This window comes from Bicyclus anynana, chromosome 18, assembly GCF_947172395.1.
Source record: "Bicyclus anynana chromosome 18, ilBicAnyn1.1, whole genome shotgun sequence".
Classification (NCBI taxonomy): Eukaryota; Metazoa; Arthropoda; class Insecta; order Lepidoptera; family Nymphalidae; genus Bicyclus; species Bicyclus anynana.
In genome coordinates, this window is record NC_069100.1 from 10,819,203 (window position 1) to 10,891,291 (window position 72,089).

The window sequence follows — 72,089 nt, forward strand, 5'->3', positions numbered from 1 at the left end:
TTTCTCAATTGATTTCATGTTTATAATAAGTTTATAATAAAGACCAAAATAATGAATAGGCCAATAGGATCAGACCAAGGCCTACTCACTAACATGACGACTATGCAGAAAAAGAGGCGTCGGCAGAACAACAAAACTGTGGGCTGATGACGTCATTATAAAACCAGGGCGAGAATGGATGAATCTCGCCAAAGATAGTACTGGAAGATGAAAGAGAAGGCCTTCACCCAAACGAGATCCACATCACAAGAAGATAATTAATCATACTAATATAAGAATTTACTAATTAATTAAATTTTAATAATCAAAAAAATAAATAATAAAATATACCAGGGGCGAAGGATTACAATACTACTCCTATCCGGTTACATTTTAAAAATCCATACAAACATATTCATTACTATTTACTGTAATGTATTTCATACGCTCGAAACAAGTATATAATATTACAAGAGCATTTCTACAATCTGTACAATCTGTACGCAACTAAAAAGAATTATATATGTATTAATAATATCTATAAGAACTTAGACGTACGTATATGAAACTCGCTAGATCATTCAGACTAAAAATCACATGAATAGGTTACCTACTAGAAAATGTTAGTCTTCGCTACTTATACACACACATACACATAGAGACACAAACACACAATTTTATTATCATCTTCACTTCATATTTGCATGTTAGAATTGTAAGAAAATTAATATTACTTTATTTAGGTTAAAAATTATTATTATTATTTTTTATGATACTATAGTTATATAAATAAATAAAATAAATGTTATGGCAACTTTGTAAAAATATAATAGTATAGTAATATTATAGTGCGACACATCTTTTGTGTCCATGTAGGAAATAAATGAGGGCGCTGCAGTCACTTAATGTCATTATTATGGTAACTCTGTGTTCTGTCATCCACTTGCGACTGCAACTACCTTGATACTTGATGATTAATTATATACATGATGCTCGGGAGAATTTCCCATGTTCCATACATGGGTAATATTATGTTCTTATTTTAAATAAGATTATCTGTTGAAACAATATTATTAGCTAGTATAAATTAATTAATAAATATATTTGGAAAATACTATCTAGCCCCGAAATAAGCAGCATGTGTTATGGGTACTAAGATAGCTGATTTCATGATTAACATTTATTAAATTTAAATAAATTCAAGTCATTCCATTCCATTCCATTTTAATTAACTTCAAGTATTTGATGTTGCACTATACATTTCATTAAAGATTAAAAAAAATTGAAACTAACACAACTAAGGTCTAGTACTTATAAGGTATCAAGTCAATCAGTTATGTAAACTTAGTAAAATAATTTCATTTCATTTCATTAAATATTAATAAAAAATAATTTAAACTGACACAACTGAGGCCTAGTACTTAATAGAAGCTACCAAGTCAATCACTTATGTCAACTTGGTAAAATAATAAATTTTCACTTAATTTAATTAATAACAAAAAATAATTTAAACTAACACAAAATAATTTAAACAAACACAAAATTTGTGTCGCTGTTTGTATCCTCATTAAAATAATTAAAAAAAAAATACATTTATTTCAATTAGGCTTAGTTTACAAGCACTTTTGAAATGTCAGGATTACGGGCAGAACCGCTGACCTGACATTGGTCATCGGCACTGCCATTTGCACTAGGTTCTCTTCGGATAACCACACTAATCGATTACACAATTTACCACTCAAGTCACTCCCCGCCTATCCCATAACAACTCATAAAGGATTATTAACCAATCGTACGCCACGACGAAAATTTGCTAGACCGTCCGAGCGGCCGCCTATATCGCCAGCACAAAACAGGTTCTTCCAAGACTCGACTCACGTTTGACCACAAAACTACTTAAACTAAACCGTAGCAAACTTAAAACTGTTACCGAACTAATGACAGGACACTGTTCAAAACAAACTGTTCGAAACAAACACCTTTCGGTTCTAGGTATAACCGACAGCCCTCTTTGCAGAGCATGCATGGAGGAAGAGGAAACCCCGATACATGTTATGCTTAGATGCAGAGGTGTATCAGAACAACGCGCAGCACACATTGGATCCCCAGCAACACTCCAGGCGTTCGGCGACCTGGGCGGCCTGCTAAGCTTCTGGAGCGAAATCGGTTGGTTGGAGTGACTCCGGCAGGGACCAGCACCGAAGGGACCTACGTACAACGGCCAAACCTTAGTGGCCAAGTGCGGATAAGGCCCAGGAAGAAAAGAAGAAGAAGAAGAATCGCCAGCACTCTGTCTCCCACTATTCCCTACCTATCTCACGGAACACTTTGCACTATCTCAGCTCATGACGACGCGAACTAACCGATCAAATAACTCACTCGCGCCGATATATATACAGCTATAGCTTGCATTTAAACGTCTTTTCACCAGTGTGAGTTCTTATGTGGATCAACAGATTACCCTGCACACCAGACTTGTAGCCACAGTATGTGCATGCGAAAGGTTTAGCACCAGTGTGCAATATCATTTCTTGAGAGGTTTCAAACCGATGTGACACATTATATGTTTTCTCAGGTTGTGCTTTCTGCTGCATTTATATATGCATAGCTTGCATTTATACGGCTTTTCACCAGTGTGAGTTCTTATGTGGATCAACAGATTACCCTGCACACCAGACTTGTAGCCACAGTATGTGCATGCGAAAGGTTTAGCACCAGTGTGCAATATCATTTCTTGAGAGGTTTCAAACCGATGTGACACATTATATGTTTTCTCAGGTTGTGCTTTCTGCTGCATTTATATATGCATAGCTTGCATTTATACGGCTTTTCACCAGTGTAAGTTCTTATGTGTGTCAACAGATTACCCTGCACACCAGACTTGTAGTCACAGTATGTGCACGCGAAAGGTTTAAACCAGTGTGCAATATCATTTCTTGGGATTTTTTAAACCGACGTGACTCATGTTTTCTCAGGTTGTACTTTCTGCTGCATTTATATGTGCATAGCTTGCATTTATACGGCTTTTTACCAGTGTGAGTTCTTATATGGGTCAACAGATTACCCTGCACACCAGACTAGTAATCACAGTATGTGCATGCGAAAGGTTTAGCACCAGTGTGCAATATCATTTCTTGAGAGGTTTCAAACCGATGTGACACATTATATGTTTCCTCAAGTTATGCTTTCTGCTGCATTTATATGTGCATAGCTGGCACGAATAAGGCTTTTTTTCAACTGTATGATGTTTCATATGATGCATTAACGTACTGCCTTGAGCACATTCGTATGTACATAGCTTGCATTTATACGGCTTTTCACCAGTGTGAGTTCTTATATGTGTCAACAGATTACCCTGCACACCAGACTTGTAGTCACAGTATGTGCACGCGAAAGGTTTAGCACCAGTGTGCATTATCATGTGACGTTCCAAATTGCCCTTTCTAGCACACCTGTATTCACATACAGTACACTGAAAAGGTTTTTCACCAGTGTGTATCATGACATGCTTGTTCAAATTACTCGTGTGTTTTGATTTGAAGTCACAATACTCACAACATTTGAACTCCGGTTTAAAGTGGACGGGCATATGTTTAGCTACTAGACATTTGAGTTTAAATGCTCTGTTACACAAGTCACAAATGAATTTTTTCGATTCGTCTAAATCATTTCCTTTTTGTGACTCCCTAGTATTCAATGATTGCTGTGAAACAATGTCGTCACTTGTTGTTTCAGGGTTGACTGGAACAAAACAAAATGTTATCTCATCAAATCTATATTATACTATACTATACTATGTGCGCTTTAGCATGGTGCGGGTGATAGTTACCTTTCTTCCAAACAAACTTTCAAGAGTAAAACGAACTGTCACCCGCACCATGCTATAGCGCACGAACTGTAATATTATAAAAAGATAAAGTTTGTGGTGTTTTTAGGTGAGTTTTGTGGGGTAATCTATGGATCTACTGTGTGCCTAGTGGGAGTTTTCAATATTTTCATACTGTTACTATCGCGTTAACGTAAACGCGAATTTATATGGAATTGAAACAGTCCCGCAGTAGTGCCACTGAATGGCGAAGTTTCAATTCCTTAGAAATTGGCGATTACGTTAACGCGATCGTCACAGTATCAAACAGCCACTAGGCCATCTGAACCGATTTTGAAAATTTTACCTCTAGAAAACCATGTTATTTGTGAGTGCCACAGGCTATATTTTATCCCCGTATTCTCATGGGAACATGAAGTACGGGGCTGAAACCAGACGGCTAGTGACAAATGTTCTCAGTTTAGGTTGAATATGTTTGTGTTTAGATATTATTGATAAGACTTTATGACTTACCAGATGGTGAAGTGAGGGACACAAAATTTAGGTTTTCTCTTCGCTCTAGTCTAAAACTACGTGGCGATGCCTGTAAAAAATGAAAAGAAAAAAAATAAAGAGGTTAAATATAACGTCAATAAAGACTAATTTAACTTTGAACTTTTATACTTATACTTAAACAATACACATCACTATCTAGCCCCAAAGTAAGCATACAGAGTAGCTTGTGTTATGGGTGCTAAGATAGTTGATATTATAATATTAATATACAATTATATACTACATATAAATACTTATATAATGTATAAATACACACAGACACTGGAAAACACCCATGCTCATCACACAAATATTTTCCAGTTGTGGGAATCGAACCCAAGGCCGTGGATGCATAAAGCAGGGTCACTACCCACTGCGCCACGCGGCCGTCACTTTTAGCACTTTTAGCACTTTCTTATTTGTGTACATCAATCTATACTTATAATAAAACTATAGCAGGTCCAGTACAGTACATTAAATATTTTGAAAAATTTTGGGCATTATATAATTGATACAAGAGCTGTGATAGCCCAGTGGATATGACCTCTGCCTCCGATTCCGGAGGGTGTGGGTTCGAATCCGGTCCGGGGCATGCACCTCCAACTTTTCAGTTGTGTGCATTTTAAGAAATTAAATATCACGTGTCTCAATCGGTGAAGGAAAACATCGTGAGGAAACCTGCATACCAGAGAATTATCTTAACTCTCTGCGTGTGTGAAGTCTGCCAATCCGCATTGGGCCAGCGTGGTGGACTACTGGCCTAACCCCTCTCATTCTGAGAGGAGACTCGAGCTCAGCAGTGAGCCGAATATGGGTTGATGCCGTATAATTGATACTGAAGCCAAAAATATTTTTTTAATTTTTGTCTGTCTAAGTGAAACAGGGGTTGAAAGTTTGTATTGAAAGTCCAAAAAAATTCATTGCATTATCTGTGGCGAAGTGACAGTTTTCATTTTGACACTAACTTCACATATCTAATGAAATTACAATGACATTGATTGATTGAGTTTAACATTGACAGCCCACATCTGCAAAGACAACCGATAACCAGTGAAGTATGCATCAAAAAGGATATATAAATCACTCCTATCGGTGTGAAAATAATGAAATCAGCTTATTTTACCTGTTAACGAATATTATTTCGGATATATTAAAGATTCTTATTTGTTCTTATTGAGTATTCTAGTAAAAGACATTAATTTCTGTATCATTCTAAAAAGTGGGCCCAATTTCGGACATCTTTACCAAAAAATTTAATCATACTGATACTGTACAAATAATATTTTTTGAATATATTATTTTCAAAAAATATTATTTGCCTTACCTTTTGTTGGCTATCGGGCCATATTTCTTTTATTACTGAAGTATTATTTTTTCTTATTTTATCGCGAGTAGTTTTATTTAAATCTCTGTTCCTTGCCTTGATAAAATTATTCTCAGGCGCGTGGTTACTGTCATCACTGATCTGAAAAATGTCTGCATTGCCCTCATTGTCCACAATTGGGCCATCATCCTTAATTATGTTGTCAGAAAATAAAAGCTTTTCCTCCGCAGCCCCTTCATTGTCCGACGCCGTATAACCCACTGCTGTACAAAAATAAAAACAATTTGCATTGTACGGAAAAACAAACAGACAGATTATAATGTAGTTAAGCTGATTATGGTTGGTTATGTAAACAAACATAACCCTTCTTGCAGTTGGGTAAAAAGAAATTGAATAAAAAATATTTTAGAATTTAAATTCGTTTTCAGTAACAATAAAATAAACAAATGATAACACATTTTTTTATGATGAGGTTAAGCAAGCTACACACATTTCATATTACTACAGTTCGATGTAGGATGTAGGATTCACGATAATAGTACGTATTATGAACGTCATACAGGCGACTGTTATCGTACCGCCCGCGACTTCATCCCTCCTTAGACCTGTTTAATCCGGCCTACCGCAAAACATGTTCTTAGCGGACGTCTACCTCCCTGCCGAATTTCATCTTTTTACGTCAAGCGGTTTTTGAGATTTCTTGATCAGTTTTACTGTTATATGCTTAGAAGTTTTGATGATGCTTATACTAGCAGATATAAGATAGTTTTTGAGTTAAATCACAAGGAACAAACAAAATAATCAACCAATCTTTCCTCTTTCTAATAATAATTTTACAGAAACTATAAATAGATAAAACATACACTCAGGGCAGTTGTCTGGGCCGGAAGATGAGTAGGAGATCCGGTTAAATGGGTCTGACCCTGTCCTCTCAATCTTCACCTCAACCTCAGTGAAGAACTGCAGACTCTCCTCTTGGATGTGGAGGTTACAGGGATCTGTGCCCTGCATTGTTCGACCCAGGCTGGACTTTAGTTGAGCTCGTACATCCTCCAACTGGGCTATATGCCATATATTTATCTGAAAAAAGTAAATAAATAGTTTTAAATTATTATAACTGTTATATAAAGTTTGTGTGTGTGAGTGTGTGTGTTTGTTTTTCTCCTTTACACTGCTGTTGAACTGAAGCGATTCAACTGAAATTTGGAGTGGAAATAGATTTTACTCTGGATTAACACACATTTTAATCCCGCAAAAATGAAAATTTAAAAAAAAAACAAAAATTGTAAAAAATTGAATTCCATGCGAACGAAGTCGTTGGCGTATGCTAGTAATGAATGAATTTATTACAAGCACTCATCCACAACAGCATAACACCTTTGCGTTGCTTATTTTTCTCATAGTTTTTTCTTTGTGATGTGGCTGTCATTTAAATTGCAAGCCTAAGAAAAGAGCATTTTCTTTTCCAGTATTGTCAAAATAGGCTAGTTGCATCCTACTTCGTCATAGTCGTATTTTATTCATAAATGTCCATATTAATCATCACAAATCATGGGGGGTGGAAGTTTGTAGAAAGCTAAAAATTGATATGCAGACTATTTGTGACTAAAAAAACCGTGCATCATTTTTTGCCGTCATCATTTTTCTAATCCGCCCCATCCCCTTAAAAGAGGTGGTGAAATTGTACATGGGACTTAGGACGTAGGGTAGGGGTAGCGGTAGGGTAGGGGTAGGGCAGGGGCAGGGTAGGGTAAATTAAATGTCAGAAAATTCCATTTTCTAGGAATACATAATAGCTATAAAGCCTTCTTGACAAACCAAGATTTCAGTTTTTTTAAAACTTAATATTCAATGTTTGTTTTATACTTTGTGAAATCCTTCTTCTGGAGCCATTCTTGTTACTGTCTTTAATGCTTTGAAGACAGTAACAGGGAGTCTTTAGCCTGTGACATTTGCTGTGAAGTCTATTGAGGTACCACAAGCTACAATGGCTCCTCTTGGCAAAGTGGCCTTGATTCTGTGCTACATATATTGCTACATTATAAATTAATAGGCTTACCACATCATATTTTTCATACAACTCCCTGAAAATTTCATAGGCCCTCAAACTCTTCTCTCTAAATTCACTGAAGCTTTTCAATCTGTGTGCACATTCTACACAGAGTATATGTTTTAGGTTGCCCTCGTCACATAACTGAAACATAATAAATTTTATAATTATTACCTGCTCAAAAGACAACCTGTCATCTGTCAAGACCGCTGTCTACAGGCATAAGATGTTTTATATCTATACTATATTATAAAGTTTGATGTAGGGGGTTAAAGAAATTTGGAAAATTCTTTTACCATAGATAGATAGTCACCTTTTTTGTGAGAGTCATAGGCCTTAATTTTATCCCTATATATCCACCCATATATCCCCATGGGAACATACAAAGTATGCAGGTGAAGCTGCGGGCTAGTATTAAAAAAATAAAAATAACAGTCATGCCTTCCAAATTTCCTACCTATGTAATTTCAAATTTGTAACAAGCATCATACAAATAAATTCTAAAATAAATACATACTTATATAATTATATATTTACTAATATATATTAATAATTTTATTATTTGTTGTATTTGTAGTGTTCGTGTATATATACACCGGTAGTGGGGTAGTGTTCGTGTATATATACACCGGTAGTGGGCGAGAGCGGCCAGTCTATGGCTGGCATCGAGAGGAGGCGGACGTGTGCAGCTGGCCATTATAGTGTAGTGGTGAGACGGTGACTTACTGCTATTACGGTAAGGACAAGGGACCTTACAGTATTGATATTTACAACAGTGAAAGTAATTTTAAAATACTAAGATACAAAATATAAAAATGTTAGTGGTGAATTTTATGTTAAATAAATCATTTATTTTTTATTAGAAACTTCATTTTGTCAAAAGTATTCCTACATTTACTCGTAACATATTTAATAGTATTTAACTTACAGTATGTCCAGTTAAATGTTCATATGATTTTTCCAAGTTATATTTATTTAAAGAAAACATTTTGCCGTCAGTTTCAAGACATATCATGCAAACCTGTAAAAAAAAATGTTGTTTATGTCTTTGTGAAGTAATGATTGCCAATGTAATATAAGTGCTGGAGTTTGGCTAGTGAAAATTGAAACTTAAATCGCCTCACTAATTGAAAAAAAATCCAAAATTATATTACAAACATTGGAATAAGTCAGTTTGTTATAGGTTGTTTTTTGTTTCATGTTATACTCGTATTGTACAATCTATACTATGCTAAAAAATGTTGCTTCTTTTTCACAAAAATGCTCTGTATGACATCCGGTTAGAATGAATTGTTTGTCAATTCTCTTTGATGTCATTATAAACGTAATCCACTGTACAATGACAAGACTAGAATAAAATAATGAAAATATTAAAAAAAACCAGACCTGAACTGTTGTAGGGACAGCACCATCGTGGACAAAGTGTCCTTGATTTACATCAAACAGTAAATCCTCACGCAAAAAATGCAGAGAGCACACTACAGCACCAGCTGGCACTCTGCCCTGCAGGCCCAATGAAAGGGACCATGCTGACCGTAACACTCCTTTGCCTGGGAATCTGAAATGAATGCTCATTCTAATCATCATTATTATCAGCCCATATTCGGCACACTGCTGAGCTCGAGTCTCCTCTCACAATGAGAGGGTTTACGCCAATGGCGCACCAACACTGGCTGAATGCGGATTAGCAGACTTCACATACGCAGAGAATTAAGAAATTTCTCTGCTACGCAGGTTTCCTCACGATGTTTTTCCTTCATCGTTTGAGACACGTGATATTAAATTTCTTAAAAAAGCACACAACAGAAAAGTTGGAGGGGCATTCCCCGGATCAGATACGAACCCACAAGATACAAGATAATACTAACTCCAGAAATCGGATTCCATCTGATTTAGAAATATCCTCTTGAGTACTTTCACAGAAAGGCACACAACAACGCATTTCAGTCCTAGGATAATAACAGCAAATTAGTAATAGTACTTTAGTTACGTTTTCAGTAAAGTCCTATTCTTAATCGAAAATCTAAAACTTTATTTTTGCTGAATTTCGACTTTGAGGTTAAGTGTAAGTCGTCAGCACAGACGACAAATGAAGGTCGTCAGTAACACAAACGTCAAATGAAGGTCAGTAGCAGCCAGTATTGCCAACCTCAAAAAGCTAATAAACATTAATACAGTAAAGTATAAAAAGGCAGATTCCATAATTTTGCTCATTTATTTTAAACAATATACCTTTGACACCTATATATATATAATATGTATTTAAGCAATAAACAATTTTCTTAGTTGCTAGAACTCACTTAAATTGATTTATGTGGCAAGAGCTTAGGGCAAGAGTACCCATATAATCTATGGTCGCACCTGCTTGCTGTCAATGTCATCCCTGGAGCCTGGAGTAGGGATGAAACGATACCATTGAGGTATCGATACTTTTACTCGATACTGTATCGGTCGTCAAGTATCGACTCTTACTCGGTATCAGTTGAAAAGTATCGATACTTACTCGTATCGAATCGTTTTTGGAAATTTTTGAGTAAAAACCGTAACATGTACTAGGTATTCTTTATTGTTAAGTACATTTATGAAAAAGCCTGTCTTTGTAGTGCTTCCCAAAAATATTAATTTTTCCAAACGTTTCCTAGTTAAATTTATGCGAAGTGGCGAGTGGTGACATAGACAAACAAGCTTGCCAACAACACAAACAGTGTTACCAACTCTCCAAAATATTTATCCCTAAAGTTGGTGTCAAAAACCCCTAAAATCGCCTTAATTATTGAGTTCTCCCCCTAAAAAATATAAATTCATAATAATTTAGAAATAATATGCTGTCATATGTTTTAAAAGTCTATATTTAATACAGACAAAATACTACGTCTTTATCTGAAGATTCAGATTTTTTGAAATCATACATGTTGACAATGAACAAATTTACCAATTTTTTTTATTCGATGAAAATTGCCGCCAGTTGCCTCAGAGTGGTTGTAGAATAACGTATTATATGTCGTTATAAGTCGCTAGGCCAAGAAAGAAATATTAAAATTATCATCAATTTAAAAATATTAAAGAATCTAAAAATCCCTGAAAATACCCCTAAAAATTTCAGACCCCTAAAAAAATCCCATTTCACTTATTTGCCCCCTAAATCTGGGGGGAAAACCCCTAAGTTGGGAACCCTGAACACAAACAAAACTAAGGCTAGGATGCCTTCAATAATTTCAATTTAAAATATGCAATTTTCAATTATCAATGTTAAAACAAAATAGTGACATTGGTTTACTGATATGAGTACTTTTGACCGATACCCACTCGATTCTTAATTTCAAAGTATCGATACTAAAAGTACTTGGTATCGGCGCAAAAGTATCGAGTACGTACTTGTATTTACTCGTATCGTTTCATCCCTAGCCTGGAGTACCTATTTAAAAATATTATGATAATTATTGACCTCGTAAAACATAGTGATTAAATAGTAATTATACGTTTTTGTTTTTTCTATTTGGTATAGCAAACAAAACATCGAGCTACACATCAAATAAGTGAACAACCTAAAATCTGAAGGTTTTCCCTTGGTCTGGTACCACTTGGCCACACTGTGTATTTGTTCAACATGCTGGAAGACAGCCGGGATGGGAGGTCACTGGTTGAGGGCGGAGACCCATACGACCTACACGTCATGACAGGCAGCGCAGAAGCAGTGGAAGCTGAAGGCTTAGAGTCCAACCTGCCTCTACCCGGGGATATGTCAGATGAGGACATTATCCTGCGGATCGCCATGCTAGATATGGCTCACAGTGCTCGGATACGTCGACAGTATCGCTCGGTGCTGAAGTGTAGAGTCTTGCTAAAGAGAATTTCACTTTGGAATGATATGGTGAGACTAATTGTTTGACTGTTAAAATATATTTTACTTTAAAAAGTAATTTCCATATAACGTGAACATATTTGTGAAAACGCTTTCTCGACATCTTCTAGGTTCATTTGTATTTTCAAACTATCCAAATATTTGGTGCAATTTTATGCTATATCTACCAACTTTATAATAAACAATAACATCATTGAATGTATTAAAACAGAGATAATTGTGATAAATTGGGTTTTGTGACCTTGAACAATTTATCAACAACAATCCAGTAAACATCACGAAATACAACCATGATGGCTGTTGTACCACATCTTGAAGTTATAATCAACTGCCTTAATTTTGTTATTAGTAACTGACTCGTATACATGTTAACTATTCTACAAATCTATAGGAAATTTTTCAGAATGCTCTAGACCAGTGATTCCCAAAGTGGTCTATATCTACCCCTAAGGGTCTATGACAAACCCCTTGGGTCTGTCAGCGAAAAAAAAATTGGGAATGCGGTTTTAATCTACTGTTGTGAGCCATTTAAAAAAAATCTTTATATTCCTATATTGCGCGGAGCATGATACTTGTGCTAGCCTATTGCCCTTAGTTTACTTTATATTTTTTACATGTCACATAACGGATACAATGGGCGACCGTTCGTCCATTTAGGAGTCAAGAGGCTAAGAAATCTGAATAAAAAAAAAACATTATTCTGAACCTAAGGCATGCACAAGATACTAACTAGGTAACAAAAAGCATGACAAATATAGTCATAGCACAAAACATGAGACAAAGTTAAATGTGTATGTGTTCGGAATAATTTCATTACTCGTTAATAGTGATCAAATTAGTGATTATTGTAATTGGTTAAATTTGGTTCTTATTCCTTTAACTCATTCTTTGTTCATCAATGGCCGCCCCTAACATCTGGCCACAGTCTTACAGTCAGTCAGATACTTACAGTCATACATAAATATTTTGGTTCCCGAGGCCAAAGACTACTAGAAATGTGTGTATAAGTTACTGTTTACAAAACCTGCTACTATAAAGCTTCTCCTGGCTATTTGTCAACAGATTCAAACTCCAAGTTGCTCTGTCCTGCTCTCTCCTATGACTGGAAGCTACTCAAATTCTGGTATGTGTAATTATTGCCTCTGAATATCATCAGCAATATATCATCAGAAGTCTTCTTCTTCTTCATACTACCGAAAAGGTCATTTCTGCACTTGGTCATTATGTTGGGTGTTGTAAATAAGTCCAGGTGCTGGTACCTGCTGGTTTTACTCCAGCCAGATGAGCTTGCTCTGGTAGCTAAGCAGGTCAAATATATAAATGTAAACGCCTGTCTGTCTGTCTTGAAATGTGTCTGTGCGCCTTTTTTACATTTAAACTACTGAACCAGTTTTCTTTTTATACAATTGTACCTGTGGTGCTTTTGAAGCATATTTGTTAAAATTATTATTTATATTGCATTTTAATAACATAATATACACATAAACAGACTTAATAACATTCACCTATCTACTGCAATGCTGTTTGGTGATTTTTTTATTATAATAATAATAATATTACTTATTACCTACTGTTAAATATTTATTTATTAAAATTTATTAAAATGAAATAGATACACACAATAATACAAAATAATTACAAATATGCACTCATTCAAATAAACATTTTTTATTACAGAATCTTCACAGGAAAATATTGAATTAAGTAACATACTAGTATCTGCCAATGAAAAGAAGATCATAGGAACAGGATCAAATAATCTGTTTGCAAAGTCAACTGTAAACAACACAGCAACAGATGATAAACAGACTAATTCAAAGACATATGAATATCTCTCTAATATTAAATTAAAGGATTGTTTTGTAAAACTTGAAAAAATGGCATTATTTAAAGGTAACAAAACAAGAAATAAAAAACAAAACATACATAATAACAAATATCTATCCAATATAACTTTTGAGAAATGTTTTGTAAAAATTCAAAGAGTGAATATTGTCAAACAATCTAAAAGAACAGTATTAAAACAAAAACTTTCAATGCAGAAAACTCAAACAACTAATTCCCAGGAGTTACAACACAATAAAGATACACTCACTCAAGAGACAAATGAATTTGAAGCAACAATCTATAATATTAAGGTCCCTGCAAAGGAGTCAGTAAAGAAAACAATAAAAGTTGATTGTACAAAAACAGTCCCTTTAAATGTAGAGTCTGGAAATTGTACAAAGTCTATTTACACATGTGACATTTGCCAAAAGAGTTATAAAAGAAAAAGTGCCCTAGTAAAACACATAGTGGCTCATACAACTAAAAAATTATTAAAATGCAAATTTTGCCAGTACCATGGTAAGAATAAAAAAGATTTAGCGAAGCATCTGAAAGAACATAAAGGTGATCAACTTTCCAGCTATAAGTTACATAATAAAATACGTACTATTACACACAAGACTCATAAGACAGACAAAAAACAATTTGAATGTGACATTTGTGGTTACAGAGGTTCAAATAAGAGTTACTTGAGATGTCATATGAATGGTCACATGGGTATCAAACCATATGCGTGCAACATATGTGAATATAAAAGTACCAATAAAAATCATATAACGGACCACATGCGCATTCATACTGGTGAGAAGCCATTTTCTTGTAAGTTATGCCCATACAAATCAGCCACCAGCAGCTATCTATATAAGCATATGTTTACACACTCGGACAGGAGACCCTTCTCTTGTGATTTGTGTGAAGTAAAATGTAAAACTAAGTCTTGGTTATTAATTCACAAAAAGATTCATATGGGAGCAAGGCCCTATACTTGTACTGTGTGCCAACACAAGTATACCACAATTTCCAATCTACGTACTCACATGAAGATTCATACTGGTGTAAAATCATACTCCTGTGATTTATGTTCCTACAAATGTTATGAAAAGTTCAAATTGGGTATTCATAAGGTGACACACACAGGAGAAAAACGCTATATATGTAATGTATGTAACACCAAATTTGCTCACCAACAGATACTAACTAATCACATGAGACTTCACACTGGCATTAAACCCTTTGCCTGTTCTTTGTGCCGGTATAAATGTATACAAAGCAGTCAACTGAAGGTCCATATGAGAACACACACTGGTGAAAAACCATACGTGTGTAATGTGTGTAATTTTAAATGCACAACAAGTAGCTATCTAATAAAGCACAGGGAAATTCACACTGGGATTCAACGTTATGCTTGTAATTTATGCCCATATAAAAGTTTCCTTAAGAATGGTTTAGTTATACACATAAAAACAAAACATGCTAGCAAGTAATAATAGTCATCAGTAAGTTGCATAGTGACCACACAGCAGAGTCAATGAGCCATTTTTCTCTAATAATGGAGTCAAATCTATACTTATAAATCTGTAGAGAGGTCAATTCTGTACATGAAATATATTTCCAAAATAACTATCAGGGGGTGATTAGTGATCGAGACTGATGCCAAAAATGCAATCAGTAAAATTTTTGTCTGTCTGTCTGTCTGTCTGTATGTTCTTTATAGAAACAAAAACTACTGGACGGATTTTAACAAAACTTGGTACAATTATTCAATATACTCCTGAGCAGGTTATAGTATACTTTTCATTACGCTTCCTGAGCAGGTTATAGTATACTTTTCATTACGCTACGATCAATAGGAGCAGAGCAGTGAAGAGAAATGTTGAGAAACATCTACATAGAAATCATGTATGACGGAAATGTTTTCCTTATAATTATCTATAAAAACACAACAGAATATATAAGTCTATCTTTTATGGTTGACTCACAATAACACGTGTAACTCCCGATAGCTTAGCAGTTCGAAGCTTTCTAATTATATTTGTTTACTCTTATGTTTATAACACTCATCACTCATCCCTAATAAGAAAGTTAACATTATTACCTATTCAATAAAAAAAGAATCATAAAAATCGGTAAAGAAACACCAAAGTTATACATGAAATACGCTAAGCCATCGCGCGTGAATACTAATTCATGCTTTAAGGACTTTAAGGATTATTTTTGTGTAATGGTTGCCGCGCTCGAGGCAACTCGCGGTGGGAGGAATAAATAAAGAAGTGCATCCTTAATTAGTAGGTTAGGGGTAGGGCAGGGGTAGGGTAGGGTAGGGGTAGGGTAGGGGTAGGGTAGGGGTAGGGTAGTGGTAGGGTAGGAGTAGGGTTGGGATAGGGTAGGGTCGGGGAAGGGTAGAGGTAGGATAGGGGTAGTTGAAAGTTTACAACGACTTACACGCGGACGAAGTCGCGGGCGTCCGCTAGTATAATATAAGTTTGTTAAAGTATAGGTACGTAGGAATGTTCTATTTGAATTGTATAGTAATTTATACCTTCCCATTAAATTCATAGTCAACAATTATTCATAAGACGTATTGAAGATTATTGTAGACTGTATTTTGATAAGTTGTAGGTACTGTTGTAAAATTATGTTAAAATGTCAGAATAAATACCTATTTAAAATTAGTTATATTTGTGTTTTATTTGGTAAATGCTACGAGTATTTTGAATTGTCATTGAATTAAGACTTTAAAATAATAATCATCATGTATAACCACAGTCCAGGATCCGAGGAAGAATCAGAAATTGTTACCAGCTTTTTTACTGTTGATTAAATAATATTTAAACAGCCTAACAGCCACACTGCCCACAAATGGCATGATATGTTATCTCGGTCCTGCTCTCAGATGTTTTCATTGCATAGTTACCCTGTTAGCTGTTAGGACTTGTAGTCCAATAAAACAAAGTGGAACTTGATTAATTCTGTATTAGGTATTAGATCACATCACAATCTCTTACGGGCCGACATTACAAAAGTAGACATTACAGAAGAGTGGTACATAGATTAAAGAGAGTGTTGCCAAAGTGAAATATTGTATTGTTTCCTCAACATTAGCTACCATCAAGATCAAGATTTTTCGTAAAAATGAAAATTAAGCTTACTTACAGATAATTAACTTGATTGCTTGATAAATAGTAATCAATTTTAAAAATGCTCCCTGGATCCTGGACTACCAATATTTCAAAAACCAACAGACTTGGGTTTCTTCTCAACATGGGACTGCACTTTCCGAATTGACGGTAGAATAACTAAAATTAAAAACTAAAGGAAATAAAGAAATGATTAATTTCATCAAGATACTATTTTATTTTTAAAATACCTTCATATAAGTAATACTTTTATAACATTTTATAATTTCTTAATAATTACTAGTGTCAATCTTCGATCTCCTATTAAAAAGTGGATGCACAATCAGCGACCAAAAAACGTCCTCACTCAATGAGTGCCAAACACAACTTCTTGGCACTCAATTCAGTCGCATTTGCAAATTCAATCTTAAGCTCATTCCTTAAGGTTGAATTTGCTCTGAATTTGGGATTTTATTGAATATTTGATTATATTTAAAGGTCTTTATGTATAATTTTCTTTACCAATAATTCTAAAACTGTCAAAGGAAAATTTTCAAGTGGCCAGTCTTTAAGTGAAATTTTTTACATGATTGTGCGTCCTTTTATTATAAGAGGTCAACGGTGACAATAGATATTTGTGACCATAATAATTATAATTCCAATTTCATTATTAAAAAAAGAATTAAGAGTCACTGCTGCTCTATGGTCTTCTCTCACAATGTTAGGCCAATGGTCCACCACACTGGCCCAATGAGGTTTGGCAGACTTTACACACGCAGAGAATTAAAAAAATTGTCTGGTATGCAGGTTTCCTCACGATCCTATCCTTCCTATCTCATGAAAATTAGTCATCACTCATAACTCAGCAATACAAAAAAAAACTAATGGAAATTAAAATTAAATGTCGGAGTGAATTTTCCTGTGCTTTTTTAGGTGCCCATTTGTTGTGCATTTGAAATTACACACATTACAAACATATGGTTTTTCACCAGTGTGTCTTCTCATATGGCGCTTTAGATCACTGCTTTGTATACATTTATACTGGAACAATCTACAGGCATAGGGTTTTACACCAGTGTGAAGTCTCATGTGATTCTTTAAGACCAATTGGTAGGCAAATTTGGTGTTACATACATTACAAATATACCGTTTTTCTCCTGTGTGTGTCACCTTATGAGCATCCAAATGATTCTTATAATAACTTTTGTAGGAACATAAATCACAGGAGTATGTTTTTACACCAGTATGAGTTTTCAGGTGAGAATTCAGATTGCCCCTTGTGGTATACTTGTGTAGGCACACAGTACAAGTATAAGACCTCAACCCCAAATGAGTCCTTAAGTGTCTTGCTAAATCTTACTTACTTAGCTTTAAATTTGAATTGACAGTAATCACAAGTGAAGGGTCTCATGTCCGAGTGTGTGAAAATATGCATATTCAAATTGGTGCTAGTGATTGTTTTGTATGTACATAATTTACAAGCGTATGGCTTCTCACCAGTATGAATTTTCATATGTTTTAGTAGGACATGTTTTAAGGTAAACTTTCTATTGCAAACACTACAAACGTAAGGTTTGATCCCTGTGTGTACCATCTCATGTCTGTTCAATAGACTCTTGTGGAAACTTTTGTATGAGCATAAATTACAAGAGTATGGCTTTTCACCTGTACGATTCTTCATGCGAGTATGCTGATTGAACCTTCTGGTATATGAGTGTTGGCACACTGTACACGTATATGGTTTCAACCCCATGTGACTCATTATATGAGTCACTAAACTACCCTTAGTGATACATTTGTATTGATATTATATTTATGTATGTCTATAAATTAATGGGACATACCTATATTTTTAAGAGCTACCATTTTTTATTTTTTTCAGGTTCATATCAACTAGACTAAATTATGAAAATCATATTAAGCTTTTTGTACCTACTCGTAAATCTATGCTATTAAGATGATAAGTTCTTGTGTAAAAAAAAACAAAGCTGAAGGACATAAAAATAGTTTTATTAATACTAATCAGTGGTAGTATCGTATAATTCTGTGATACTAATCAATCCACGGCACGGATGTGGTCGCAGTTTTACATCTTTCAATGTCTTCCACATAATCCTGTTCTGTGAATCGGTACCGGAATCGGTCTTCGCTAGCGTTCATTTCTCCTAAAAAATAAACATAATTAAAATAATAACCTATATTTTTTTATATTAACAAATATTACATAGCATAAATAATAAACTAAATTTACGTTCGGTAATAGATTTATGATGATTTATGGGTGGTAAATTGGAAATTACATCAGAGGCGATATTGCAAGCTCGAGTCTAAGGCGAGAGCTATAGTGAAAGCGATAATATGGAATCTTCCTTATTATAGCATACATAATTATATGATAATTACAGCCTCTTCCATTAAATAATGTAGGTAATTATTAAAGCGCACGTATGTCATACGACGTTTTATAGCACATTTGGAAGGAAACACTATAAATTGAATTTGCATCTTTGTCTGTTTTCCATAAAATGTCATTTTGATACGCTTGTCATCTTTGCACTGATAGCGAAGTGCGCATATCAGCGTTTTTTGTAGGCAAATGCACCAAAAAAAGCCAGTATTACTCATAATTTTAGTAAATTAATATTTTTGTGTTTCTGTTAATTATAAATGGTAAAAACAAATGGTCATTTATTGACAAAATTATTAAAATTATTGAATTAAATGTTTATTTAATAGATTTTATCTCACAAAGTTAATTTTATTCTTAAAATGTTGAGAACTTTTCTGACATAAAAACTCTTTGCTAAGATTTAAAAAAGTATCGTTCATTTTTAGACGGATTATAAAGGTTTTATATTACACGGCACATATGCATTTTACATTACATTACGGCACATGTGTGTAATGAAATACATTACAATATTGAAATTGTTAAAATAAAAGATAATTTACGAGCAAAAGACATATACAATGGACATATGAGACAACTGTGTAGGTAAACTGAAACCTGAAACCTTTGTTACGTTTTAAAGTCCAAATACCTACCATAAAAGTCAAATTCAAAGTCAAAATTAATTTATTTCAATTGGGCTTTGTTTACAAGAATTTTTGAAACGTCAGGTTATGTTAGATGGTTATAATCGAATTCAAAAATTTAAAATTAAAGTAAGGAGTTGCAAACGCGCTATGGGCTGAGAAGAGCCTACAACAAGCTCATTGATTGCGCTATTGCAGTAAATTTCCCTTTCTTGCTTTCAAATGCAAAAAACCGCATCAAAATCAGTCCATCCGTTTGAGAGCTACGATGTCACAGCCTAACAAAGACTTCGACGTCAAACTCATAACCCTCTTATTTCGTTGAGGGTTAAAAATCGGTTCAGTAGATTCAAAACTCACCGCCTACAACCTTACAAAACTGTAACTCACTATAATTTAGTGTTATAATTATAAGATAATGAAAAAAAAATCGGTTGTCTGTAAAGTCGGTTTACTGACGATAGTTGAACGTGACAACGTCAAAAGAAAATACAGATGAAGTGGTTGCATTTTTCAAAAGAATATGTTCGTTTTTCTAAAATACTGTTTATTAATCTACATAGACCAGAATTTACTTTATTTCTTGATAAAAAAGTTGGCAGCCCTAGAGCGAGGGAACGACGCATGACGTCATCTTTTTTCGAGTGTGCAGCCGGCTCCAACGAATTATAAGACGTTGTCACGTCAAAAACCAACGTTTGAGGGTTTTACGTTGTATAAACTAACCTAGTTCTTCTAACTCGCTTACTGATAGCTCTTTAAATTTTTTCCCTTTCAATTCTTTGGGTACAACCCTAATTATGTGGCCATTTTCTGTGTTCTCATTTTTGGATTGTCTGCCATTGATCTCGCTGGCCATAGAGTCTATAGCGCGATGGAGGTCGTTCTCGGGGTTCCCCGGTCGCTTGTTCAGGAATCCTTTGTTCTTGAAAGTGCCAGGTCTGGTTCCTTCTACGGCATCATCGGTGAACGTTTGCAGTTTGCCGCCGCATTTAGTCCACGATCTCTTATTTTGAATCTACGAACATAAATAAAATAGATTACAGGGGCGATGGTGCCTAACAACCCGATTCCTATCGGGTTACCTTTTAAAAATAAACGACTTTTACGGACGCACATAATTTAACGTACTCAGTCAAAAACACATTCAGACTAAAAAACATGAACGGGTTACCTACGAGAAAATTTCAGTCTTCACGACTGATTTATAATTTTTATTTTTAGCTACTTATGTTGCATTGTTGGGTTGGTCACTGAAAACTGTAGAAAAAATAGTTTTCTCTGGCAAGGAAGCCTGAATTTTTGTATTCCAAGTCATTACTATTTAAAGATTAAAAAAAAACATTATTTACCCGTGTGATAATGAACATTACCAAACGACCTGTTGGAACGAATAGCTTTTTCATATTATGCTTTGATTTTATCAGTTTTATATTGAGTAGATTACGAAACGGGAGTAGAAAAAGAAAGATTTATGGACTAATTGCTATATGAAGGTGGAAAACAAAACAAATGGAATTCTCCCAAGTGTGAACCAATGCTGCACCAGTGGGACCAACATGCGACCAATGAGATAATCTCGTGAAGAGAAGTAGTCAAAATTTAACCAATGGCGACGCAACCGGAAATACCGCTGTCTCTTGCGTTTACATAAAAGAGAACGAAATGTCTATAATTCTTTTTACTGGTTACTTGTCAAAGTTAACTTGCCTCTTGCAGCTTGTCGACTACCAGGCTGTGTCCGGTGTTTACGCCGATGCTGCCTACTTGCTCTATACTGCTGGAGCGGTGGTAGGGCCGCAGCGCTGACACCGTCCTGGAGACACCCACCTGGAATTTACATCAATCTCAGACTAGTCATTCATCACGAAATCTCAAGTCCCGCTTGACGTACAAACATAAAATTTGGCAGGAAGGTAGACTATAGTTAGTAGGTATCCGCTAAGACCGGTTTTCCGACAGGGCCGGATCAAAGAGGTCCTTCATTTTGAATGTTACAGGGCCGGATTAAGGAGGTCCAAAGGTTCTCGCAAGTTTTCCATAATGTCCTTAATTTTTCATGCTACAAACTTGAAATTTAGTAGGGGGTGGTTTATAGTTATTAGATGTCCGTTACAAACGAATTTTGCGACAGGGCCGGATTAAAAAGGTCTACAGGCTCTCGCCAGTTTGTATGAAAGTTATTCATCTTTCATTCTATAAACTTGAAATTTGTAGGTAGTTTATAGACGTTAGACTTTCTTTACAAACCAATTTTGCGACAAGTGTTAAAAGTGTACACCTAATTTCACGCGGACGAAGTCGCGGGCGTCCACTAGTCAAACAAAGTGACTGTCTGTGATTTCAATATATGCGGATGGGCAGCAGCAGGTCGATGTCCCAAAGCAGTGCCATGGTCACCAGCGCGCCCCTCGCCGCCTGGCACAGCCCTGTCAGACTGCACGCACTGGGTCACTTCACCTGTCCATGCCTGATACGGTGCTCAGTAAGGTCGGCGCCCAGCAGCTCCTCGTAGGGCTCCATGCTGATGGGTAGCAGCAGGTCGATGCCCATAGCAGCGCCGTGGTCACCAGCGCGCCCCTCACCGCCAGCCTTGTCAGACTGCACGCAATGGGTCACTTCAGCTGTCCATGCCTGATACGGTGCTCAGTGAGGTCGGCGCCCAGCAGCTCCTTGTAGGGCTCCATGCGGATGGGCAGCAGCAGGTCGATGCCCCACAGCAGTGCCATGGTCACCAGCACGCTCCTTGCTGCCAGGCATAGCGCTGTCAAACTGCCCGCAATTGGTCACTTCACCTGTCCGTGCCTGATACGATGCTCAGTGAGGTCAGCACCCAGCAGCTCCTCGTAGGGCTCCATGCGGATGGGCAGCAGCAGGTCGATGCCCCACAGCAGTGCCATGCTCACCAGCGCGCCCCTCGCCGCCAGCCTTGTCAGACTGCACGCAATGGGTCACTTCACCTGTCCATGCCTGATGCGGTGCTCAGTGAGGTCAGCGCCCAGCAGCTCCTCGTAGGGCTCCATGCGGATAGGCAGCAGCAGGTCGATGCCCCATAGCAGTGCCATGGTCACCAGCGCGCCCCATGCCGCCAGGCACAGACCTGTCAGACTCTGCACGCCGAGCAGGTACCAGCCGCCGCCTGAACGATTAAATGTTGAGAATTTTCAATTATGTACAGATTTTGAGCAACAAAGATCTTATTCAACTACGAAGGTAGCAGGTTTTAAGGCTCCAGATCTTCAACTGTCCAAATCCAATTATAAAACGTATTATTTAATTCTCTAAAGAATAACATCAGGAATTTGACGATCAAATAAAGCTTGATTAGCTTCTTCTCTTCCTTCTTCTTTTATTAAATCTTTTGATATCTAAGTTAAAGTTCTGTTTAAAAATTCTTTAACGGTGGTTTTTGAAGGATTTCCGATAGGTAGCTGACGACGGGTGCCTTACCCAGAGGTTCACGTAGCGCCCGGGTGCAATCAACATTCTAGCGCCCTCTAGTAACGTGCTGAACTGCTAAGCACTGTTAAAATGGTTAAGGTACAAACAGCACTTCAAGTTACCACAAATTGCCCATGTAGCAAACAAATACCTTGTAAGTAGCTACCTATTTGCCTATATTTGCTAAAACTAGACACGTTATTCATCACGTATCACGTATTTAAGAAGAGCTCTAGATGCTATGCAAAATGTAGATATGTTAGGCAAAGTGGCGCTTGGGCGCTCCTGAGATTGCGGCGCCCGGGTACAACGCACCCTCTGCACTATATCTAAAGACACCTCTGGACTTACCTTAAGACTTACTTAAAAATACGCTTTTATATAACATACCTTTGAAGAGTCCAGATCTTCCGTTGGTGGTGTCCATCGGTATTGGGTTGTCTGCGAACAATCCCACCGCGATCACGCCTGAAAACAAACATTTATCCAATCAATCCAAGTTCTGTAAACATAAAATGAAGAATATGAATAGAATATAATGCACGAGAGAGAGCATGTAGTGTTAACCTATAAGTGGTCGAACATTTTGCCTTGATACCATATATTATTAAAATATTATATAGCTTGTAAGAAATGTAAGGTTGTTGGTTAACCAAATAAATAAAAAAAAAAAAAAATGACGTACCCCAAAGTCCACAAGCGCCGTGCACAGCGGAAGCGCCCACGGGATCGTCAACCCTCAACCGGTCGAACATGGGCGCGGCCACGGACGCTATGCCGGCGCCTATCATACCGATCACCAGCGACTCCCATGCGCGGAACAGGAAACAGCCCGCTGTGAAAAAGAACAAACACTAAAGTGATGTGAAACTTCAAGAAGCATACCAGTGAAGTGAAGCTTCACCAAGCACTGTAGTGATGATGTAAAGTTTTAATTATGCATTGAAGTTACAAATCTGTTTATTTATTCAATGACAACTTAATAGCCCTAGACTGCGATGTCACCGTTGCTTCAAGAAACACTGAATTGACGAATCTTGTGTTAATTGCTCTTGACTGCGATCTGACCTGTGGCCATGTGGCCATAGTCCATGATGCTCTACTACGTGTTGGCAGCTTTACGATGAAATTAATTGACTATTTTATGATTTATGTAAATGGACCGACGGTTTAAACTGCTCTTCGAGGCACGAGGGTATCACTATTGACTTTGCAAGTCTGTCAGAATTTTTGTTATTTACAGTGAATTTCCATGAAGAAAGAAAAGCTTAGTACGTACGTTTCATACCCCGGAACTGATCCAGGATCTCATACACTAATAATTGTACCAGCGAGACCATAGACGATGATCATTTATATCATAGATCTACTTGATCATTCAGCAAGTATTATAAAAGGATCACCTGTAATTGAGACGAGAGAGCCAAGGACGCTGTTTATTAGTTCCATAACGTCTGCACGACCTTTGTTTTTGATCAAACTGAATCTGTAAAAAAATATAAGGCTATCACAATAAAAAAAAAACATACATACAGCCGAACGTAGAGCCTCCTCCTTTTTGGAAGTCGGTTAAAAAGAAAGAATTTCAACTAAGGCAACGTTGCTTGTCGTCAATCAGTACAGTAGGTACTTTGCCGGATTAGTATGTATTGATACCTAATTAATTCCTATGGACGTTTACTTATACAATGGTGCTCATGATCTTTAGGTTTTAGTCCTTCTTTTTATTACAGAACAGCAAAATGGTGGTCATTGTGTAGATTTTACGAGTAAGTCGACCTTACACATTTTCGATGCGACCAGTTGCTCTGCGTGGGTATGATTAGTGGCGGATAAAATTGCAATTTTTAATATTTTAGTCAGACTGTACAGGGCGTGGAGGACGTACAGGACTAAAATATTAAAATTTTCTTCATTTCTGTAGAAGAAAAAGTTTTTTGAGTCAAATTTGCCGCCCTAGGCTCCAACCTTCTTAGCCTACTGGTAAATCCACCACTGGGTATGATTAGATTACGATTTGCTGTTTATTAAACATGGTTTTTTTCAATCACACTTTGGCCCTAGGGCCTCACGAAGCCACATAAGATAACCCCTCGCAACGAGACAGTTAACAAAAACTACGCGAAAGAGGAAACATACAAGAGTCCGAAGCATCCTCCGCCGAAAGAGCCCATCATAGTCATCACCGCCGCGCGCGCAGCATACTGCCATTTGGCTCCACTCACCTGCAAATAACAACAGTACTTATTAATAACGCATTTACAGCTGTTCATCATCATTGCCAACCAATATCAATCTTGGCTGAATTTGCTGTGGGCTCTTCTCAGTCCAAGGCGCGTTTGGAACCCTCGTAACTTTAATTTTCGACTTTAATCACCATTTAATCATGACATAACTTGACGACAAAAGTGCTTGTAAACTAAGCCTAATCCAAATAAATGAATTTTTAATTTGCATAGACGTCCATTGCCGGTCATAGGCCTCATAGTAGAAGATCATATCAATCTCCTAACCGAAATATTATCTATCATTAATGCTAGTTTGGTCAGGAGGTTTTAGGTAACCGACTCTTATACTAGCAACATACTAGCATTATATTTCTTAACATCCTAATTTTGATATGAAACAATTTTCAAACATCAAACTGATGGATGCAGATTCTAATTTGGATCTCTGGCTATATCATAACCCCCTGGTACTGTAACCAGCTGAATAACGATCCACGTAGTGGTCGATTTGAGGTTTCTGCTGAGGGGTTGCCATTCTAGCCTCCCAATATCGGGCTTGTCGAACCATGTGCCACTTCGGAGTTGACACTCGCCTTTGTTTTATTTTATCTATTTGATGATTTGCTAAAACTAGTCGCGAAGTTGAAGTAGCAATGGGCGGGGCACATAGTTTAAAGAGCCGATGGATGTTGGGGTCCCAAGGTGCTCAAATGGCGACCCCGCACCAGGTGGACTGATGACATCCAGCGAGTCGCAGGGATTCGCTGGATGCAGGCGGCTCAGGATCGTAATGTTTGGAAGTCCCTAAAAAGGCTTACGTCCTGCAGTGGACGTCCATCAGCTAAAACTAATCGAATACGAGAATAATAAAAATAAAAAAATTTGACCTTGAATATTTTTTTAGCAGACAAAGGTTCGATGGAGACTATTAATATTTTAGTTTTAAAGGTCTCTACCAAAGATTATGGGAATTTTTGTAATTTAGGTAATGTCTGTTTTGACTGGGGACAATATTTTGAGTTTGACTTTGAAAAACTTATTGGAAATTACCTACACGGTACGATGAAAGGCTAACTAGGTCAATTAAACAACAATTAGGAGTGCGCTAGCGTGCTAGCAAATTGCAGCCATTTTGTCTACACGTAAATTTTTAAAATGGCGCCGTTTACGAGCAATCACAAGCTATTCAGTTTAACGTAAACAGTTCGATTTAATACTAATTTTGGAATTAAGTACAATGCAAGAGTATTCTTTTTTCTGTATTTTTATCGTGTTTTCCAATATAGGATTTTAGTTCCCCTTTCTTAGCCTGTGTTAGGAGGACAATCAATAGTGCAACTATAGAATTTAGCAGCTTTCTAATTTCCTTTAGTGATTGATGTAATCCTCTATAGCTCCATGGCACGTTTAAAGAGCTGGACGGATTGCACTATCGTCGTAAAAACAGGAGTTTTTATAAATCAACAATCTCTTATTCTTTAAGGAAAATTAATTAAAAACATACATACAGCCGAACGTAAAACCTCCTCCTTTTTGGCAGACGGTTAAAAATGTCTAAGGAACATGTGTTCTAAAATTAATATTTTCGGAGTAAAAATATTTCTTTTGTAAATAGATCTCATATTGTGTCCCATATATCGCACCCTTATATTATAACTTAGCCAAACATATTCATTGATAAATATCATGAAGTAGCTTACTAGTGAACTGCGGAGTGCCACTTGCAATATCTCTTTTATCACTAATTAAGTATTTTAAAATGCAAGGATAGTTAAAGGCGTGTCTTACACGGATAGTCGGAATTATTTGAATTACTTTGTAGGAAAACATAAAAAGTTTTTTTTTTAGTAAAAAAAAAAATTTACTAGAGGAAAATACTCCGCAACACTGTATACTAGGGAACCATGATTCTACGGAGAATGTTTCAATTTCAAAGTTAAACTCACTCCGTAAGTGCTGCCGGAGTTGAAGGCTAGCCATCCCCACCAGAGTACGAAAGTACCCATCACAGCGTTGACCGGATTGCCCAGCGGCAGCGGCGCTGTCCCTCGCGCGTAGCGGCCCAGCCGTGGGCCCAGCATCAGTGCTGATGCGAAGGCTGAAGATCCGCCTACACAAAAGAATGAAAGAGTGACACTTCCTCTTGCTATATTTATAAGAATAAATGGATCATGTAGACGTGATAGCCCAGTGATAGCTCAGTGAGTGAGTGCAGAGGTCAGAGGCCGTAGGTACAGACTACACTTTAGTATTTTAGTCGAGTACGAACAATTTTTGGGCGGTAAATCCAAAAATTGTTCGTACTCGACTAAAACTATTACTAAAGTAGTCCGAACTAGGCTTCATATCGACCTCTGACTTCGATTCGGAGGGCGTCGGTTTGAATCCGGTCCGGCATGCACCTCCAACTTTTCAGTTGTATGCGTTTTAATTAAGAAATTAAATTTCACGTATCTCAAACGGTGAAGGAAAACATTGTGAGGAAACCTGCATACCTGAGAATTTTCTTAATTCTTTAGGTTTGTGAAGTGTGCCAATCCGCATTGATGGTGGACTAAGGCCTAACCCCTCTAATCCTGAGAGGAGACTCGTACTCAACAGTGATAAAAAGTGTGTAAAATAATTTTCAAAATCGGTAGATCCAAAAATTAATTACCCCCTACAAATACCACAAACTTTTCCTCTGTATAATATTAGTAATAGATAACATGATCAAAAGGTACCAGGCTATCATAAACACAGAAGAGAGCTCACCAACTAAGTGCACCGGCCCAGAGCCGGCGATGTCGACTGCACCCAGCTTGTTCAGGAAGCCGTGCTTGCCCCACACCCAGCCCGCTGGCACGCAGTACACTATTGTGTTGAGGAACGAGAACAGGCAGTACGCTTTGAAGTTACACCTACGACGAAGAAGGTTTTATTGAAAACTAGCGGACGCCCGCGACTTCGGCCGCGTGGAATTATGTTTTTCGCAAATCTCGCGGGAACTATGGATTTTTTTTCGGGGACGAAAAGTAGCCTATGTGTTCCAGAGCAAAATCTATTTCCACTCCAAATTACAGCCAAATCGCTTCAGTTCACACAAACTTTCGCCTTTATAATATTAGTGATAGCACAGAAAACATAATATGATAGTGTTATTTCATAGTAATAAAATTTAACCATATTCAAGATTTAGAATAATTATTTTTGACGGCCTCCGTGACGCAATGGTGGTTTATAAGTTGGAGGTCTTAGGTTCGATCCCCGGCTGGGCTGATTGAGGTTTTTTTACGGTAAAGACGTACCGCCAAACTATTCAGCGTTCCGGTACGATGTCGTGTAGAAACCGAAGGGATGTGGATTTTCATTCTCCTCTTAACAAGTTGCCAGCTTCCATCTTAGATTGCATCATCACTTACCACCAGGTGATATTGTAGTCAAGGGCTAACTTGGAAATAATGAAAAAAATCTACATCAAAAAAATATTCAAAATTACTTAGTGCAAGTAGACAGACAGATGAATATTTTAAAAATACAAAATTTTAGGAATGTTAGTTTTCATTGTCCAGTTCAGACGCTCTTTTCTTTGATGATGTCAAAAGAATGATCGACTCGATCATTGAAGTATTAAACATCGCTATATTCTACCTCAAAACCAATAAGTGCAAGGGAGCACGCTAATACCTCGCTCTGTTTTCACGATTCATTGCAGCGTCTGCATTATGATTATAGCAATAGCTTAGCGATCATGTTATCCTAGTACTTAAGGTTGGTGATATGTTACCTTTCCGCCATGGCACCACTAACTATGGTGGTGGCGGTGGTCGCGAAGGACAGTTGGAAGAGGAAGGACGCGAACACAGGCCCCATGAGCGCGTCGCCCACGGGTGGGTCCACGAGGAAGTTGCCCACGCCAATGAACGGGTTGGACAGTGGCCCCTCACCGAACGACATGCCGTAGCCGAATATCCAGTACGTCAAACCTGGTGGTGGTGGTGTGGTCAAATGCAAATTAAGTTATTTCAAGTAGGCTCAGTATGTAAAATATACTTTTGAAAAGTCTTTTTTTTTTATTCTATACAAGTTAGCCCTTGACTACAATCTCACCTGATGGTAAGTGATGATGCAGTCTAAGATCGAAGCGGGCTAACTTGTTAGGAGGAGGATGAAAATCCACACCCCTTTCGGTTTCTACACAGCATCGTACCGGAACGCTAAATCGCTTAGCGGTACGTCTTTGCCGGTAGGGTTGTAACTAGCCACGGCCGAAGCCTCCCACCAGCCAAACCTGGACAAATTAAGAAAATCTCAATCTGCCTAGCCGGGGATCGAACCCAGGACCTCCGTTTTGTAATCCACAGCGCATACAAATGTCAAATCATGAATCAGTCTCATGAAAATAATAGGTACATATGTACTATGGTTGTGTTCGTAGTAATTCTACTATCGGTTCAGATGGCAGACTTATTGAGAGTTTATAAAATAGGGAATGAAATTGTGTAAAGGGAAAAAAAAATCAAAGTTATTAATTTAAAAATTCAAGGTTAATGATACATAAAAAATCGAGAAACTAAGGAATTTTAAGTAAAACGAAGTCTGCCGGGTGACCTCTCTACAGATTTATTACAAGTATAGTTATAGATTAATGTTAAATGACCTCCAAGTGAGATGTCAGCCAGATTCTTCATCATTATATTAGCTTCATTCTTGATTGACACGCAGCCGGACTCCAGCATGCCGAAACCTAGAACATCAAAGTTCGTCACTATCCACAACCTGCATTAGAGAAAGGTTGGTCTAAGCCCTACATTTTTCTCTCTTATAAGAAATGAAAATCTCCTGGCCCTGAAATGGGCTCAAAACTCAGACCAATTATTGTATAGGACCTGCCTCGTTAGACGTTACTTTTCTGTCAAAGTATATGATCAACGATCTAATGCGATTTTAAAAACTGTATCTATATAATCGATGTTTCATAGTTGTAATCGTGTTCGTCCGTAAAAGTACCTTTTTGTGTAATTGAATGATGTAAAAAACGGGCACAAACTTCTAGTTTAGTATAAGATATATACCAAATCTAAGCTCGTTTTCCTCAGAAAATGACGGACAATTTTGTTCGTGACTATGAGTGCGATACAGGTCCTTCTATAATTGGTCTGAGGCTCAAAACAACCTGATTATAATTAATTATCATGAAAATAACACATTATTTGTTTGCTAAATATATTTCTATGGTTTTCCAGACAGTAAACAACGGATTTTTATGTTGCACTAACTACTAAGTATGGTTTTGTGCCAAATTATAAAATAATAATAAAATAAAATAATTGTATTTGCGGGCAATATTGCACCACTTTATTCTTATGAAACCTGCAACTAAATTCTTATTGATACTTGTGACGACAATGCTTATAATACAGTATTTGTAACTTATAATTTTGAGGAAAGATCCTTTCTTAATCCTTATCCATAAGGTTACATTGTTGAATACCTTGAAAGTACAATATAATAAGTGGGTAATGCTATTATCCTGGTTCCGGCTGTGAACGAATTGCATAATTTCACTGGTATCTTTTAAAAGGAAACTAAAATGTTTTTTATTAGTGAATTTGTGAGTTCTGAGATGTACCTATAGTTTTACATAAAACTGGCAGCAGGGTTATTACGTATCTCAGTGTACCATTCAAATAATCAGTTACTACATAGTTTTTCACCGAATTTTTGTTATCGATCGAAGTGGTATTAGGAATTAGTAACGATTATGTACTAATATATGTGTTAACTCTAAAACTTGAACATAACACACATGCTAAATGAGATCAATATTCTTGCTCCACTCGAACCTCCACTCCAACTAATCGGAAAAATTATGTCCGGAGTGGGTGCACTATTCCAACGGGCGGGGATAGAATTGAGAAAAAAATTCTGAAGCGGCATACGTAAAATACGTAACAGACCAGCCTCTGTAGCCAAGTGACACGTCGATTCTCTTTCTACAATCGCAAACGCTTTGAAAACTAGAAAAATGTATGGAAATGACATTTGCTATCGACAGGTCACGTGATCAAAATCTGTCATTCCCATACATTTTTCTAGTTTTCGAAGCGTTTGCGATCGTAGAAAGAGAATCGACGTGCCACTTGGCTAGAGGAACTGTTGTATAATGTTCAATGTTGTATAATTTTACAGGTCAAGTAAAATGGTGCATCCTACGCATGTAGATATGTTACAAATCTACATATGTAGGTTGTAGATATGTTTAGGAATTCACGTTTACGGTTACGCGATAGTCACAGTATGAAAACATTGAAAACTACCACTAGGCACACTATTAGGATTATTTATTATGGTGATGATGATAGCCCAATGGATATGACCTCTGCTTCTGAATCCGGAAGGTGTGGGTTTAAATCCAGTCCGGGGCATGCACCTCCAACTTTTCAGTTGAGTGCATTTTAGGATATTAAATATCACGTGTCTCAAACGGTGAAGGAAACACATCGTGAGGAAACCTGCATACCAAAGAATTTTCTTAATTCTCTGCGTGTGTGAAGTCTGCCAGTCCGCATTGGGCCAGCCAGCGTGGTGGACTATTGTCCTAATCCCTCTCATTCCGAAAGGAGACTCGAGTGAGCCGAATATAGGTTGATACAATTAATGAAAAAAAAACATATGTAACGGGCCTACAATATCACCGCAATTAGTATAAAATCTTTAGTCCAAATAATCAAAATAAATTATAAGCTTGCCTAAATGATTTAATAACAAATGAGAAAGAAAAGAATACAATAGGAAACTTAAGCTAACTTCTCCTAATAAATATATACAAAATAATGCCTACATGTAATGGTGCCAAGAATACTGGCTGCATTTCTGCGTTGGACAGCCAGGCTGATCCTTTGCGCAAGAAATGAGCCAGCCCTTCTGTGAGTTGAGGCAACTAGCCGCAGTGAAATAATTCGAAGGATTTTTTAGGCAAAGCGAAGCTTACCTGTCTGCATAGTGAATATGATGAAAGACGAAGTCAATATCCAGTTGGTATCTTCCAAATCTATCTCGAAACTCTCTTGTAGATTGACCGTTGTGTTAGTCAGATTTGGAGATCGCAGTCCCATGTGGGACGTCCAGTTTGCGTCCATTATTAAATATTTATGAATTAATTAATAGTTAATAATTATTATTTAACTACACTCTTTTATTTATTTGATTTTTAACGTTGCGTTGTGTTAATTTTTGTAAGTAGTTTTTGAATCATTGCAATTAATTTTTGTATAGGGGTATTATATAGGTAATTAATTTTAACGCTATTTTATATAGGTAATTAATTTTAATGCATTTATAACAAATAATTTAGTCAAACTTTTAGCATTTTTGCTTTATTGTACACTGTTTTAAAAATATATTATAAACAGTTAACCACCAGTTTTATTTTTTAACTTTGAAAACCTCATTACACCATCGTCCGATTTTCGAAATGCGCACTACAGTTATTAATAATAATTATAAATCTTTTTATTTTTGTTAAAATTAATTACTCTACATACTGAAAATAATGTGGGAACAATGTTGAATAAAATAGTACAAGTTAAACATGTAATTACGTATTTAAATTACCTATTGTTAAAAATCACTTTTTGTATTTTAGTAATTATTTCTAGACACCATTGTATAATTTATTTAATTTAACATTTTGGTATTTTTAGTAAAATAAGATTTACTAAGCATATTTTTTTATGTAGATTTTATAATTTTATATAATTTTTATTTTTTACATAAAATTTTATTTTTTTATTTAATAGAATACGACCGATAAAACCAAAACTCCGTGTGTAGTGAATCACGCAGGTTTCAACGACTTTCCTTTATAAGCTAGGTTCAAGAACAAGCGCTAACTGCATGAACTATGGGTGGAAACACACTGATAATGTAAGACGCGTCCTCATAATACGCGACGTTTTTATTATTATTATTTTCTTTTTATTATTTTTATTTTCATTATCTGTATAGCTTAAATGGGTGTATGAAATTATTATATTATTATTACATACTTAAATTTAAATTCAAGAGTTATTCTTAAAAGATACATAGGTATATGCTGTCGCCAACTTTATTAAAACTTTAGAAGGCAATACCGTCATAGGTACATGTTTTTTATTCCGTAACTTTAACCGATTAAACAGAGCACGAAAAGGAAGCTCTGAAAAGAAAATTAATTTTCCCGATTCTTTTACACGTCTTTTAATTGGTGCTCCGCTCCTATTGCTCATGACGTGATGTTATATTTTTATGTAGTTTACAAAATTGGTTCAATAGATCCAGAGATTACCTCTTTATATTATAAGTAACGTTTATTTATTAGTCCTTTTTTTAATGTTTTTTAACAAAGTTGATATAAAAATAAAATACAAAACATTATTAAAATTTATAAAAAAAAATCAAGCCAGGTCAGGTCAGGGCTCCTGAGTGAGGAACCTCCTCACAATACGCACCGTCTCAAGAATCTTTGCCTTCTGTATCCGACTCTTGATCCAACAGTTAAGTGAAAGCTTCATATGGTGTTGCTCGAAGCTTTTCGCTATAAGACCGACTGAAACAACTATCGGAACAATAATAGTTGATTCAACACTCCACATAGCGGTAATCTCGTGAGTTCCAAATATTTTGATACTTTTTCCTTTTCGGCTTTAACCAGATTATCGTCAAGTGGAACAGAAATATCAACAATTATTGCACGACGCACCACCGACCGATCAACTAGCACTATATCAGGTCTATTGGCTACAATATACCTGTCAGTGATAATCGTTCGGTCCCAGTAGAGCAATGGACTGCTATTTTCAAGAACTGACGCTGTATCGTACCTATAGTAAGGCATCTCAGAATCGATAAGGCCATACTGAAGGGCAAGCTGTTGGTGGATTATCTTGGCTACTTGATTATGTCTATGAAAATATTCGCCGTTAGCAAAGTGAGAACACCTGGGCACAACATGCCTGAGGGACTCACCAGGACGATGACATGCTCGATAGATGTCTAGAGTGCCATCTTTCATAATAGTATCTAACGTTTGTTATTATTATCTCTTTTTTTCATTAGATACTATGTAAATATACGTTTATTTTTAGGTAATAGACAAATATTCAACTTATATTATCGCAGTAATCACCCAGTTTACTCTATGGTATGAATAAACTATGGTAAGAAGTGCCTTATGTTTAATAATAATAATAATATTTGCTATTGAAAAGAGTAAGCGACATAATTATTACAAGCAATTATTCGAATTACGCAGTATACATTCGTATGTAGAAAATAATGTTAATGTATTAAACCAAAGCGCTTTTAAAAAGACTTTAGCACAGCAAATTAGGTAGTCAAAATGATGACTCGTATTAGCGAGTCTCATTATTATTAGACAAATTCATAAGACTTCTGTTTAAACCAACTTCAAATAAGAGGTCCTGAAACTGTCAGAATATTTTTTTGATCATTGTTATTTATTTTGTTACAAAAACATGACAAAGACTTGATGAAGAAAAAACTAACTAAACAACTAAAATAACTTGTTAGGAGAAGGATGAAAATCCTCACTCCTTTCGGTTTCTACACGACATCGTACCGAATCGCTAAATCGCTTGGCGGTACGTCTTTGTCGGTTGGTAACTAGCCACGGCCGAAGCCTCCCACCAGCTAGACCTGGACCAATTAAGATAACCTCAATCGGCCCAGCTGGGGATCGAACCCAAGACCTCCGTCATTAAACCCACCGTGCATACCACTGCGACACGGAGGCCGTCGTATGCAGCTCTAAGTGGATTGACCTATTACGATTAAAACTTTTATTTCTTTAAGTAGCTAGAGGTCTCTCTTTATTCAATGTTTACCTAGTTTTCTATATTGAACGAAATCATTTAGGATCCTGTTAATTTTCACACGTTTTAGCAAGGTCGTGATATTGGCCTAAATTCAACGACAAATATTATTTTTTCAACGCGTGTATAATGCTGAATACTTAATTTTATATATTTAATTTTCATTAGAATTGTTGGAGTCCTTGTTTAGAAATTGAGGTAGGCATCTGTTTACCTATTATTTCTTGAGGTATTCATTATTTTTAATTCAACCTCAGGAAGCCAGTTTTTCTTCGGTTTCTTATCATCATCATCATCATCATCATCATAATCAGCCGATGAACGTCCACTGGACATAGGCCTCTTGCATGGACTTCCAAACAAAACGGTTTCGAGCCGCAAGTATCCAGCGGCCTCGGTCCACCTAGTCGGGGGGTCGACTAACACTGCTCTTTCAGGTGCGGGGTCGCCATTCCAGAACCTTGGGACCCCAACGTTCATCGGCTCTTCTTCACTATTGTACCCTGCCCAACGCGCGACTCGCTGAGACATATCAGTGACTTTGGTTTCTTCTTCTTTTGGTTTCTATGTATAGTAAATCGAAATCAATGCTTTAGTGTGATACAGGAGACATGTGGTATAGAAAAACGTTTAGCAATAAAAAGTTGTTTAGAAAACTCTCAAAGACAGAAAAACAGAGATGATATTATGATAAGTTATAAAATTAAAATAATTGTTACTCAAATAAATCACTTTTAAATGTGGCGACCAAGAACGGCTCTAAAGACAATTAAATTTACCTAAACCTATTTTACTCTTTGGAACTAAGAATCAGATTCAGAGTCATAAATAATTTAAAAAAAACATACACGGCCTCTACCTTTACTACTCATGGTAGAACCTCCTACCTTTTGAAAGTCGGGTAATAAAAGGAAATAATGTTGCTATTCAAATCTACAAATAACGACATCTAGTGCTAATTTTTGAAGTTTCTGACCAAGCGTTTCAGCTATTCAATAATAGATGGCGCAGAAACTTGTATTATTCAACGCTAGATGTCATTAGAAGTCATGAAGCTCGCAAAAGATCAGCCTGGCTGTCCAGCGCGGAAATGCAGCCGGTATTCTTGCCACCATTCCATGCAGGGTGTAATCAGTCTGTACATTACGACCTCAGTACAAATTGCATATGCCTCCTTAATTCCCTATTTGCTCAATAGATGGCGCTTTAAGGCACTTTGACCAGCAGGATTCTGAGGTAATCTTAACCCTATATTCAATGTACTCTATGATTCCATGCATGATTGGTATAGCTATTAGGATAAGTTAGCTTAAAAAAAAAAGAAAAATCTCATATGTTACGATTTTTCCATGCAATGTACCTATCTCGGAAAAATCATATTAGAGAGTTTAGTTTCGCCACTAGTGCGTACCTATATTTTATTACTATTTTTTCATTTTTAACTACGTAAATAAGGGTAGGTAGATAAGACTTTAGTTAGCAGCTAGTTAGAGGTTGTATCTTGGAAACAAAGTCAATGCGCAGGGCGACATTTATAAGTATGCCTGCTCAATGACGTTTTTAGGTAGATTGTATTGTAATCGGAATAAAACTTCAGAATTTTATATAACTTCATAATTGTCTTTTTTATATTCAGTATTTTACAATTTGTTCTTACTCTAAATGACATTTAAAATGATAAAACATTAAAATCTATGAACACTTAAAATTATTAAGTTATCTATTAGTCTGACCAGAAACATAAAAAATCTAGATGGAGGCATCACTAGCACTTTTAAAACCATATGCTATTGGAGAAAAGTTCCTTCGATTTCCGCAAAATGAAGATGTTTTATTTTTCTGGTCAGCCTATACATACACTAAATATTGTAAAGATTAATATACATATACATTATTTTTACAAAATGGCTGATTACTTAAATAAAATCATGACACACTTTATTTTTTTCTTAAATATTGAAATGAATAACGGTCAATACCTAGTACCTAGTAGGTACCAGAATCCAGAAATCTTTTATTCATAAATTAGTTTAAAATAATCTGTTGACAGGTATAATACAGGTACCACAGTCTCGGTTCCCAATACTCGGTTCGGTTTTTTGACAAATTGTCTACGAGTGTAATTATAAACAAACTATTTGTCTGACATGTTTATTAATTTTACTTTTTGCACATTTATTCAAAGTGTTAACGATGAATTTTGATTTAAAGGCGTTTGAACCTTACAAACGCCTTAAAATCAAAATTTTAATGTCACGTTTATTATGTTTATTATGTCACGCACCTAGAATTTTCGAGTATGCAAAAGGCTAGATATATTAACGACAAACAATTTCGTCAAATTTTCCCGAATTTACTAGAATTAAAGACATAAAAATAAACTTAAAAATAATTTAATTTGTACAAAATGGAATGAATAACATTTACAATTGTCTTTTTCATTACGTTAACATATTAAACAACAAAAAGAATAGGTAATTTATTTTTATGCTACAAATAACTGGGTTTATTTTATCTACATTATATGTATCTATAATTAAAAACTTTTAAATAAATACCTAATAATTAAAACTTATGTACATACATACAACTACACACATAGATTAAATAAATTTATGATAATCCTAAAGCTTTATTTACATTGAGTTTCTGTAATTTATTTAGGTATAGCCTGACCAGAAATATATAAAACATACATACAGCTGATAATAGAACCTCCTTCTTTTTGAAAACCTTGTCTATGAACGCGACAATTACTTTTTTATTGCAAATTGCTTCGAATGCCAGTGAAGAAATTACTTAGTTCTATTTTTACGCAACACAGCGAGATGTTTCTTTATTTTTCTGGTTGGACCATACTTAAAAAATATATTTTTATTACGCATCATCTATGTATATTCAGCTCCTAAGTACCACAGATTATAGATTAAAAAAAACTAAACTTATTTGTCAACGTTTATATTAAAGTTTTGGTACGTTGGCCGTATTGATTCAGCATTCACCGGGGAAGGAGGAGTCGGTGGGATGTAGGGGTATCTGGGGTACGGGGGATATGGGTAAGGGTAACCTGAGGGTAGCAATTGAGGGTTATGGAAGGGGGGCAGAAGGGCGGGGGAGGGATATCCGTAAGGTAACCCCACGGAGGATGCAGCGGCTTGCAGGATTGACGCCGCGAATGCCGGGTCGCTATAAACAGCTGCGTAGGGCCAGGCAACTGCAATTCTTTGCCTCTTGTCCTTCATTCTACGGTTTTGGAACCATACCTGTGGACAATAGGAATGAAGGTTTAGTAAGATATATTATAATACAAATTATGTAGTATGCATGTGGCCCATTTATTGGTAAATAGAACACCACAACCTAACGAGCGACACTCCCGATACCATGCCAGGAAAACATCATGTATCTAACGTGTCTTGTATCCTTCAATCTCAGACGTCAATATACCCTAATCCCCTTCTCTACCGTCCCTTCAAACTGGAACAGTAATATTACTCGACGAGAGAAATAAGTACGTAAGGAGCAAAGCACTTCCCTAAGGCAGTTTAATTTTGGAGCATAGTGAAGTAAGATCGAAGTGAGCGACCAAGTGAAGATCAGTGATCTCGACTTCGATCTTGGACAACGAATTCCCTACGTTTTGGAAGAATGTAATTGGTACTTAAATTAAGAAGTGGAATATAGTTTCATACGAGTCATCAGGTGTCTCATTCCAATCCCTCGAATCCTAGTATACATAACAATATATAAATGGTGTCTGATTCTAAGCAAATAATTATTGTAGAAGCTAAAAATAGACAAATAATATACGAGAGTATATAGTCGAGTTGAAAAACCTCCTCCTTCTTTGAAATCAGTCAAAAAGGAAGTACTACTTGCAATTTTTTTTAATTACAGTATATGAGTATTTCTATCTCGTATAGCTTTTACGATACGACAATAGCCGGCGAGTCTAAGATCGTCAATAAATTATTTGTATCGAAAAAAAATAATCTAAATAAGTACCATGTTATTAAAGCAATTAATTCCTAAGCTTATAATATTCTGTTTACATTATGTTAACTAAGAGTTTATTAACATTAATAAGTTTTTAAGTTTCCAACGCAATGTCGGCCGCTCGCAGCCGTGTAAAATGCTAATTAATTTAAATAAATTAATAAAACAGAACTAGTCGAACGCGACTCTATAAAGGAACCGATATAAAATTCAGATATATTATCATACATACAAGAACATTTGTTTATTATAGAAAGGATTATACTTCTAGTGTTCTAGTACTATAAATGATATATATGTATTGACGCCCGCGACTTCGTCCGCCCTTAGACCTCTTTAATCCGGCCCCGTTACCAACTACATATTAATACTACCTCCCCGCCTAGTTACATCTTTGTACGTCAATCGGTTTTGGATATATCCACAGAATAAAGAAGTGAGTCGAGTAAAATGAGTCTTTACAAGCAGCGTGGTAAAGCCATAAAAAACAAACGTCACGCGTCTCCTTGGCATCCGCATAAACAAACTTTTTTCATAATTTGTATTTCAAAATTTAACACTAACAACAATTACGTAAATTAATATGATAATCAGTTACTTTATTTCTTTAGTTTTTGTAAACAGTAATATATTTAAAAACATAAGACGCCATTTTTCTTGAATAATATTGAAAGTTACTGATGCAATGCTTTTTGTCGTACCGACCTACCTTACTGACTCGAAAATGAGAAATTCATATTTTTAATATTGAATTTGGAACAGCTACGAAATCGTCGTCTCGTCCGTTTATCTGCCTATTATTCTTTAATCTGTATATATATTTTGATGAGTGAATGATGAATGAGTGACTTTTCCCTTTTATAATACATATGTGGATTCTGTAAGTTTTTTCTACAGGATTATCTAAAGAACTAAGCAGATGGCCCAGACCTGATGGCTTTAGACCGAAACACAGCAAAGCTGTGAAGCAGCATACATATCTAAGCAAGGCAGCCGTATTTTCACTGTGCTTCATCAGTAAAAGCTCTACTGAAAACTAGCTTTAAAGGCTTTACCTTTTTAAATTCGGTGGAAAAAAAACTCCATTTAATTACATAATCATCAAAGCCGCTCTACATCTCTACGCTCTACAACTCTCTGGTCCAAAATAAAATGCCATCAAAAGCGGAATCGGGCCAACAATAAACTGGTCTCAATAAATACCTAATGCGTTATCACCCGGGTTTATTTCAATAATCATTCCGACATTTACAGCTGAGTAGTTCACACACCTCTGCTAATTAATTACGCATATATCTATATTTTAATGATGTTGCGGTAAAAAGTCTCTTCGTAATCGCTTCGCTTAAGATTTAGCTACGTGAATTTGGGCGGGGTTTTATTGTGTTGACCTGTTTTGCATTGTCTATGGCATTATCCTCCATGTTTGACTCGAGTATGCTTCTCTAGCTCCAAAGGCGCCGTTCAGATTCAGAGCCGTGAAGCATGATACAAAAACAAAAGCAGTAAAGGTTCATTTGTTTTTATTACCTTCTACATTAATTCACATTTATTAATTTTATACTTACATCTGGTTAACAGTAGCATATAGTATCGAATATCGATATCTACGTACTTCGTAAAACAAAAATTCGTGAAGTTTCTAGATAATGTGAACATTATGCTAGAGAACTTATGAAAACTACATCGTTTCTATGGCATAAAAGCGAAACAAACAAATTCTCATTCGTATTTGAAATATTATTTAGTATAGGTACCTACATTGGTTTTGTTATATCTAACACATGCCTTATGGCTTTAAAATCAGTAAAGCAAACATTTCGCCGAGCGAATCCATTGAGACAGTCATCTCAAAATCATTAAAACAGTGATGGCCACTTCCAAACAACAAAGTCAAACAAAAGTTTCCCTTTAGGGTCTTAAAACGCCTTTTGAGTGCAAACACTGCAAAATGACGTGTTAATTGGCGGGAATTCTGAAACCAAGATGGCGAATTTCGAATTGCATCATAGACAGCATTATTACTTTCTACAGATGTACCTATAACAAATCTATTTAACTCATTCTGTCTTTTTTATTTTTCGTCGATATTACAAATGGTTTTCATTTTTCGATAATCATTAAGTTGTTACTTAACACCAACTCGTATTTAATTTCAATTGCCATCCTTAACAGTTATTGTAATAAAAGGTATTATCGCGAACCTAAATTTTGCAACGATATCAAAAGCTCCAATTATCAAGGTGTTTATTTTAAGTGTGAAAACTTAAAGGTTTTTTAATGGAGAAAGTAGCCAAATGCTGTAACAATTGAGTTATATAACAAAAGACTAATTACAATAAAATAGTTGCTAGATAATAAAACTTTCCTAAAGTCATAATTAATTGTAAAACCACTACATGCCCACTCACTAATTAAATCTTACTAACCAATTATCAACTAAAAGTCCTATGATGAATTTTTATTATGATACGTTCAAAAAGAATAAAAGTGACGGAGAGTTTCGTTTGTTGTTTTAAAACCCCTAATAAAATCCACAATAATAAACAAACACACGAAAAATCTGAGTTTACATCATCAAATGGTAGGCTTTATTTAATAGTTTTTAATTGGTGTAATCGCACCATAAAGCAGATGCCCGGCCATAGACAAGCGATGAAGTCTTTTCATATAGGTACTTCGCACTAATGACAGCCGTTTTTCGGGGTTCCGCGGTAGTGTAAACCTTTCATTTTTAAATTAATAAACGTTTCTAAAGTGATTTAAAAAAATTGTTTTCTAGAATTTTAACTATCGTGACTCGTAAGTGTTTGCCTGGTATAATTTTCATAATAGATAATAAAACAATTATATTAACATCTAAAGTGTTTTTCAGATAGCATGGATACGATGTATGACGTTCATAGCAAGTACTATTATCGGGAATCGCGGCAAACTTTCAAGAGTGAAACGAACTGTAGTGCCATAGTGGCATCTAACATTAATTTATATTTTAGTTTGTTGTTTGCACTGATGACGTCAATTGATGATATCTGATTCTACGAGACAGAGCGGCATATTCTTCTAATAAGAATTAACAAAGACTCATATTATTATCTTATACAGCTATGATTACCAAAATTCAAATATGTAGTCTACATTAAATAACAGATATAATAAAATGAAAGAATTACTTTATACCTACCCAGTCAAAAAGTAAATAAATAAATAATATTTTTTCTATATTATGAAGCAAACTCTGTTCAATTACTAATAAAAATAAGAATTTGCTTAGGATAAAAATTATGAAAAAAAGAACTATGTTACTCTATGTTATAGTACGCGCGTTAACAACTGAGTCTTAGGGCCATAAATCATTTCTCTATATCTATCTCGCTTGCACTTATGGGTCTTATGGAGCCGTCTAGTGAAGGGTGTAACAATGAAAGACATATTATCGATAAGTAAAGTTTATTATCGTATCTTGTTCACAAAATTAAAAAAATTAACAATATTTGATTTAATATAATACATATTTCATATTATATAATTATTAACTAAATAAAATTAATCTTCATCTGAGTCTTCATCATCAGAATCTTCGTCTTCTGCCAAATTTATTATAAGCGGCGCGTGATCTCTAATTAGAGCTTTTTGTAAATCTTTGTTTTGAAGTTCTTCGGCATGCCTAACACATTTGGCCCAGTCTTCTCGTGTGACATTTTCTATGGCTCGGTGGAGGTGATTTTCGACATCTGCTATCTTGAAGGTATTATTATTCTTCGCAACTTCTCCCTTTACTTGTGCCCAAATTAATTCTATTGGGTTATATTGACAGTGATATGGAGGGAGCCTTATTACTTCATGACCTCGTTCATTTGCCAGATGGTCTAAAGCGTAGACCTTCTGCGGGTTACTGGCTTTTACTTTTCTTATTAATTCTTCAATAATTTCGTTGCTGGAATATGGAATCTTTTTCTTTGTCAACCATTCTTGAATTTCAGCTTTCCTCGTGTTTCTTGTGGGTATCTTTTCCAACTGTATCGAATGATAGCTTGCGTTATCGACAATTATAACTGAGGGCTCTTCAAGTAGATTCAGGAATTCGGAAAACCATGCCATATATGTTTCGCCATCCATTTCTGTGTGGTAATCAGCATCCTTTGATTTCACCGCTTTATAATAAACAAACACACGAAAAATCTGAGTTTACATCATCAAATGGTAGGCTTTATTTAATAGTTTTTAATTGGTGTAATCGCACCATAAAGCAGATGCCCGGCCATAGACAAGCGATGAAGTCTTTTCATATAGGTACTTCGCACTAATGACAGCCGTTTTTCGGGGTTCCGCGGTAGTGTAAACCTTTCATTTTTAAATTAATAAACGTTTCTAAAGTGATTTAAAAAAATTGTTTTCTAGAATTTTAACTATCGTGACTCGTAAGTGTTTGCCTGGTATAATTTTCATAATAGATAATAAAACAATTATATTAACATCTAAAGTGTTTTTCAGATAGCATGGATACGATGTATGACGTTCATAGCAAGTACTATTATCGGGAATCGCGGCAAACTTTCAAGAGTGAAACGAACTGTAGTGCCATAGTGGCATCTAACATTAATTTATATTTTAGTTTGTTGTTTGCACTGATGACGTCAATTGATGATATCTGATTCTACGAGACAGAGCGGCATATTCTTCTAATAAGAATTAACAAAGACTCATCATAAAATGCGGAACCCACTACATTGTATTATGTAGATATACACTTAACAGTTTTTAAGTAAGAGCGTTCTTTTCGGTATTAATGTTCATTAGCATCGCGCGGCTACTGAATAATTCGGTCGGTTTCTTTTATTAATGCACATCAACAAATTAGCGTGAATGTAAAATTCGAATGAGCCATAAACAAGTTGGTTTTTTTTATTTTTTTAATGGTGCCCGTTTCTTTTTTTGTAGCCGAAGTGATAATTGACATTATGACTAGTGTTTGTAAAGAATTTGAATTTAAATTGGCGTGCGGTATTTTAAACGTAGAATTAATTACGACTATTGTAGAGTCCAGAGATTACACAGAATATTGTAAGATTGTGTTGTAATTGTATATATATTTTTGTATCAATAACTTCATTTGTTATGTAATGTTTGAAAGAGTGTAAGGATAATTATATAGTGTGTAGAAAAATGTTCACTATCTAATATCCAGATGGTGCAAATAAAATTAAATTTAGGAAAAATAATAAGTAACAGAACTTAATCAATTTCTAACTTGTAGTAGAGTCATAACAAAGAAAAAATGAAATTTCAAAAGTGCTTGTAAACTGAGTTTCTTAGAATGTACGAATTTAATTTGATTTGATTTATTTAATCTTTATATATTAAAGGATTTACTACAGAATTCAATAAGACTCGATTTCCTGTATGGTCACAAGGCAAAATTGAAAAAAAAGAATGTTAGTCTATGGAAGGTACCGCTCCTTTCATTCAAGTGAACGAAGCACAAATTGCTCTCAGCAACTCGTTTCATCGATTCACACGTTTGTAACATGATTCCGCGAATTAGCGGTTCGCCATAAACCATAAAGTGTTCGTGATGGAAATTATTGTGTATCTAATTGAGGCATCATACCACTTGTGCAGTACAAAGAGTTTATTTGTTCAGCAAATAGAATATAATTCGCTGAGAACATTATACAGCTATGATTACCAAAATTCAAATATGTAGTCTACATTAAATAACAGATATAATAAAATGAAAGAATTACTTTATACCTACCCAGTCAAAAAGTAAATAAATAAATAATATTTTTTCTATATTATGAAGCAAACTCTGTTCAATTACTAATAAAAATAAGAATTTGCTTAGGATAAAAATTATGAAAAAAAGAACTATGTTACTCTATGTTATAGTACGCGCGTTAACAACTGAGTCTTAGGGCCATAAATCATTTCTCTATATCTATCTCGCTTGCACTTATGGGTCTTATGGAGCCGTCTAGTGAAGGGTGTAACAATGAAAGACATATTATCGATAAGTAAAGTTTATTATCGTATCTTGTTCACAAAATTAAAAAAATTAACAATATTTGATTTAATATAATACATATTTCATATTATATAATTATTAACTAAATAAAATTAATCTTCATCTGAGTCTTCATCATCAGAATCTTCGTCTTCTGCCAAATTTATTATAAGCGGCGCGTGATCTCTAATTAGAGCTTTTTGTAAATCTTTGTTTTGAAGTTCTTCGGCATGCCTAACACATTTGGCCCAGTCTTCTCGTGTGACATTTTCTATGGCTCGGTGGAGGTGATTTTCGACATCTGCTATCTTGAAGGTATTATTATTCTTCGCAACTTCTCCCTTTACTTGTGCCCAAATTAATTCTATTGGGTTATATTGACAGTGATATGGAGGGAGCCTTATTACTTCATGACCTCGTTCATTTGCCAGATGGTCTAAAGCGTAGACCTTCTGCGGGTTACTGGCTTTTACTTTTCTTATTAATTCTTCAATAATTTCGTTGCTGGAATATGGAATCTTTTTCTTTGTCAACCATTCTTGAATTTCAGCTTTCCTCGTGTTTCTTGTGGGTATCTTTTCCAACTGTATCGAATGATAGCTTGCGTTATCGACAATTATAACTGAGGGCTCTTCAAGTAGATTCAGGAATTCGGAAAACCATGCCATATATGTTTCGCCATCCATTTCTGTGTGGTAATCAGCATCCTTTGATTTCACCGCTTTAAATATTAGCTTCGCATCTGGAACGAAGCCAGTCCTTGCAGAACCCGCATGGCAAACTATTAATCTTTGGCCTTTTCCCACAGGCTGATTCTTGAAACCTCCTTCATCGTTGCTTCCAAGCCACATCCTCTTTCTTGCATGGTTTTGATTAATCCATGTTTCGTCTAGATAGAAACGTGGTCGCTGATCGTTAGTTCTTCTAAGTAAATCCAATTTCCTTAAAAAGTCCATTCTAGCACAAACAATATCAGTTCTTTCCATTAAATATTTACGTCCTTCGCTATTTTTCTTATACTGGAACCCAACCTCCTTCAGTAGTATTCTCATTGAAGTGTTGCCGCATTTAAAATCGGGTAATTGTTCACGGAATTTTTCTAAAATTTTCGCCACGGATGGATACTCTCCATTCTCATAAAATGAAGCTACAGTTCGCTTCAACACACTTTTATCAAAATCGTCAATATTAGTGACGGTTTGTGGTTTCTTAAAATTTGTTCTTGGTATACAGGTACTGCCTGATTGTGATACTTCCGTCTTGATTCGGTCCACTGTCGCTCTGCTCACACCACAAACAAATGCGGCCATTTCACGTGGTTTGTTGAAATTTAGAGAAGCCACTTTATTCGGATCACTTTTCAATTCATTGAGAAACAGGAATACGTTGTGAATCAGTGTTCGAGCTTGAGGGCTAATATCGCCATGTAATTTCTTCAGATCAACGTTAGAAAATAAAGTATCCATAGTGCGCAACGAGTAACACATGAATGTATTTATTTAATTGCAGTAAACACATTTATAGCAAAAAAAATACGCAATGCAATTACATTAGAAACCGACCAATCAGAATCGTCCAAATCATTATTGACTCATCATTAGCACGTGCGCAGGTAGCCGTTTATCGATAATTAGGGTGCGCAGGTAGGCGCGCTGCACATTCCTATCTTTTTTGACTTTTATGACCGGACGACTCAGATGATAACGCGCATACTATAGTGGCACAAGATGAATCATCAAAGAAAAAAAAACACTGAATGGGAAGTCAGCAGTTCTGGTACACTCCTTTGTTTCCGAGAGCACGCAAAGCTATAGATCCTGCTTGTGATCTCTCCGATTGTGTCCGCGCACCATTGCAGGATTGAAAGGACATGTTCAACCGACGAAATACGGAGAGAAGGTTATCTATTCGACGTGTATTTTATTGTTACATTAGTTAGGCGCTCATAAATCAAAAAGATCAATAACAACGATCAATAATAACCAACTAGTGGCTTTAGATATGAAAAATACCCTTAAACAGAAAAAGAGAATCATATGTGGTGGAGTGGCGCGCTCTCGATAAAGATGATGATAATGATATTGCTAGAAAAACTCATGTCAGTAGATATACAGAAGAGATACGAAGAGACTCGTTAGGCTATAGTCACGTAGCTCCGAAACCCCGAAACGGTGTAGGTACACAAGGCTGTTTCAGCTTTCGCGCTTATTTTATTACTTCATGCGGGTCACCCACGTCGTGACCCGATTGAGACCGACCTCTGTTCAATTACTGACGCCCCAACAGAAGCGATACCCTTTTCGTAACGTTACGATTGACAACTTTCCGATAGTAACGTCAATTCTGCGCACTTAGAGACCGTCTGAAAATGCGTTGGCGTTTGTAACGAAGTAAATGTCTCACTCACGCAACATAATTATCCCATTTTGGATGTTTAAAAAAGCAGCATTTAAAATTAGCTCTTGCGAAATTTAAAAAGCATGTTATTTTGTACTAAAGATTCAGCCACAGCAAAGCTAGGCTGGGATAGGAAAGAAACTTGATTTTAATTCAGTAGATATAAGGCGATGTGTAGTTAAATTTACATAATTAAATCCCGTACTTATGCCCATAGACCTACCTAATCTAGAGAATAGGTATACTTGATAGATCATAGACAATGTGTTTTTTTTACCTTGATAGTGGACTCTGGCAACTGTAACTGTGCAGCCAATTCGCACCTTCTTGGTCTTGAAACGTAGTTTTCCTTCATGAATTCTTTTTCTAAACGAGCCAATTGTTCTCTTGTGAACGCTGTGCGGTACCTCCTGACAAAGGAAACTGGTTTTAGTTTTAAATAGTAGATATAATTAATTGACGAAACATTTTAATATAATTTTATGGATTAGAAATACGGCTTCATCTTTTACATTCTTTACACCAAAGAAAATTTTTGTGGTATTCCAAAAAAAAATACAATTTTCTGTTAAATATTTTACCTTATGTTAGGGTCCGGTGCTGCATTTGAAGTGTTTATTTGTTCCGATTGTGGACTGAGTGATTCTGCGAACAAAAAAAAAAATTGAGCATAAAAATTGTAAGCTTTTTTCTCTATTCAATATGAAGTTTTTTTTTAATGTAGGCTTTTTTTACCAATGCTTATACAAGCCAACTTTGTATCTTCCGAACTACCTACTGCCAGTTCAAAACACCGAATTTACCACGTAAAGTCGGCAAAAAGTCAGTATTACACGACATCAACAAAGGAAGATGTTCCCAACTCTTTAGAATCTATATATTTTTTTATTTAGTACAAGTTTTTGTAATTTAGAAGTTAAATCTAGGTACAACCGATCAATATTGCCCAATTGTTATTAGCTAATTTGAAAATATCCTTCTTTACTAAAATATACCTAATGAGATTTAACAAAATGCTGGTAATCCGACTTTGAGCATCTTCAGTTCAATAATTAATTAGTTATCTGTAGGAAGGCATGGCTCTAAAGGGTTATAAGTAGTACTTGAAGCGGCATGTCTTTAATATTTAAGCACCGCTTATCTTAATTACTGTTTTGTCTAGACATCAGCTACTGGCACTTGGTTCAAAGAACACCGCTTAAATCCTTCTTAAAGCCAAATAACGTAAGCTTACTTTAATTATTCTAATTGTGTCTATACATTTTTTATCTCTCTTCTTATTGGTAAAGATTAGGTAGTATGATGAGTTATATGGTATGCTTTAACATTACAACCTCTTTGGTTAAATTAGGCATACAGTGCTGTAGTTTATACAAAGTAATAACCAACTGGTAACTAATTATTTTTAGATAGATACTAGTATTAATTCATATTATGTTGCCGCTTCTGCTTTTCTACTTACGTAAATGTATTTCAAATGTAGAATGCACCGGAAGTTAAATTGAATGTCTTAATCGAGCCGCCGTTACGCTAATAGACCATAGACAAACGTCAACGTCAAACGTGACTTGAAAGCGTTTTCAACGGTCAGTGTCAATAAGTTGCCGCCCCTTTTAAATTTAGAACCACTTCAGCGACTAATCAGATCTGTAAAGTCGGTGTTTTGGTGCTACTGTTTTTTCTTTTGTTTTTTAAACGAGTCGGCAATAGTGTGTGCTTTCGGTGCCTTTGTAGCCAATGTTTATAAGCCAAAGAAAGATACTCATATGAACACATAAAGGGGCATGGGAAAATATTTAATTAGACAATAGCTTATTTGTGTTTGTTTTGTGTTAATGTACTGCTTTTGAGGCGATGGGTGTGCAATTAACACCTCTGGCCTGAGGCTTCTGGTTTCCGAACGAAAGCGTACGATTTTATGATAAGTCAATCTTGGATCGAGGCGGTTCGGTATAGATTACTTAATTAGTTTCAATTTTTATTTTGAACTTTCGATTACTTAGCAGATGAAATGTTTTTATACTTAGTTGTTATATAATTACAACTTATATGATTGTTACTTATAGGAATACATATGTAATGTAAAGTATATTAGTACCTCTACATAGGATTTTTACTTGCAATTTAAACACGAACATTTTTAAGTACCTAGTTATTAATGTCATGTAATCGAAATACATATAAATAAATTAGGCTAAATAATAATATTTTTAATTACTGTTAGTTTTCAAATATTGAGTCTAATGTCATTCAGCATGATATTATAATAGGTTAGCAAAATATAAATGATCGTAATTATACAATATTTATTGCTTGTTTCAAGTGTCGGTTAGTTTTTGCCCGAAACCGTGGTGGCGTCTCAACCACTTGACTGGTTCCCATGCTGGGTGGCGACAGATCACTTAAAACCAATTTGCAATAGTCTAGCCGGTAGCTTCCTTTCATTCAAACAGTTTGTAACACGACATGAGACCTCTTTTCACCGCCGCTGAGCACCAGCTGTGTTGTTGGCGTGTGTCTCAAAAAAATGCCATAGACAATATTTGAAAGCTTCCTGAATTAGCTTCCGTTCTGTTTTCGAACGGAAGACATTTTTATCTTTATTACACACGACATGTTATTTTTTTTGATGTAGTTTTTTTAAAGGATTTATCGTATTTAGGTTTATCCTCACGTGGTATGCAATAGATGTTCTGCAAAATCTTGATGATGTTTATCTATACTAATATTATAAAGAGGTAAAGTTTGTAAGTTTGTAAGTTTGTCACATTTTTCAAATGGGGTAATCTTCGGAACTACTGGTCCGATTTTTAAAATTCTTTCACCAGTAGAATGCTACATTATCGGGGAGTGCTATAGGCTATATTTTATATTGGTATCATATATATTAGCCGAGTTATCACAGTTTTTGTCATACAGGTCGGACTGAAAATCCTCTTAAACAGACTTATTCGCATGCGCTGCCTTAACTATTGTGTAAAATTGAAATTAATGTATGGAGACTTTATGTATCTTTAAAAGTTCTACAAAAAAGTCCGCGACACCATACATCTATCTGCTATATATTAGCAGATATAGTACCTTTTGTGTTTTAAAAATTATTAATTTTATATACTTAGGTTTACGTCATTATTTATACAACTAAACTTTAATCCTTATTCAAATAAATTATTTAATAATCACAAGGATATTATGGAGATAATATTTGACCTTTATAGTATGTTAATTAGTTAAATAGTTTCGGAGATAATACAAAATTTCTAAAAGACGCAGAAATTCCGCTATATGACGCCCGGCGCTTTCATTTACGTAGCTCCCGTTCTCGTGTGAATATGGGGATCAAACATAGCCTATGACACTCGCATAGGGGTAGGTTTGGGGTTAGGGTAGGGGTAGGGGTAGGGGTAGGGTAGGGTAGATGTAGGGGTTGGGTAGGGTAGGGTTGGGGTAGTGGTAGGGTAGGGGTAGGGTAGGGTAGGGGTAGGGTAGGGTAGGGGTAGTAGTAAAGTTGACATCGAAATTTACGCGGACGAAGTCGCGGGCGTCCGCTAGTATCTTATATTTCTTCAATTTTAAAACTAAAAAATCACCAATACCATCGTCTTTATGGAATATGTATCTAATTATCTAAACCTGCCGATCTGCTCAAGTCGCATGATATTATATTATGAACCTTTCTAACATTCACATCACATACCTACAGTTTGAGTGTTTGTATAGTCTGTATTGAAGCAAAAGACGTGACTTAACACTTAAAAGTTCGTTCATTCATAGACAATACAAAAGCAATACGACTTAAGATGGCAAATTTAGATACGTGCTTAACTTTTGACGTTGTTTTTGATGCATTTATAAAGTGCTGTGGTCGTTTTCGGTGAATGATTTCGAAATCGTGTCGGACAGTCATTGTTTCGAAAGGAACGCTAATTAAGATTACAAATACTGCATATAAGTCGTGTCTTCAGTGTGGTGACTTACAAATTTCGTAAAGGCAGGGACACATTACAAAATAAACACCCAGTGGGCAGTGAGACCTATTTTGCGAAAATACGTTAACAGTCTTGCATTGAGTCCGAATGACTCATGAGTGGTGTCTAGTACTGCCAGCAGGGTTATATGAAAAGAAAATATATTTAAAACAGTGGAACCGAGAGTCTCTATGACTTAAACGAGTATCTAGATCACACTTAGAGTACGTTGGATGTATATATAATTAGCATTAACTAATAAACGGCATGAAATTAACACTGAAACCAATCCTTAACCTACTTCAATAAAGAATTCTATTTTAAATTTTTTTGTGTCTTTTGAAACCAATCTGTCTGTTACTTACGTAACACATTTTCATGCTATTTTCAAAGGTAGGTAAATAAAGCTTAATGTGCCATTATTGATATGGTATGTTATTAGATAACCTACTCTGGCTTCGGTTCATTGAGATTGGGAGAGATTTAAAAAAAAATCAAATCTTTAAAAATTAAAAAAAAAATTAAATTTTTAAATTACAATTTTAAGTGAAAATATTATTTTCACGTAATTAAAATTATTTTTTCTAATAATAGCCTAGCTAAAAATATCTTTATTGTGTCAATTTATTTTCATAGTAACTCCCTTGACCAATATCTACAATGTTCAAGGGATTGAGTTCCTTTTGTCACATATAATAAGAACTGTTATTCTGTGAATTATTATATTGCCTAGGTACCTTGGAATTACAAACTATCAAATGCATTATGGCGTTGTTATGAAATCGCTTTTTGTCTTGATTAGCGCGCCTCTGAATGTTCAAATTGGTTCGCTAACGTGTGATACATTATTTGAGACGTCGTCATTATATCTGGATGGGATTTGACTGTCCTAGCCGACTTTAAAAAAGAGTTATTGTGTTTCTTTGTATGATTTTCTACTATACTGTCTCAATTTGGATAAGGTATTCGCCATGCTCGTTTTTAAGGAAAGGTTTGCCTGTTTTAAAAGGCGGTTCGCTTTTCCCTAAAATAAATATTTTTATGCCCTAGGTAACAATACGTAATAGGTAGTGTGAGTATATAAGAGGTAGTCTGAAAGTGGCGTTAGTGACAGAAAAATTGAGGAGTAGGAGGTTAGCTTGGTATGGACATGTAATGCGTAGGGAGGAAAGTCATATTACTAGAAAAATGTTGAATGTTGAATGTGAAGGACATAAGAGGAGAGGAAGGCTGGATTGTGTAATAGAGGACATGTTTGTAAAGGGAGTGGAGGACGAGTTGACGAGTAATAGATAGGAATAGAAAAGATTGACATATTTTTCCGACCCCACTTAAGTGAGATAAGGGAAAGGAGATGATAAAAAAGGTAGGTAATGTAAAAGATTGCCCACCATTGCTAAAAATCTAGATAGGTTTAAAAAGCAAAAAAGAAAAAATGTAGCAGAAACAACAATCTATTGATAACATTAACCGTTTCCGATTAATCAGCCGCCCGAATCGATTACCTTAAGCGTTAAACAGTTAATTAATAGTGGCACCGACCAATTTGCGAACCAAATAGCCCTTGTAATAGCCGGAAACCGATTCCAATATATTAACCATTCGGAATAATCGAGAACGGCCACGACCCTCGCGTGCGCCACGCGTCCCTAATTGTATCGCTATTGTGACCTATTGCTTATTGTCTATGGAAGCGTGTCATAGACAATGTTTATCGGACCCATAGATTTAAGATGGATAGCTAGTGGTACTACGTGCTTATTTGAAATCAGAACGGCATTAATGTTTTGTCGTTATGATAGATAATTTCAGTGATAAAAATAGTTATTACCTAATTATTATTGGAATTAAGTTGCCTATATATATAATAATGCGAACATAAGAGAATACGACTTGTTAAGACGCCAAAAAGAACGTGTGGTTTTAAAATGACATTTAATTATTATTTATTTTATATTAGCACTAAAGTTACCTACTCTTTTATAAATGCATTAAATTATATTTTGTAGTTAATTTTTTCATATCTATTATATTTAGTCTAGACAATATGTATTTGTATTTTGATTTAAGAAATTGAAAGATTCATTAAATGCTCTACAATGACATCTTCAAAAAAAATATAAGTATCAAAAAATACACCGTTTCAATTACACCACTCTAAAACACTGGCATGAACTAAAAAAAAAAGAACTTAAATATGAATATTTCTCCAACAAAAATTAGCACCCTCCCAAAAGAATTAAAACAATATTCACAGTTGAATCGGAGCAAAACATTTGCAGACCAATTATCCAATGTAGAGCCAATTACACGGTGTCATCCCCCTAGCACGCTCCCCTCGGCCCTAAACCAATTTTGATAATAAAATCCGTATCTACTAGTCGGCAGCGATGTTATGAAGATAAATATCTCCGCGGGGAGTTGGATGCAATAAAAACACAATCAGTTTAAGCCCAATTGACAAGACATACTGGCTTTTATGATGCTCCGTTTGCGATTTACTGTACTACAAGATGCAGTTTCGCAACTATCGCTTGTGCAACTATCTAGTCGCTTTGCTCATTTTGTATTAGCGTTTCGACGGCAAACCACAACTAGAAAAAAGAAAAATAAGTTCGTAAAAGAAGGACCCTCTTTATATAAAATTATAAAGCTGATGAAAAAGCCTTTTCTAATTTTAGTTTTTTCATTCAATTCAAAAACTGTTTTGTATGCTCTTTTGTTAAGTACTTGGCTAACTTTACAAGTTCTTTTAAACTGACATTGGAACTCGATTCGTCATCATACCACAGTTTTCAAATTAAATTTTCTTAGGTTCCAGAAAACTATTTATTGAAAAAAAAACAACGTTGCCTATGCAACTAAATATCAAGTGTATTGGTCATTGGTTAGATGACATCGTGAGGGTCAATAATTCACAGTCGCCAATATTGTACGGACACCCTAAGTCTTCACGTATAATTAAAAATGGCGTAAACTGCCAAATTGTGGCGGGATCACGTTACACCCGCGCTTTTCTTTTGACCATAGACAATTTGATTTTGACAATGAAACTTTTGTTCCATAATCTGGACAGCTGCGGATTCTGGGTTGTTAAACAAGTCAATTTGGAATATATTGCTGATTTTATTGTAACTTAATTACAGGCAGTTAAGGAGAATTAAACGTATTTATTTGTGCTTTAGAACTTTATACGTTTCATAAGGAAGGAATATATAATTACTGCTGAAATTTTATTTTGAAACAATGCTTGTTTTTTTTTGTGTAGCAATAGCAATAAAAATTTAAATAACAGAATTTTTAAAAAATCGTGGCTGCGGGCGACCGTTACATATTATTTATAAATTAACTAACAATGTTATATGGATAATTGTATATACAGATACTTTCCTATTTAATTTTCTATAAATATTTATATTAGTTATTTTGAAGTGAGATCTTTAAAACATAAAAGTAGGTAAAATATTAAAATTGTTTGTCTTCGGGATATTTTTTAAATCGCAAAGGCCACCCTGGATCTAACGGTAATAGAAATGAACCTTCCATTAAGGCAACAAAAGGTGAGGTGGGTTATTCAAGTCGGCAATTCACAAAGATGTTGTAAAAGTCTTCTAATAGTTTTATAGGGGCTAAAGAAACAGGGTTGTCTAATTTCGAAACAAAAGTCAAAATAAATTTTTCACGCAGACCTACTATTTTTGAAACGTATCTAACTATTATTTAAATAAACAAGGAGAAATGACAAAAATCTATTTTAACCTAACTCTTAGTTCAATTAATTCCTGTATTTCATTGGGTCCTTTTGAGGAAAAATCCTGATCTAATAATTAATTAGATTCATTATTTAAGAAAGAAGAATTTAATTTTAATTACAAAATATCTTAGCTAACCGCTATAGGTGCCAACTAATTTTATGATTTCAAAAACATGATTATAACACGAAACTTATAATAAAAATAAAAATAGTACTAACACACTCAAATGTTTTTGTATAATGATATAACATTACACAATTACCCGCTTACATCATAGTATGCTATATGCACTAATTACCATCTAAATACATATTATATTTATGAAAAAGTATTAATTACAAACTAAGAAATAATGAAACGTCACCGAACGTACCGTCACAATTTTCAATGTGCAGTAGACAACCCTATTTTCGACACAATTAACATTGCCATTAGCAAAATAATTTTACACCCTTATTACAAGGAAACAAAGTGTAAAATCGAACAGCGTTCCGTTTTCGCACTGACTTGTATGTAAGTGTGTATGTATCTACCTCCCTGTGTTTGTTTACATTTTATGATCCATTTTCCTTTGACGGCTTTTAGCAAAGGACAGTCTATTGTTTGTAACAATTAGTGAAAACTGACTACAGTTAAGCGATAATGGTCTAATGATGGATTATTGAAATTTTAAAAGTCCCAAACGATGTAAAATAAAAGTGTAAGTAGGTAAGTTAAAAATAAAAACTGACTTCTAACCAGTGGCGTGAAGAAGGCTTTTAACTAGGATATGCACTGTAGGTATGTACAAATTGTACAAAACGGAAAATTCCTTCTCCAATCCAGTGCATTTATGCAGGTATGAAGAGCACGCCACTTCTTCTAGGTGGATAGAGAAAAAGGTTTTCGGTAGGTAGGTACGTAGGTACGTATGTTTGTTTTAATACTGAATTATTTGAGACTTAAGCATTTTTTATTTAATAGTGTTAGCATAAGATCATTCCCTAAAATTGTACCTACCAATCTAATATTGCACTTCAACCGACCTACCGATTTATTTGGCCTTGAGGATTACACAGGTAGAAATAAATAAATAAATATATATGTACTTAAACAACACAAATCAATATCTACATAAATATGTATAAGAAAACAGCAGATATAAAAAATACAAAGAAAGACTGTTATACTATTCATTAAAATATATAATAACACGTAAGTAGGTATCCAATACAATCGTAATTTGAAAATAAAAAGCCTTGTGTATACTGAACATATTATGATTACTGACAACTATTGAAAAAAATCCTATTAAGCATATTTACTTAATTAATTTAATAAAATTAAAAATATACCTATAAACATAAGTAAAGGTAGGTAGGTATACTAAACGTAAATAAACATACCTTTGCATTTAGGAGATGAAGGCGGTGTGTTAGGATCATTATCATAAACATGAGATTTCGACATCAGATCTGCCGACAGCTCACTCAGTCTATCCATCGAATTTGTAACCATTTTAATTAAGTAATTAGATAGAAAATAAAAAAAAACTATAAACAATGAAAAAGATAAAAACACTGGCTGCTAAAGCGCGTTAAAAAGTAAACTGTCACTTTTTATTGTCTATGTGTGAGAACGCCCTGTCGGTAAAGCACTACGCACACTGTTGCGTCAGGTCGGAATTGTAGCCCGTATTTTCAAGGTGATAAGGAGTTGAGGTGCGCACGTCAGCCCGCGGTAAGGTCTACTAAAAATCCATAATGCGCGAGCCAATAACGCCGCTCGTTTCTCTCCCCACCAAATAGGGCGGGATCGAGATAATACACCCGTCCTTTTCGCTCACGAGCTTTCCCGTTATGAGCTTCGTAAAACGGCATAAAGTGGTATAAAGCTTGCGGCATACTCGTCGGCTTTAAATTTTTATGGGCGTCTTTATTCGGTATAATGTTTGCTTTTAGTTTCCTACCAATTTTGGGTAATTTTTATTGCATAGTTGTAAGTAGAATTTATTAGCGCGCCGGTGCCAAGGAATGCCTTTCGTGATCATATGCTTAGGTCGGCGGTTGTTTCTTTGTATTAAGAGCTAGTTTAAAGACAAAAAGAGATTTTCATTTAGTGTCTTTTTTAATATGACATGATTAATTTATTCAACACACTTTCTAAAAGATGGCTATACATTTTAATAGACAGATATCTACAGTTAATAGTTTTAAATTCTAAACCTACTGATAGTACCCTACTTGAAATTAATTTAAAAGTAACATTCACAATTCTATTGCCATTCATTTTTCGTAAAAAAGATTTTTTTTTTAATATTGCTAGAGCAGAATTCTCAGCTTCCGCAGATCGGCACAATGCGCCGCTACCTTTACAATTTAATTCAGTTCATCTCATTTTAATCTCTCAGCATCATGGACCGTTATTACCCGGCCCCAGTTATTAATACGTTATAACACCTCGCTGATAAATTGTTTTATGGCACCTAGCTACCTACGCCATACCTATCTTGTAATTTTGTAGGAGTACTAAGAGTAGGTACTACCCCTATATTAAGATTTTGAATTCGCTACGATTTTACTTTAACTTTAACTTAATCTTTAATTCAAAACGAAATTACGGGCAAGGTTCTCAATAAGTTCGAAGATTTTAATAAACGAGGTTATAGAAAAATTCCAAGTATCTTCTCAATAAGTTCGAAGATTTTAATAAACGAGGTTATAGAAAAATTCCAAGTATCTTCTCAATAAGTTCGAAGATTTTAATAAACGAGCTTATAAAAAATTCCAAGCAACAATATTAAAGACAGTACCTAAGCAAGCTTAAAACAAACTTACTTATGGTTGTATAATTTAGGTTGTTTAAAGTAAGTAATTAAGCACCTAAATTAAAGTTGAAACAAAAGATGCTGACTATCCTGCAACTTTCTTATTTCTGTAACAGTTTTTAGGAATTCAGAAATCAAAGACTATTGTTGCATATTAAAAATAATTTGTAATTTATTATTTACTTTGTAGGTTGGTAAATTCATGTCTCAAATGAATTTGTACAATTCAATTATTTTTTCAATACAGCTACAGCTACTCATAAATATATGAAATCAAATTAAGTTTTTACAGTTTTTTTTACAATTAATTAAGTATTCGGATGCTATCTACTACCCAATATCTAAGTATAGTAATAACTTAAGTTGGAAAGTAAATGGTAGGTGTTTACCTAGGTATGTCAGCATTAGGACTTCGTTATTTCTGCTTGTGTGCAGCTAGTTCAAGGTAACTTACAGAAACTAGATCGGTCGTTGGAAACTGAAAATTCCTAGTAAAGAATTCTTTCAAAATATGGAAGCAATAAACCCAAAAATTAAAATGTAAAGACAAGCAGCAATAAAAGAGAAATTTCCAAACCAACGGTCTTTGTCTAATTGGCCACAATGCACCACTCTATAATTGAGCAAAAGCCTGTGGACCAACATGAAAAACTTTGTCATTGTAGCATCGTGCATCTATTGTCTATGGTCTGTATTGTTTTGGCGGCGATTTAAACAGATGACACGCTGCGACAAGATGGCGGGAGACGCATTATTATAAACAATGTTAGTCGAAACAAATTGCTACTGGACGGTTGGGCGATGATTTGTATAAAATTAAAGCATAACTTCCCGAAACATCCTTTATTTTGCATTGTAAATTGTCTGTGTCTAATTTTGAGATGTTTCTATTGATATCTGCAACAATATCTATCTTTATACTATCATATTTATTCAAGTGTATTTAAGTTCCCTGGTATTACCACTTTATATTAACGATTTTAACCTGAAATACCTATAAAATATATAAAAAGGGTATATTTGGATGTCTGTCTTGGCTTTATGAATTTGGATTTGGATTTTTCGTTTAAATACATTTTTTACAACTAGATTGATTCATAATAACACAGTCTGTTTGTTAACGCTTATCCCCGAAAGCACTAAAAAGCGTTGCTTTAAAAGGACAGGCCATATCTAATGTTTTTATCGCCGAAAATCAAATTTTAAATGTTGTGTTCATGTGTCTTGCAAATATATTAATATATTGTGTACTATTACAGAAAACTTCTAAGATTAGATGGGCTAACTGCTTAGTCCGTATATTTGTACAATAAAACAAAGTTATTTAGCTATTCTAGGCAGAAAACGATGAGTCAATGTAGTAATTACCTATTTAGGTAGTATTAAAAACTTTATTCGTCCAATGGATAGCTTATGTGGCTTCAAATCACGAGGTCCTAGGTTTCTTCCAAGAAAATTTAAATTCTCAGTCTGCAGAGAAGTTGGTGGAAACCTATAATTTCGCCAGTCGGTACCTAATATATAACTTTATAATGAAAATAATGAAATTATAGTGAAATAAGCTTTGCAGTATTATTCAGGCAGCTCTACTAACAGTAACACACAAACTCTGTCACAAAAGCCAACGAAATATTTTGTCAAATACCAAATAGTAGTATTTGGTAAAATGTTTCCATAAATTATGATATTGACCAACAAATGTGTCACCCTTGTTTATTATTATTTAATATACTGTTAAATATAAATATTTATATTTGCAAATCGTTTGCTTCATCGGCCTTTGCTCTAATAGAGGGGTAGTAACCCCTAATATCAATTTCACACTTATCAAAAGTATGCATGTGAATTAGGGTTTGTTGTCTATGAATTATGGACATTATTTATAAGAACAACTTGCTAATATTTACCTTTAACTTTTTTGTTCTACTTTATAATTATTCTACTAATAATTTTTTGTAAAAAGAAAACTATTAAATAATAAAAATCATTGCTTTGAATCTCAAAAAAAAATAGCCTGAATTAGTAAAATATTATTGCATCGGATTAATCAAGTTATAGTCTATTCAATAAATAAGAAACGTTAAGGACTACAATTAATATGAGGTAGGCTTAGATACAGTGATGCTGCCTTTATTGATCTAATATAAACAGTAACATTCAAAGGTTTTACCATCTAGGCTTAAAATTCATAATAGCCGCTTACCTAAGTTATGGATTTTAAAAACAATGGTTGACATTAAAAGCACCTAATTTTACTTTCATAACAACTAACGTTGTACATTAGGATTTTACAACCAACAATAATTTAAATTGCAGTAAAAAGCCGTTCCGTCGGCGTCGGCCCTTTGGTCTTTGTAATCTTTTCTATAGTTATATTAGCCGCCATTAAAACAGTTTACCGCTATGTCTCAATAAGTTCTATAAATAGTTGAGGCCGGTATTTGTTTTTATTGAAATAGGTAGGGACCGAAAAAGTTTCTAATGCATTCGGAAAACTAAATGTGCGTAGGACTTTATGAAAAAATAGCACAAGAATATTTTTGTCTAAGGCACAATTTTAGTACAGAACATTTAATATAATATCCCTAATATCCATTAATATTATTAGATATTATGAAACGTTTGTAATACGAGTATTAAAGGCTACGAGTATTAAAAATTATGTACTTAATCAGTAGTTTCTTCCGCTGAGGACAAAATGTTAAGTAATTAAATATTTATTACATCAAATAATAATTATTAAATTATTATTATTATTCTAATATTAGTTTAGTTTTAGTACTTCTATTAAAAAGTAACAACTTTATAAAATAAAACCAGCATTAAGCTTTCCGTCGGCCGGAAAATTCGGAAAAAGGTTTCTAGGAATAACTATTTCCAATATTTTTGGCTGCATCGTTATGAGGTACCTAAATATTATAATGTGTAGCATAAACAATAAGTTAAATAAAAAGCACAAATATCCAGAATTACTTTTTAGATCAGTACGTAGATAGGTAGGTACATTTAAAATGTAGGTAGGTTGACGCTGCTTTGTTTTCTGATAAATAACCAGTACCTACCTATTACAAGTAAAGTTCCATTTAAAGTCGTAAAGTTTAGGCAGAGAAATAAGCACTCAACTTGCATGGTGTAGGTATTTCATGAAGAAAATCCCATAGGTAAGTATAACTATTGAAAAACTTACCGTGTGGTCTGTCTTCAGCACCATCGCTATCGACTTCGCTCCTGACACTTCCCGGACTCGCCCTTTTCAAGTCTTCATTCCCAGGATTTTCCGGATATCCGGTTGCCATTCCCCTTTTATCGTAGGACATGAAAAACGGAAAATTCGGCACTCTATTTTGTTGGAAATAGTACATCTTCCCATCTCTAACCTTCAAGTCTTCATCCTCCGAATGATCTGTATTAAAATCGGTAATCGTGTTTTCGATATCGATTTCCGGTGAACGTCGCTCGTTTAATCCAACAATCGATTCTATAGAGAAGTTCTTTGGTGGTATTTTCGTCATCTTGTTGATTTCCGACTCCATCACTTTGTAATCGAATTGCTTTTTTTTAATAATCACTGCACGCACTGGCCACTAACACAATTTCGAATTTGGAACGTCCGTATCTGACAGATCGCTGACGAGTTTTGTGGAGGTTCCACAGATTGGAAATAACCACGCCTTCTAGTGGGGGTGTATACTATACAAACCTGAATTGTAAACAAATTTCAACCATAATATCATAGCGATTGAGTCTATTATCCAATGCATTAATGTTCGAAACAGTTTTCATGAAAAACAACACGGTTCCATTATGAACCTTGTGTCGCTAAATATAAAGCATGTTTTCATAAGTGCGGTAAAATTAATATAATTGCACGTAATCTGTTGTGGTTATTCGTGAAAAAAGGTTGTATACTTTTTCTTGCGCTTTATTAGGACGTGTTTTGTTTTTGTATTCAGCAAAATGTCCGTTATTAGAAAAAATATACCTATGATAGAGGTACAGACATACATAAATATAATAAGTACCTAGCTACTTAAGTTATTGTAAATGAAAAGGTTATCTATTGTTTGTATAGGTCACCGTTAAATTGTAAAATACGTTAGTTTATAATCTCATTCGCGATATTGTAATCTGTCGATATATTGTGAACTGAACATACTTAATACAATATAACATGTTATTTTTCGGTATATTATAATCTATCGAAGTAAAACCTTGACAAAATTATTAGATAATAATAATTAGTTTGACGTTTATTCCTATTATGACATCAAGTAACATCGTGACGTCACAAAATGGACGACAGCTTATTGACGTTTGGAAAAATTTAATAAATTAAATACATAATTTTTAAATTAGGTTTTACTATGAAATCCTTAACTTTTATTAATTGATTGATTCTGGACCCTTATTCTACTACCAAAGCCGGGATAGCCCAGTGGATATGAACTCTGCCTCCGATTCCGGAGGGTGTGGGTTCGAATCCGGTCCGGAGCATGCACCTCCAACTTTTCAATTGTGTGCATTTTAAGAAATTAAATATCACGCGTCTCAATCGGTGAAGGAAAACATCGTGAGGAAACCTGCATACCAGAGAATTATCTTAATTCTCTGCGTGTGTGAAGTCTGCCAATCCGCATTGGGCCAGCGTGGTGGACTATTGGCCTAACCCCTCTCATTCTGAGAGGAGACTCGAGCTCAGCAGTGAGCCGAATATGGGTTGATGACGATTCTACTACACGAAATTAATATTAATTATATTAAATTTGATGAGTCAAGTGCTTTAATATGATCCAAATTACATAATTACGCGCACTGTACCACACTGTACCTACCTACATACTTATCTATTTGTGCTATGATTACCTTGGTGGGGTGACAAAAAAAACTGCTATAAGCATACCTAATGGCTCTCAGGGTACGAAATGTTGAAAAAATATGGAATCACTAATGATTTAAAACCTATAGTATGCGCGTTATCATCTGAGTCGTCCGGTCATAAAAGTCAAAAAAGATAGGAATGTGCAGCGCGCCTACCTGCGCACCCTAATTATCGATAAACGGCTACCTGCGCACGTGCTAATGATGAGTCAATAATGATTTGGACGATTCTGATTGGTCGGTTTCTAATGTAATTGCATTGCGTATTTTTTTTGCTATAAATGTGTTTACTGCAATTAAATAAATACATTCATGTGTTACTCGTTGCGCACTATGGATACTTTATTTTCTAACGTTGATCTGAAGAAATTACATGGCGATATTAGCCCTCAAGCTCGAACACTGATTCACAACGTATTCCTGTTTCTCAATGAATTGAAAAGTGATCCGAATAAAGTGGCTTCTCTAAATTTCAACAAACCACGTGAAATGGCCGCATTTGTTTGTGGTGTGAGCAGAGCGACAGTGGACCGAATCAAGACGGAAGTATCACAATCAGGCAGTACCTGTATACCAAGAACAAATTTTAAGAAACCACAAACCGTCACTAATATTGACGATTTTGATAAAAGTGTGTTGAAGCGAACTGTAGCTTCATTTTATGAGAATGGAGAGTATCCATCCGTGGCGAAAATTTTAGAAAAATTCCGTGAACAATTACCCGATTTTAAATGCGGCAACACTTCAATGAGAATACTACTGAAGGAGGTTGGGTTCCAGTATAAGAAAAATAGCGAAGGACGTAAATATTTAATGGAAAGAACTGATATTGTTTGTGCTAGAATGGACTTTTTAAGGAAATTGGATTTACTTAGAAGAACTAACGATCAGCGACCACGTTTCTATCTAGACGAAACATGGATTAATCAAAACCATGCAAGAAAGAGGATGTGGCTTGGAAGCAACGATGAAGGAGGTTTCAAGAATCAGCCTGTGGGAAAAGGCCAAAGATTAATAGTTTGCCATGCGGGTTCTGCAAGGACTGGCTTCGTTCCAGATGCGAAGCTAATATTTAAAGCGGTGAAATCAAAGGATGCTGATTACCACACAGAAATGGATGGCGAAACATATATGGCATGGTTTTCCGAATTCCTGAATCTACTTGAAGAGCCCTCAGTTATAATTGTCGATAACGCAAGCTATCATTCGATACAGTTGGAAAAGATACCCACAAGAAACACGAGGAAAGCTGAAATTCAAGAATGGTTGACAAAGAAAAAGATTCCATATTCCAGCAACGAAATTATTGAAGAATTAATAAGAAAAGTAAAAGCCAGTAACCCGCAGAAGGTCTACGCTTTAGACCATCTGGCAAATGAACGAGGTCATGAAGTAATAAGGCTCCCTCCATATCACTGTCAATATAACCCAATAGAATTAATTTGGGCACAAGTAAAGGGAGAAGTTGCGAAGAATAATAATACCTTCAAGATAGCAGATGTCGAAAATCACCTCCACCGAGCCATAGAAAATGTCACACGAGAAGACTGGGCCAAATGTGTTAGGCATGCCGAAGAACTTCAAAACAAAGATTTACAAAAAGCTCTAATTAGAGATCACGCGCCGCTTATAATAAATTTGGCAGAAGACGAAGATTCTGATGATGAAGACTCAGATGAAGATTAATTTTATTTAGTTAATAATTATATAATATGAAATATGTATTATATTAAATCAAATATTGTTAATTTTTTTAATTTTGTGAACAAGATACGATAATAAACTTTACTTATCGATAATATGTCTTTCATTGTTACACCCTTCACTAGACGGCTCCATAAGACCCATAAGTGCAAGCGAGATAGATATAGAGAAATGATTTATGGCCCTAAGACTCAGTTGTTAACGCGCGTACTATAGTGGTAAGGTCCCAAGAATTTTTTCTCAGTGTATCTACAGGTCGTGTTCCTAGATAGTCTGTGATATACGTTTTCCACAAACCATCAGGTGGGTCATCTGTTCCGTCGACTGATTGTCTGAAGCTACCTACATGAAGTTAATAAAAGTCCCGTTTATATTGTCTATGTAGGGATGTGTTAATAAAGTCCGGCGCACATTATTGACGGCGCGCACCGGCCCGTGATGTATCACCGACCATTAAACGGGTGGCGACTAATAGAGTATAGACTATATATAGATGTGAGTACCTAATAGAATGTCTATGGAATGTAGTCACGATAGACTTCAGATAGATGAAAATGAAGGCGTATTAACTTGATTTTTCACGGAAATACCTACCAACTAAGAGAAAATAATGGGCCAATCCCAAAGATACAATACATCACCGATAAGACACTAAAGATAAAAATATGACATTACAAGATTAGATTGGACCAATCGGAAATCGGAAAGTTTATACTTATTAATACAATCAGATGAATCTTCAAAGATTAATATTTATAGAAGAAAATCTATAAGATAACACACGATAGACAAGGCTATGCCTAATAAAATACAAACTCAAGAAAGAACTTCATTGACGTCTGAACAGGCTGTATGGTCAACGATCTTTGCCTGTCCCAAAGTTGGGGACAAATAAAAAAAAAATTAACTTGATTTTGATTATATTTTCCTTAGCTTGCCAGGTCAAAGCTTTATTCAAGAATGAAACGCTTGTAAAACTTACCAGAGGTACTTTTCAAGCTAATTCATATTTTTTAATTTTAGCAATGATTTATTTTTAGATGATATGATTGTTGTATAAGTTATCTTCATATGGTGTTAGCTGTTTATTCCAATTCTCTAGGTCTAGCGTAGGATTTTTCTCTTTGACAACTTTATTTTTAAACTTAGTATTTTTTTTAGTGCAGATTGTGCAGACTTTTAATTTCTACTTTTTAATTAAGTATAGGTACATACCAACAATATTTTTTACTAGATATGTTACGTGCCTTATGTTACGTGCCACTGAGCGCACACATGCACAATTTCGTAATTTACGCTATAGGTATATTTACTTATATGTCTATACATATAGTTTTTACACTTCATGAAGACAACTCGACATTGTAGACAATATTTTAGTATTATTTGTTTAAATAAATTTCCAATTAATTGTTTACAATGCAGCTAAATGTAATTAAGACAATTAGCCACATTTCTCCGCATCAATTTAGACGCGCTAGTAATATATACAATAGTATAAAATCTTTGGTAGTACATACAGACTTTGATATTGTTTGCGCGCGAATCGAAAACAAGCCCTTTCCGTTTCTGACTGTCGTAACTTTTTTAAATTATTTCCGGCTCTGAAATCTAGCTCCATGCACATTACTTTTAAGGAAAGACACAGATAATAATCAGACGTCTTATTAATGTCAGCAATTTTTTCCCGCCATACCCGGGACTACGATAATGGCGCCGTAGCAAATACGCGCACGACGAGCGCCGTGATAAATGATAAGCGAGGAAAACTGTTATGGTGACCATATTGTTGAAAACGTAGGATTTTTTTATTTGTCTTTAAATATTAGTTATGAATTTTATATTCCTCTTTCTGTAAATTGTAACGAAAAGCTTGACAACAAATGGGGATGAAACATCTAACTCTTAGATTTTAATGAATATAATGTAAGAGATAAACACTATTGTGTCGATTTATTATAGGTTTTCGGTGGATTACCTAAATATTAGGTTATTAGGTAGGTAGTTGTAGGTACTCCACCGGAAATATATTTCGACGACCTCCGTGGTGCAGTGGTATGTGCGGTGGATTTACAAGAAGGAGGTCCCGGGTTGGATCCTCAACTGGGCCCATTGAGGTTTTCTTAATTGGTCCAGGTCTGGCTGGCTTCGGCCAATACGGAACGCTAAATCGCCAAGCGATTTAGCGTTCCGGTACAATTTCGTGTAGAAACTGAAGGGGGTTTGGATTTTCATCCTCCTCCTGACAAGTTATACCGCTTTAATCTTAGATTGCACTGATTGCATCATCACTTACTACCTATTAGGCGAGATAGTAGTCAAGGGCTAACCTGTAAATATTAAAAAATATATATAACTATTGTAGGTAACAATATTTTAATCTCAAAATCTATAAAAATTAAACGTGAAGCGCGGGCGTCCCAATTTTGACCCACTCAAATAAATAAAAATTACTATATTTATCTGTATTCACCTCTAATCGCGGCTGGGTTCATAAAACAGTCATTGATGACTTTTATAATTTTCAAGACTTAGCATCAATAAAAATTGCAACCAAAATGGAAAATAAAATCAGGAGAAGTATACCTACTATTTAGCCATACACAGTAGGAAAATTGTTTTAATTATAGGAGGAATCCTCGAAATAAGGTACCAAATTAAATACCTAGGCATCAGAACAAACGTTCTCAGGTACCTAAAAGCATTTTGTGTTCACGCGAACACAATAAATAAATTTTTCGTTTCATTTATGCGTATTTTTACAAAATCTACTTATACTAATATTATAAAGCTGAAGAGTTTGTTTGATTGAACACGCTAATCTGAGGTCCGATTTGAAAAATTCTTTCAGTGTTAGATAACCCATTTATCGAGAAAGGCTATATATTATATTATCCCCGTAATCCTATGGGAACGGGAACCACGCGGGTAAAACTGTGCGGCGTCAGCTAGTATTTACATATAGTAGTAAAAAATTGCAGGAAAATTGTTCATCGTTCACCCGTCTCATAAGATTGTTTACGTTCGAGGAATCACCAAATACGCCAGAGTATAAGTGATGTCCACATCCATCAAACACACATAAAAATCCTACATACCCATCAAATATATCTGCGAATTGCCATGAATAAGTTAGAATTACACTCGTCCAAGCTATGAATATCTTTTGTAATAATATGCCATGAGAAATATAGGAAATTGATCGAGATAACAACGTAATAAATGATAAGAGGATCAGCGGGCAAAATGGTATATTGCTTTGGGGTGGCCATGTTTGTGAGGGGTTTCGGACATAGGAAACATCTTTATTCTTAAGCAAAAAATTTTTTTACATTTTATGTACGTACGTACTTACCAGTGGCGTAGCGTGCCTTGAATCAAAATTCTTGGGGGCTGTATTAAAATTAGTTGGGGTGCCCAAATTAAGGACAACAATTTCTCACAAAAGAAACAAAAAATGCTTAAAATAAATATATCAACATTGGATTGGGCGCGTTTAACCAGGGCACAGAATACATATACCGGAAAAAACTTTTTTTATACTTTTGACATTTCTGAAGTGAAAACTCTACAGTTTTTTTTCTAGAAGAGCCAGATAAAGTGAGATTGTGGGTTACATTTTCGCTTTACTAGTAGGAGTTAAGAAGTCCGGGGGCCTCGTATCTCTAATACGCGGGTAGCTACGCCCCTGGTACTTACCTGCCTACTAACGGACGCCCGCGACTCTGTTCGTGTGAAATTCTGTTTCTGTCCCATGACTTTTCCGAGATGAAAAGTAAGTACTTAGGTACTCTGAGTTCTACAAGGTTTTGCTACAAGCTTTTGCTACAAGGCCAAATTCTTCTCTGTACCAAATTTCATCCGAATCGGTTTAGTGGATTAGTCATTAAACAGTAACACAGACACGCAGACACAGACAAACAGACTTATTTTTGCATATCATGAAATTACGAAAACACATTGTCAAGGTTTTGCGGAAGGATACAAAATAAAATTCATTGAGTGGAATGAAACTACTTACTTATCTATGTTAAGTAAATCATTCTTCTATTCAAATCAAATCTAAATGTGTTTATTTCAAGAATCTACTCACCAAGGTCTTATACTTAGGTACATAATATGTTTTCTGTGCCTAGGTTAAGTTTACAAGCATTTTGAAGCGACAAGTTTGACTAAGTACTCTACCACTAATTCAGAAAGTAGGTTCTGCCGACAATAAACTTAACTTTTGGTCTTTCATTACAATATTTATCATTACATAAAAAAATACTTCTTGTTTCTTGTTTTTGTGTCCGTTACTCATTACTGTCTTATTCGAATACAGAAATAATGAGGTCCAATTCAGGCTTCAAGTTCCAGGGTTAGGCCTAAATCAATTCAGTTGGTACGTACACCCTGTGTCTCGGAGGGAACGTACAACCTTCGGCTCAGTATTTTTTAGGTATCTAATTTCTTCTGATAATGATCATACATTTGAGTTAGTGTGTTGTATAGTGATTACTGACTAGTGATAGTGTAAGTGCTATATTAAAGATCAAGCGAACAAAGTGATTTAAAGTAATAGACCAATTGGACTTTATCTATGAAACATTTTAAAACAAAAAAATATTATTATGTAGGTAATTTGACAAAAGCCGAAACCCATAGATTATAGACGCGTTCTCTTTTTAAACTCAGCGTCGCTTTATTACCGCCGTTTATGGCTGCTTATTTAAAATCCGCTGCGAAATCCGCAAAGGGCGCGAAACTCGAGCCAAACCAATTATAGCGACTCAGCGACTAATGAAAAATAACCCCCCACCGACGTTACCAGCCAACAGACGCGACCGGGATATTATTAAGCTGAGATCTACAGAACGTTTATTATTTACTAGCGGACGCCCGCGACTTTGTCCGCGTAAAACTCGATGTAAACTTTCAAGTAGCCCCTACCCTACCCTACCCCTGCTCTACCCCCACACTACCTCCCCTTTTTCTAATTTTACGCGCATTTTTTTTCTGTCATAAGAACCTTCTCCTGACAATAACAAACCCATCAAAAAAAGTGACATCGGTCCAGCGCCGTTCACGCGTGATGGCGTGGCCAAGGGAAATATGGATTCATTTTTAAATACCTATATGAATTATATAATTAGCATAAATATTATTCAAACGATAAACTCATTCCGTTCCTACTCTAAAAGGTTTCTGATTTCAAATACCTAATACCAAAATCAAACTAAACAAAAAAAAAATCATCAAAATCGGAGCTGTTCTTGAGGACTTCGAAAGAAAATGCTTTATTGGTGCGACTAAAGATCGAAAATCCTCAATTGTCAGACGAAAATAATTTTTTGTAGGTTCGTTTTTTTAATCTGTTGCAAAAGGTTCGCGATTGTTCTTTTAAAAAAAACCATTATCCGAATCTGTTAAGCCACTTAATTATTACGTAGCAATAACACAATTCTAAAATTAAATTTAAGCACAATACATAAGACAATTTTGTTATACTTACTATTGATTTTTGTAATCATTTGAAAATTCTTTACTAACAATAGCTTGATACGCTTTAGGCTACAAAAAGTCAATGTTTCAATAAACACGACTACAAGCTTTTGTTCTCCAAGACATTGTTTGACAAACAAACAAAAAGTTCGTCTCAATAATAGGTTATATTTATTGTATATACATTTACCAGTAGCAGATAATTCGTTACGGTGAGGTGTTGATAATTTTATTTATACGCTTACAAAATATTTCGGAAAGAATCTGTATCTCTCTATTGATATTTGAACTGTTAAAGAGTCCTTGTATCAAGCTTTTTTTTGAAGAACCACAAATATGGTTACCGATGTTTTTAACTTTTTTTTATTGCTTCTCAAAAAGGTGAATTATTTAAAACACAAGTATTAGGTACAAAATTGTCACGAAATAATATACTTATTATAATCAATCAAAATAAAAGATTGAATTTTTTACATAATATATATACATTTTTATTTATTATTAGATATTATTAGAATTACAAAATATTAATTGAATGCGGATTATTTTGTTAATTTGCGTTATTTAATCATACCCCATTAGGTATCTATTAATAGTTATAGAGTAGGTATTAGTAATTAGTAGGGTATATTTTTAGATGTCTTTCAGTTAAACTATTTGGTTTAAAGTTTTATTAATTTAAATCACAAATTCATCTAAAAATTTGTTTAATAAAACATTCGTAATTTAAATTTCATTGTGTTATTTAATGTCGGAAGTAGGTACAAACATTCTTCATGTTGACCAATCACGAGAGATCTTGTTTTTTTTAAAACGGCCAATAGAGATGGAGACGAGGGCACGTTTTGCCACAGCTTTTCGTTCTAAAATCCCGTAGTCTTCAAGCAATGCGCCTAAGAGTAGACAAAGCAATCCTGAAAAAGTTTACCTATGTTATCAGTTAGACAGCATACGAGTGACTGTTACCTACGACTAGTTTTAATGAAACAAAGCCTACCTGTATTTTGCCCAAAAGTTAACTTTAATACACTTCTGATAATCACCTGACAATCTGTTTATTAGTTCTGAAGATTAACGTAAAAGATCTACAAATTTTTATTAATTTTATTAAGGTAATTTTTTACCTGATATTTTCCAGATATTCGGTTTTTTCGGCATATTGAACGTATAATTATTCAAACATGACGATTCTTTGGGAAAAATGGGTTTACCTTTTATATTAGTCGCTGTTGGTTAAACAAATAAATAGCTACCTAAATAAGACTACATCATGGACACATTTACCGTTAAGAAAAAGCAATGACACATAAACTTATTACTTTATCACGCTATGTTTATATATTAAGATTGTAAAATAATTAAGGACCCAGAGGTCTGATACTTGTCACAGAGAAGCGTTGCGCATATCATCTCCCCGTGGCAAGCGGCATAGCTTTTGAAACTCGTGACCCTTTTCAAATAAGGTTGCCGCGGAAAAACGTTCGCTGTATTTTCAACCCTACTTTGTTATACTCAGTGCAGGGAATATTGTAGACGAAGCTAGTTACATGTTTTATTTTTTTAATAGTTAGTTTTTAATACAAACTGTATTTTGGATAGAAGCAGGCGTTACTTTGCGGAAGTTTATCATAATTATATAATTCGTCGACTTTTCGCGGATGATATCAAAATAAATAAATCATTATATAAACAAACTGTATTTGTCGTTGGTCCGATGGTTAGCATAAATGTGGTCTCGGGTCACGAGGTTTTTTTGACGGCCTCCGTCGCCGCAGTGGTATGCGCGGTGGATTTACAAAACGGAGGTCCTGGGTTCGATCCCCGGCTGGGCAGATTAAGATTTTCTTAATTAGTCCAGGTCTGGATGGTGGGAGGCTTCGGCCGTGGCTAGTTACCACCCTACCGGCAAAGACGTACCACCAAGCGATTTAGCGTTCCGGTACGATGCTGTGTAGAAATCAAAAGGGGTGTGGATTTTCATCCTCCTCCTAACGAGTTAGCCCGCTTCCATCTTAGA

General features: G+C 35.1%; 4 protein-coding genes across 11 annotated transcripts; 1 reads left to right on the plus strand and 3 right to left on the minus strand.

Moving 5' to 3' along the window:
* Positions 1-2,748: 2,748 nt before the first annotated feature.
* LOC112056197 (histone-lysine N-methyltransferase PRDM9) lies at positions 2,749-10,081 on the minus strand. 6 transcript variants are annotated; one of them, XM_052887191.1, is made up of 8 exons: positions 10,014-10,081; positions 9,100-9,271; positions 8,642-8,734; positions 7,723-7,857; positions 6,527-6,743; positions 5,664-5,926; positions 4,319-4,388; positions 2,749-3,720 (listed from the first exon to the last, which is right to left on the minus strand). In XM_052887191.1, the coding sequence occupies exons 1-8, from the start codon at positions 10,055-10,057 to the stop codon at positions 3,107-3,109; spliced, it is 1,608 nt and encodes a 535-aa protein (XP_052743151.1). In that variant the 5' UTR covers positions 10,058-10,081; the 3' UTR covers positions 2,749-3,106. The 6 variants fall into 6 exon arrangements, with proteins under 6 accessions (XP_052743151.1, XP_023952344.2, XP_023952343.2 ...); XM_024096576.2 differs by lacking the exon at positions 10,014-10,081 and adding an exon at positions 9,582-9,819; XM_024096575.2 differs by lacking the exon at positions 10,014-10,081 and adding an exon at positions 9,582-9,819 and having other exon boundaries at positions 5,664-5,923; positions 9,100-9,289.
* Positions 10,082-10,892: 811 nt separating this feature from the next.
* On the plus strand, positions 10,893-15,724 carry LOC112056194 (gastrula zinc finger protein XlCGF57.1). 2 transcript variants are annotated; one of them, XM_052887189.1, is made up of 3 exons: positions 10,893-11,584; positions 12,638-12,698; positions 13,253-15,724. In XM_052887189.1, the coding sequence occupies exons 1-3, from the start codon at positions 11,321-11,323 to the stop codon at positions 14,884-14,886; spliced, it is 1,959 nt and encodes a 652-aa protein (XP_052743149.1). In that variant the 5' UTR covers positions 10,893-11,320; the 3' UTR covers positions 14,887-15,724. The 2 variants fall into 2 exon arrangements, with proteins under 2 accessions (XP_052743149.1, XP_052743150.1); XM_052887190.1 differs by lacking the exon at positions 12,638-12,698 and having other exon boundaries at positions 13,253-13,715.
* Positions 15,725-18,507: 2,783 nt separating this feature from the next.
* LOC112056200 (putative ammonium transporter 3) lies at positions 18,508-32,594 on the minus strand. The gene is made up of 13 exons (XM_024096581.2): positions 32,197-32,594; positions 29,863-29,949; positions 28,990-29,188; positions 27,978-28,123; positions 27,170-27,333; positions 25,135-25,220; positions 24,399-24,481; positions 23,681-23,830; positions 23,386-23,463; positions 22,515-22,693; positions 21,265-21,384; positions 20,281-20,572; positions 18,508-18,683 (listed from the first exon to the last, which is right to left on the minus strand). Exons 1-13 carry the CDS (start codon positions 32,342-32,344, stop codon positions 18,571-18,573), a joined length of 1,845 nt encoding a protein of 614 aa, XP_023952349.2. The 5' UTR covers positions 32,345-32,594; the 3' UTR covers positions 18,508-18,570.
* A 4,082-nt stretch (positions 32,595-36,676) lies between these two features.
* On the minus strand, positions 36,677-61,628 carry LOC112051685 (segmentation protein even-skipped-like). Of its 2 annotated transcripts, none has more exons than XM_024090455.2 (4): positions 61,194-61,628; positions 48,059-48,122; positions 47,755-47,887; positions 36,677-38,340 (listed from the first exon to the last, which is right to left on the minus strand). In XM_024090455.2, exons 1-4 carry the CDS (start codon positions 61,537-61,539, stop codon positions 38,020-38,022), a joined length of 864 nt encoding a protein of 287 aa, XP_023946223.1. In that variant the 5' UTR covers positions 61,540-61,628; the 3' UTR covers positions 36,677-38,019. The 2 variants fall into 2 exon arrangements, with proteins under 2 accessions (XP_023946223.1, XP_023946224.1); XM_024090456.2 differs by lacking the exon at positions 61,194-61,628 and adding an exon at positions 56,586-56,905.
* Between the last annotated feature and the right edge of the window lie 10,461 nt (positions 61,629-72,089).

Bases quoted from the DNA above. Each gene is read 5' to 3' on its own strand.
- LOC112056197 (XM_024096574.2), bottom strand. From the start codon at position 9,655: ATGCGTTGTTGTGTGCCTTTCTGTGAAAGTACTCAAGAGGATATTTCT. The intron at 9,290-9,581 runs GTTAGTATTATC...AATGATGATTAG, and splicing joins GATGGAATCCGATTTCTGGA to AATGAGCATTCATTTCAGAT. The intron at 4,389-5,663 runs GTAAGGCAAATA...CATTTTTTACAG, and splicing joins GGCCCGATAGCCAACAAAAG to GCATCGCCACGTAGTTTTAG.
- LOC112056194 (XM_052887189.1), top strand. From the start codon at position 11,321: ATGCTGGAAGACAGCCGGGATGGGAGGTCACTGGTTGAGGGCGGAGAC. The intron at 11,585-12,637 runs GTGAGACTAATT...ATTTGTCAACAG, and splicing joins TTTCACTTTGGAATGATATG to ATTCAAACTCCAAGTTGCTC. The intron at 12,699-13,252 runs GTATGTGTAATT...TTTTTATTACAG, and splicing joins TGGAAGCTACTCAAATTCTG to AATCTTCACAGGAAAATATT.
- LOC112056200 (XM_024096581.2), bottom strand. From the start codon at position 32,344: ATGGACGCAAACTGGACGTCCCACATGGGACTGCGATCTCCAAATCTG. The intron at 25,221-27,169 runs GTGAGTTTAACT...TGTTATTTGCAG, and splicing joins ACTCCGGCAGCACTTACGGA to GTGAGTGGAGCCAAATGGCA. The intron at 21,385-22,514 runs GTGAAGTGACCC...TGTAAATTCCAG, and splicing joins ACCGCATCAGGCATGGACAG to GTGGGTGTCTCCAGGACGGT.
- LOC112051685 (XM_024090455.2), bottom strand. From the start codon at position 61,539: ATGGAGTCGGAAATCAACAAGATGACGAAAATACCACCAAAGAACTTC. The intron at 48,123-61,193 runs GTAAGTTTTTCA...TTTTGTTCGCAG, and splicing joins TGCTGAAGACAGACCACACG to AATCACTCAGTCCACAATCG. The intron at 38,341-47,754 runs GTAAAAAAAACA...TATTGTCCACAG, and splicing joins TGCCAGAGTCCACTATCAAG to GTATGGTTCCAAAACCGTAG.